The sequence below is a fragment of the Carcharodon carcharias genome, chromosome 18 (assembly GCF_017639515.1).
Source record: "Carcharodon carcharias isolate sCarCar2 chromosome 18, sCarCar2.pri, whole genome shotgun sequence".
NCBI classification, from domain to species: Eukaryota; Metazoa; Chordata; class Chondrichthyes; order Lamniformes; family Lamnidae; genus Carcharodon; species Carcharodon carcharias.
The window spans coordinates 41,269,746-41,341,834 of NC_054484.1; the positions used below are offsets into that span (position 1 = coordinate 41,269,746).

General features: G+C 41.8%; 1 protein-coding gene and 1 long non-coding RNA gene across 8 annotated transcripts; one reads left to right on the forward strand and one right to left on the reverse strand.

Annotated features, from left to right (window-relative positions):
* Nucleotides 1-27,698: 27,698 nt before the first annotated feature.
* LOC121290864 lies at nt 27,699-29,301 on the reverse strand. Its single transcript, XR_005945892.1, has 2 exons — nt 29,099-29,301; nt 27,699-28,462 (listed from the first exon to the last, which is right to left on the reverse strand). It is a non-coding gene; the product is annotated as an uncharacterized LOC121290864 (long non-coding RNA).
* On the forward strand, nt 27,854-60,111 carry dusp27 (dual specificity phosphatase 27). 7 transcript variants are annotated; one of them, XM_041211877.1, is made up of 7 exons: nt 27,874-27,933; nt 33,191-33,244; nt 34,072-34,196; nt 36,101-36,195; nt 39,100-39,328; nt 44,539-44,756; nt 57,026-60,111. In XM_041211877.1, the coding sequence occupies exons 3-7, from the start codon at nt 34,087-34,089 to the stop codon at nt 59,884-59,886; spliced, it is 3,513 nt and encodes a 1,170-aa protein (XP_041067811.1). In that variant the 5' UTR covers nt 27,874-27,933; nt 33,191-33,244; nt 34,072-34,086; the 3' UTR covers nt 59,887-60,111. The 7 variants fall into 7 exon arrangements, with proteins under 7 accessions (XP_041067810.1, XP_041067811.1, XP_041067812.1 ...); XM_041211878.1 differs by having other exon boundaries at nt 33,191-33,239; XM_041211876.1 differs by lacking the exon at nt 33,191-33,244 and having other exon boundaries at nt 27,854-27,933.
* Nucleotides 60,112-72,089: the final 11,978 nt, after the last annotated feature.

Genomic DNA, 72,089 nt, shown 5'->3' on the forward strand with positions numbered 1-72,089 from the left:
CACCCCCCCGGCAGCATTCCGCAGGGATGGTTCCCTCCGGGACACCCTGGTCCACTCCTCCATCACCCCCTACACCTCAACCCTCTCCCACGGCACCTTCCCATGCAGCCGCAGAAGGTGCAACACCTGCCCCTTTACTTCCCCTCTCCTCACTGTCCAAGGGCCCAAACACTCATTTTAAGTGAAGCAGCATTTCACTTGCACTTCCCTCAATTTAGTCTACTGCATTCGTCACTCCCAATGCGGTTTCCTCTACATTGGAGACTGGGTGACCGCTTTGCAGAACACCTTCAGTCTGTCTGCAAGCATTACCCAGACCTTCATGTCGCTTGCTATTTTAACACTCCACCCTGCTCTCATGCCCACATGTCCATGCTTGGCTTGCTGCATTGTTCCAGTGAAGCTCAACGCAAACTGGAGGAACAGCACCTCATCTTCCGATTAGGCACTTTACAGCCTTCCGGACTGAATATTGAGTTCAACAATTTTAGATCATGAACTCCCTCCTCCATCCCTACCCCCTTTCTGATCCACCCCTTTTTTCTCAAATAACTTATATGGATTTTTCTTTTCCCACCTATTTCCATTATTTTTAAATGTATTTCCATCCATTGTTTTATCTCTACCTTTTGGCCTATTTCGATCCCTTCCCTTCACCCCACCCCCACTAGGGCTATCTGTACCTTGCTTGTCCTGCTTTCTACTCTTAATTAGTACATTCCTCAGATAATATCACCACCTTCAATACCTCTTAGATAAAAACAAAAAAACTGCGGATGCTGGAAATCCAAAACAAAAACAGAATTACCTGGAAAAACTCAGCAGGTCTGGCAGCATCGGCGGAGAAGAAAAGAGTTGACGTTTCGAGTCCTCAGTTCTGTCGAAGGGTCATGAGGACTCGAAACGTCAACTCTTTTCTTCTCCGCCGATGCTGCCAGACCTGCTGAGTTTTTCCAGGTAATTCTGTTTTTGTTTTCAATACCTCTTTGTCCTTTTGTCTATGACATCTTTTGGTTATCTCCACCTATCACTGGCCCTCTATCCAGCTCTTCTTGTCCCACCCACCCCCCCTTAAACCAGCTTATATTTCACCTTTTTTCTATTTTTACTTAGTTCTGTTGAAGGGTCATTCGGACTCGAAATGTTAACTGTGTTCCTCTCTGCAGATGCTGCCAGACTTGCTGAGTTTTTCCAGGTATTTTTGTTTTTGTTTTGGATTTCCAGCATCCGCAGTTTTTTGCTTTTATCTCATCCTCTCCTTGTTGCTCTTATTTCATTATTTCAGCTCACCGTGCGGATACTGTTCGCTGCCTCTGCTCACCGTGCGGATACTGTTCGCTGCCTCTGCTCACCGTGCGGATACTGTTCGCTGCCTCTGCTCACCGTGCGGATACTGTTCGCTGCCTCTGCTCACCGTGCGGATACTGTTCGCTGCCTCTGCTCACAGTGTGGGTACTGTTCGCTGCCTCTGCTCACCGTGCGGATACTGTTCGCTGTCTCTGCTCACCGTGTGGATACTGTTCGCTGACTCTGCTCACCATGCGGATACTGTTCGCTGCCTCTGCTCACCGTGCGGATACTGTTCGCTGCCTCTGCTCACCGTGCGGATACGGTTCACTGCCTCTGCTCGCCACACGGATACTGTTCGCTGCCTCTGCTCACCGTGCGGATACTGTTCGCTGCCTCTGTTCACCACACGGATACTGTTCGCTGCCTCTGCTCACCGTGCGGATACTGTTCGCTGCCTCTGCTCACCTTGCGGATACTGTTCGCTGCCTCTGCTCACCGTGCCAGTACTCTTCGCTGCCTCTGCTCACCGTGCGGGTACTGTTCGCTGCCTCTGCTCACTGTGCGGGTACTGTTCGCTGCCTCTGCTCACCGTGCAGATACTGTTCGCTGCCTCTGCTCACCGTGTGGATACTGTTCGCTGTCTTTGCTCACCACGGGGATACTGTTCGCTGCCTCTGCTCACCGTGCGGATACTGTTCGCTGCCTCTGCTCACCGTGCGGATATTGTTCGCTGCCTCTGCTCACCGTGCAGATACTGTTCACTGCCTCTGCTCACCGTGCGGGTACTGTTCCCTGCCTCTGCTCACCGTGCGGGTACTGTTCGCTGCCTCTGCTCACCGTGCGGATACTGTTCGCTGCCTCTGCTCACCGTGCGGATACTGTTGGCTGCCTCTGCTCACCATGCGGATACTGTTCGTTGCCTCTGCTCACCATGCAGATACTGTTCGTTGCCTCTGCTCACCATGCGGATATTGTTCGCTGCCTCTGCTTACCGTGCGGATACTGTTCGTTGCCTCTGCTCACCGTGCGGATACGGTTCACTGCCTCTGCTCGCCACACGGATACTGTTCGCTGCCTCTGCTCACCGTGCGGATACTGTTCGCTGCCTCTGCTCACCGTGCGGATACTGTTCGCTGCCTCTGCTCACCGTGCGGATATGGTTCGCTGCCTCTGCTCACCGTGCAGATACTGTTCGCTGCCTCTGCTCACACTGCGGATACTGTTTGCTGCCTCTGCTCACCTTGGGGATACTGTTCACTGCCTCTGCTCACCGTGCGGGTATATTTTGCTGCCTCTGCTCACTGTGCGAGTATATTTCGCTGTCTCTGCTCACCATGCGGATACTGTTCGCTGCCTCTGCTCCCCGTGTGGATACTGTTTGCTGCCTCTGCTCACCGTGCGGATACTGTTTGCTGCCTCTGCTCACCGTGCAGATACTGTTCGCTGCCTCTGCTCACCGTGCGAGTACTGTTCGCTGCCTCTGCTCACCGTGCAGGTACTGTTCGCTGCCTCTGCTCACCGTGCGGGTACTGTTCGCTGCCTCTGCTCACCGTGCGGGTACTGTTCGCTGCCTCTGCTCACCGTGCGGATACTGTTCGCTGCCTCTGCTCACCGTGCGGATACTGTTCGCTGCCTCTGCTCACAGTGCGGGTACTGTTCGCTGCCTCTGCTCACCGTGCGGATACTGTTCGCTGCCTCTGCTCACCGTGCGGATACTGTTCGCTGCCTCTGCTCACCGTGCGGGTACTCTTCGCTGCCTCTGCTCACCGTGCGGGTACTGTTCGCTGCCTCTGCTCACCACACGGATACTGTTCGCTGCCTCTGCTCACCGTGCGGATACTGTTCGCTGCCTCTGCTCACCACACGGATACTGTTCGCTGCCTCTGCTCACCGTGCGGATACTGTTCGCTGCCTCTGCTCACTGTGCGGATACTGTTTGCTGCTTCTGCTCACCGTGCGGATACTGTTCGCTGCCTCTGCTCACTGTGCGGGTACTGTTCGCTGCCTCTGCTCACCGTGCGGATACTGTTGGCTGCCTCTGCTCACCGTGAGGATACTGTTCGCTGCCTCTGCTCACCGTGCCGGTACTCTTCGCTGCCTCTGCTCACCGTGCGGTTACTGTTCACTGCCTCTGCTCACCGTGCGGGTATAGTTCGCTGCCTCTGTTCACTGTACAGGTATTTTTCGCTGTTTCAGCTCACTTTACAGGTACAGTTCAGATGTTACCTCTTTATTTTCAATTATTCGATCCTGATTGCTACAGTCCAAATAGTCACCCACAGTTAGGAAAACTTCAAATTTGTATTAGGACAAAATGCGCTCTGACATTCCCGGGAAACCTTCCACCAATCCACTCAAACAGAGCTTGGTGGCAAAGCACAGTTTGTTAAAATTCAAGCGGAAGGTCTCTCAGCTGAACATTAAAATTCCTCAGGGAACTTGTGAAACCAACCAAAGTTGTTCTGTTATTTTAATCCTCAGTGGTTCACCAAGAGGATAAATATAGATGGCAAACATGTAGCCTCTAGGAAAATGAAGCAGTACGCCCAGATCCTGATCAGATCTTTTCAAAGTGCCCTTGTGTGTCTTCAAACCTCTGTCTGTGTACTTTGCCTCTGTCCAAAATAAAACTCAAGAAATTACTTATGGAAGTGTACACTAATTGGACAATCTTGCTAAAATAAGTTTTAACCATAACTAGTTATTAATCAGTATTATTTTTACTTTATAACATAACTTATGAAAGACCAATAAGAAAGTACAAATGAGCTGGCAATATATTGTTAATTGTAAAATATAAGCTAGAAGGTACATCAGTACTTGGAAAAAAACTGGTACGAACAGTGAAGTATTAAATATTAAACTAACAAAATTCCTGGAAAAATTGAATCAGCAGGTGCTGATAAAGCAAATTGCCTTTTAAACAGAAATATAAACAGCAGGATGAGTCTACTTATAACAATGGGAAATGATGTTATGTCACAGCCAATGGTAAATACTGAGCTTCTCAAATCCCAAAGGGAAAATTGAAGCAACTGCCACAACTGTTTTGCACATTGTATAAATTTTGAGATGCATGCCTTGAATTCAGTAGTAATAAGACCACCGAGTCTTATAGGTTTCTTACAAGACTAAATTAAACATTTATTCATAGAAAACATGATTTTAAGTACGCACACTGATCTACAAATTACTACTGTGATAACTTCCAAATCTCCTAATTAATCTAACTCCCAGTTACACTTTTGTTAAGGCAACAGTAAGATACATAGATTTTAAAAGACCCAGGCAAAGAAACATGATACCCTGAACAATCCAGTTCGAAGTGAGTTTCCTTCATTTCAATTCTTCGTAGATGCTGAAGGCATTGCACAATTGATAGATCTTAGAATGCCTGTCCTTACACACAGCCCTCGCTCCATTATACATATTTTCCCCTTTGAATGCAAATTCCCATTGTTTCACTTTTCATTGGACTTTACCTCTCTGATAATAAAAATCTCTCATTGTACCAATTTTACCAGTAATCTTTGGGAAAATAAACATGCTGGCCTGAGTTTTCGGGTCATTAAGCGGGGGGGGGCAGGGTCCACTGGCTGACGTGTAAAATGTCGCACGATGATGTTGGGTGGGCGTCCCAACATCACCGCGCATCATTCAGATTTTCAGGTCGGTGGGCATGCGCCCAAGTCGGCTGCATGCCCAGCGATCTAACAAAGGCCTATTAAGGCCAATTAAATATCAATTACAAAACTTAATGGAGCTGCCCATTCAACCTTAAGGTTGGCGGGCAGGCAAAGAGCCCAGACGGCTTTCGGATTTATCATGGAACCTCATCCACGGTGCGGGATGAGGTTTCATGAAGGTATTTAAAGTTTTATAAAAACTTTTAATAACATCCATAGACCTGCCCCAACTCATGTGACACTTTCACACGAGGGGACATGTCTTAATTTTCTTTTCTTTATTAACATTTTCGGAACTTCAACTAATCTCCCTGAGGCACCCCTGGGAGATTTCTGCGCTCCCCAACTCAGACAACAAACCCCCTCCCCCCACACCCACACAGAGAGCACTCAGTGCTTCCGGGCACGCGTCATACTGGGCGGGCCTTAATTGGTAAAATGATGGCGCCCAGCTGATCGGGGGCGCTGATCGGCCGTGCGCCTGCCCCTGCACAACCCCCCTGACACGGAGAAAACTCTCCCCACTGTTTCTTACTTCACCTGGCTAGGTGACACATTTCACCCCTCCTTTGAAATCAGTCTAATCTGGTTTATTCGAAAATGCAAATGTTCCCTTTACCCCTATGTTTACCTACTTAGTATTTCAAACCAAGATTATTTTCTAATACATCAAAGTCTTCAGACCAACTGCCTTTAATTCAGTTAAGTCACGCATACCCACAAACAGACATAGGCTCATAGACGCAGACTCCACTATTACTCTGCTTTACAATAAATTCCAATAACATGATGAGAATTATCAAATCTTCCTGACAATGGTTACAAAGCTAGCAACAACATATCCTATCATCAAAATCTACCAGTTAATCATCACACATAGACACCTATGAAAAGATCAGTTTAGCATTTCATCAGAAGATGCAATTATAGGAGCTAAGCTACATTTTAACTTCTTGTTCATGGTAAAGAGCTGAATGAGAATGAAAAAGATCAGACAACAGAGCCCTACTTTTCAACCACGTGCATTGAGAACATTAAGAACATTCAACGTGTAGCTTCACTTGGTGCAGACACTGATGGGCTCCACAGTTGAATTCATGGTAACAATTAACTTAACCTGTTGCCAGACCACCTGGCTGCCCACTACTTTATCACTCTCCCTTTAAACATTGTCTCTCCCCTTGATCATAATAAGATGCTGGGGGTAGTTTCATGGGCATGAGGTAACTTCCAGCTCCTTACTCAAATGGCCATGCTTCATGTGCAGAAGTAGACAGTAAGTGTGCAATTCTACCATGAGAGCATCACAACTGAGGCTGACTCTGTGCTCACCTTGTGTAAACATGCACATGTTTCCAGTAGTCATTGGATATTTCTCCTGCTAGCCAGCAGACGTTAAGACCTGAGACCTTATTGCATTTCTACTGATGTCCCTAGCAACACCCCCTCCCAAAAGGAATAAGAAAGATGTTTTTCACAACCTCAGGAAACCCAAAATGTTTTATGGCCAGCAAAGTGCTTTTCTGAAGCATAGTCACTGTTGTAATGTAGGAAAGACATCAGCCAATTTGAGCTCAACCACAAACAGCAATGTGATAATGACCAAATATCTGATTTTTAGTGATGATGTTTAATGTACACAAGGATAATTTTGTATCATTTCTTAGTGGCTCCTTGATACAGTATTCTCAAAAAATTTTCCCAAACAATAAAGTTGTCTGTTTTTGTCTTCAACTCAATTATTTATGGAATTCAATTTCTGCGAGGATTAATATTCATACAGCATAATACAATTGTTATTGAGAAACAATGTTCACTGGTTAGTAGCTCCCTCTGCTGGTTAAGAGACAATCTCTAACCAATTCTTTATTATGGCCATGTCTAATGTATAGATTTTGCGACTTCTCTAACACAAACAACCCCTTGAGCAAAGCAACATGATAATTGACGAAAATATCCTCCTTTTACTTGGAGAACAACAGAAATGTTTGTCACAATGAATTGGATCATCAGCACCTCTGCTTTGGGAGCTGTAACAAATTCTTATTTTTTTATTACAGCTGATTTCATGATTTTTGCCTCCTGTCATGGAGGTGCATGTACTGGACTAATTTAAGAAACAAACAATGCTGGAAATGCTAGGGTGGAGCAGGTAGCCTAGGTCCAGATCTATTATGATCAGTTTTTGGTTCCTCTGCCTATAATCTAGGGCACACAGAACAAGCCTGTCAAATGCACCACACTCCCCTTTTGCTGCATAATCACTCCCTAGCTGTTTATCACAGCATAAAAGCCTTAACTGTGGCTGACTGTAAAACATGTTGAAATTCAAGCACAGGTGTCTTTGGAAAGTTCTGCAGTTTAGTCTCTTAATTGGCAGTTAAGGTTTGTGTATTTTTGTCCATCATTCACTCAGATTTTTTCCCTTTACTCCTCCTCACCTGACAAATGGCAATTTATGCTGAGAGTCAACACTTCCATTAGAAGCCTATGTCAGTGTGAATATTGGATGTAGATAGAACTTCAGCATTGTGTAGACAAAGCTTTTCACTGAGAGAGTGCAGCTGGTGAAGCAGCACTATGGTCTCACAGGGGAAGAGAATGCTGCCATTGTTTTCATTTGAATAAAATTCATTCACATGCATTCACCTCAACTGAAGTGAGACTTTTCAATACTACAGGGAATTTCTGAGAATTATTCATGTAAAAACATGAGTATAGCACAAACAATGTATTTTAAAAATACACAATTTTAAACATTTAGGTATCTAATTGCCTTATGCCAGTTTTCCAAATGTTTTGCTTTTTAAATAAATATGTTTCTAATCCTGGATGAAAGTATCTTCAATATTTCAAATGTGTGGTTTAAGACTATTTCCGCTGTGCCATCTCACATAAAGCAGTCACACAAGGCTTGTGCTAACCACGGCAAAGCACTGTTAAAAATATAATTCAGATTATTTGTTTTTCTGTTAATTCACAACCAGGGCCAAACATACAGAAAAATACATTCTTATACCTTTATTATGTCTTATTGAATTCATAAGGAAGGTAAGTGATACAAGGGAGACCAGTACCTGTGCTGTGAATTACACCCAAATGAAAATTAATTTGGCTCCAAAGATCAGACAAACCATTCCTTCTTGGGCTCTATAATCTCAGTTGTGCCAGAATTGAATCCCAGTCCAGCAGGATCCATTTGAAAAGTGTTTGACAGATCTTTCTTTTGTTTGGAGTGGGAGAACACCTATTATTCACTATGATTACATGTACAAGTCCTGTAACTTACATCCTGAAGCTGTTTCTAAACAAATTTAGAGAAGGTTTGCCAAATATCTTTCCAAGAAGGTAGAACCAATTTAAACAATTTATGCAAGGCATGTGCCCTTGTATGTAATATATGAAAGAATTCGTAATGTTGGTTGAAAACCTTGTTCTTTCATTTGTGGTTATTGTAATTCGTCCTTTAAATATGACAGAAAGGGAGAGTTGATTAAATTCATTTCATGGCTGCACATCACCTCAGTACACTTCTTGCAAAGAGTTTAATGAAGGCAACACAGATGAAGGTCCTGCATCAAACTACAGTCTTGTAAAGGAGTTTCTGGAAGATAGAGGGGTGATTTTTGTCATATGCAGACCAATACATCTGATGCAGAGAGCACCATCATTAGCTGCTTTCCTACAATTAGTGATAATTTAGCCAATCAAAATGGTGGAGAACTTAATAAAGTTGATCTTGAGCTGTTCAAGCATCTAATATTTCCTCCCAAAAACCTCAGTGATAGTGTAGCTCTGCAAAACAATGCATAGAATATATCTGCAGTAGATGGGCTCTGTGACAATGGATCAAAATTTGACAAGTGATCGGAAAGTAACATTGATTTCTACACATTTGTAACTGGAATGAGCATTAGAGGCAATTTCAGGGGAACATTAATTACTGCTTCGTGGAATGAGAACTCTGAAGCCCATACACAATTCTAGATGTTGATCAGGCTACCGACTCCAGTGAAACAGTGCCCTGCCCTACTAAAGCGCATTGGCCTCAAGTCTCTGTTCATCACTGATTGGATGAAGAGATCACTAACAATGGTTCACAGCTCATGGTTAGTAATTCCTTCAAGTCACTAGAAACAGGGGGAGACATTGAAGAAAAGTAATTTAACTGTCCTGGTTACACTGTTGTGCATTTCACAAATACTCACCAAAATATGGCCCTGAAGTCAAAATCCCAGCAGGTTCCTATCAGAATTCTTCACAACTTCTAACACCATACACAGGAGATTACAATATTTGTGACAAGTAGCTCAGGATCCCAATACCACCTTGTTTTCTACTTTTTCCTACCTACATATGAATTTGAGAAATTTTCACAATAGAAGAGGCTCCCAAGGACTGCTATTTGAATGGGTCCATTCATGCAAGCTCATTAGTACTTCAGTTAAAGCTTTTTGGTTGGAATAAATAATCATTTTCGCACAATGAAATAACATGAAAGAAAACAGTTTTTTTAAATTTCACCATGCTTCCAAAATAGAAATATGTCCTAACATTTGTTTTTATTCCTAAGATTCACTACTGATTTAGCAAAGTGTGCCAAAATTATGATTGATGAGTTAATAGTCATTCCAATGATAAGGTCACTTTGACTGTGAAAAATATTTTAAATAAATAAATAAATAAAATAGCAATATACATAATGCGTAAAAACTTAAGGACAAGACTATTGTGTAGACTTAATATGAGATATTTCTTTAATCCATCTAGTTTTCTCTGTACTGACCTGACTGTTCAAATAAACTACAAAAGACCTGTGTGCTCTTCATATTCCATTCAATTACTGTGTCAGCTAATTTACTGATGATAAAGTGAATATTGAATTAAACAGCAGGTAGTGCCCCAGCCTAGGGAGATATTACACCTTTCAAATAATACTTAATTTAATCAGCAGTTATGTATCTATAAATAGAGCAACTAGGACAGTATAACCTTTCCTTTATGATTCTAATGTTCGGTGATCTTGATAGAAAAATCTAGATGTTTCTAGACCTGAGGCAAGATATTTTCCCTGCTGAAATATGTTGGTCAGATCTTTTTGAATTGTTTCCTGTTACTTTATCTCTGCTCCCCTAAAAGTCATGACTCATGTTGGGATAAAGTTGGCAGATGCTGGCAGTTGGTAATATTACCCAATTGACACTGAATGCTGTATTACAATTTTAAATTCAAAACCCAATGTGACAGCTGGGGAATTTAAATTCGGGTAATATATAAATCTGGTATTAAAAGAAAAAGCTAGTGGTGTCCATGTAACGACTGGATTGTCATAAAAACCCATCTGGTTCACTATTGTGCTTTAGGGAAGAAAAGCTGCAGTCCTTACTCAGTTTGGTTTATATGTGACTCCAGACCTACAGCATTGTGGTTGAACTTTAACTGCCCTCTGAAATTGCTAAGCAAGTCATCAGTTATCTCAAGGGCAGTTAGGGATTGGCAATAAATACTGAAGGCCAGAGATACCCACATCCCATGAATAAATAAAAAGATTCAAAGGATTTCTGAACAGCAATCTGAATGTTTATCATCACATGCTTTATCCTGTATGGCAGTCCTTTATACCAATGGATTTGCAATATGGTTGCATTCTTCAATATGGTGAAAGAAATACAATACAATCTCAGGGTACTGAACTCAGCTATTAAAATAATTCTTTGTGTTGTTCACTTCTAAAATGCCCTATTAATGCTGAAGACAATAATGATAAATTTGAGAGATCTTCAATCTGCTGTAATTCACTCTACCTCCATAAAAATAACTATTAAGCATGAAGATATTTCAGGATTAAACACTAATTAACTCCAATCATTCTAGTCTAAGCAGCCTGCAGAACCAAAACACTATCAAAGAATGTCCTGAAGTAATTTGCCTGAGCAGGAATTGGCACTATTTTTAATGACTTGGTCTGGAGTTACTTGTATACTTCTTATGAAAATATTGGGTATTAGTGCTGAGTTCCCCATTTTGGCCATCACAAGGATCTTAACCTACAGTGTGGAAGTCACAAATGAATGCAGTAGGTGGTAATGCTCATAAAGTAATGATAGTCAGCTATGTGAACCTGAGTTACTGAACTACTCTGTAACTTAAATTAACATTAATAAGGTTATCAAAAAAGTGACCAAGGCTAAATAATAATTGTGCACAAACATTTTATGCATGATTATATTCTATTGGAAAGTGTCTTCTGCTTATTAACTTGTACTCTCAACATAATAAAGAACAAGAAGATGCATTTTACACTGGCTTAATGAAAACTATAATGTAGCAAATAATGTTTGTTCAGGTTGTGTTAATGGCAAGTCACATTTTTTGATACTGGTTTCAGTCAGCAGCAATTCTTGGAACTGAGGCATTGAATAGCAAATGAAGCCAATTTTTGAGATAAATAAGGCACCATTTTCTGATATTGCTAAGCCTTCATAGGGTTTTGATTAATCTCACTCTAAGAAGTTAGAGAAGCTGAGGCACTTTATAGTGAGATGAATGACTTGACAGCCAGTTGTTATTTCCCACACTTTACATTTTTTATTGGCTTTGTTAACATAAAGGCTGACAATGATTTGGCTGAGACCAGAACGTATGACATCTCCAACTAATGACATAACTGTTTGGACAATGCAGGCTGGATTTTTTTCTAAAGGGATAGGTAGCTTGAGTCGGGAAATTTCCCAACTCAGCACACCCACCTCAGTCTAAAGGAACCCATGAGCAGGTGGAGACAGGATCAGGAAGGGTCAGAAGCAGATCCTAGGTAGTCAAAGGGATGGGTAAGAGTTGAGGTGGGTTGGTTAGAAGGTCCACCTCAACTCTCTGGGACTTTGTCCTCAATGCTTTACACACTGTTAGGCCCACTAAACCTCACCCTTCACACCCTGCCATATGTCCCCTTATACCCCCATGCCTCCTCTATGCCAATTCATGGCCTCCACCCACCACATGTCCCCTCATATCCCATGCCATCTCATAACTCCATGCCACCTCCATAGCCACTCACCCAGTATCCATGATGGGCAGACCTCAGGAGCCATGTGGATATGAAAAAAATAATCTTCTAACAACCTAATACAGTTCTCACTCATGCATACAGGATAGTGAAAAAACTCACATTCGAGAAACCAGTTCAAAGTTTTAAATCTCCTCAAGTGGTTAATCCCTTGTAATAACAAATAATATTCCATTCAGACCCCATATCAAAGACAGAAACTCAGAAATCTCCACTGAGATAATTGTAACTCTTGAAACTTAGCTAATCATTCATAATGACATAATAATAATAGCCCTTGGGGAATAATCAACATAGACCTCTGTTGAAAATGCACAACTAGATGGTAATTTGTTTTCTAACCTACACCAGATGGCCTGTCAATCAATACAGTCCAACAGGGTTTTTTTTAAACTTTTGCTGACAACATAAGCCTATTAAAGAGTGGGGGATTTTAATAACGTCACAAAATTTAAACAGACTTTATCCACCCTTTATGAGCATTACTGCCTATCGCATTCATTTGTGACTTCCACACTGTAGGTTAAGATCCTTGCGATGGCCAAAATGGGGAACTCAGCACTAAGTTCAAATGGCCCTGCTGAGTTCAGGCTTCCTTCCCGTGTGAGTCACGCCTACCCCATTCTCCTTGCTGACAAAAACTGGATCCGTCAGAAACGGGTCCCGCCTGCCATGTTTAAAATTCCACGGAGTCTTCCTGACTCTGCAAAAATCCAGCGCTGTGATTAAAAACTGCTCATATCACGAAATATTTACTTTATCAACCATAACCATCAGGCAGGCCCTTGGGTTTACTTAGGAAAATGATTTCAACTTTTGAAGGACCATCATTCAAATCTGTTCCAAATTTAAAAGTAAACTTTTTTGGTTTCTGACGTATCAAAAATCCAACAGTACATTTAAAGGTCTTCAGTCAAAGCGCTAAGTAATCCAAAAGATGACTTGTATTTCCCCAGAATGAAATCCACACTTTCTCCTGGTAAGAAGATGCTTCATTTGATTAAGTTCAGAGAGGTTTAGGGACCTGACCTGCCAAGTCTTCATAGAAATAGTGCTTCAATTTAACCAGCAAAAACCTTACAGCCTATCAGTACACAGCACTAGTAAGATTCTTGAAATTTCCCAGTCAAGATCTCCCTGCATGTTTCTGTAATTTTTAATTCGACTCCATCAGATCCCATTTATGAACAGGCTGGCTGGGTGATCAAAAATGCCATGAAGTATTAAAAATCTGCCTAATTCAGTTGTTCAAATACCAAGCTATATGGTGATCATTTCAGTTTTAATCTTACATTTTGAGCTGTACCACCTTGGAGTGACTACATACAGCCCTGAAGAGATCCCATTTGTCAACCTCCACACACCAAGAAGGATGAGTTAGTAATTTGAAAACAAAGTTGAGACTAACTCACCTTTTAGTTTCCCCAAAACTGATTCTTCCACCTTTCCATCCCAACGTACAAAAGTTGAATATTTTCTTGAACACTAGCAAGAAAATATTTTAATTTATTTTCCATTATTTTCCATCTGTACTTTGTTTTGCAAATGATCAGCAGCTGTTGAAAAATTAAAGCATGAACCCCAATCTATCTTGGGAGCAGCACCAAGGTTTGAAAACATAAAAATGAGCGAGTGTTAGCAAATATGTGTGTGCGTCCTTTGCCAAAGGCAGATCTTTGGCTCATTGTCTGGTGATGCTTCATCCTATACCATTTTCTTGGTCGTTTTTGTCAGTGTGCTTGGCATTGCTTACCTCTCTCAGGGGCAGGGCAAAAAGGCAGGAGCCAAGTTTATCTCAGCCAGAATGTGAATCAAACCCAGGTTGATGGTGTTATTCTGAACCACATGGTAGCCATCTAGCCAACCAAGCTAACTGGTCCCAAATATACTTCAGAGAATGATAGATTTAAAGGCAGAATGTGAGTTACAGATATAAACTCTTATGCTGGTAGATTAATTAAGGAAAACTATATCAATGACAATACAAGTGATGGTGTGAGGTTTGCAGCAGATCTTACATTACAGTTATTGAGTTCAGTAGCAGTGTGGCTAACTCTTATCTTCTTAATATTGTATTAGAATAACCTTGTTTTTATCCCATTACCTTGCTTTTATCCCATAATCTTTACACTTGTTTTACATTAGGTATCATTAGCTCAGCATTTCAAAAGCTTAATGTCTTGTCCCACCCGGTAATGAAAAGCTCCTCATCGAGCCTCAAGGCATTACATAAATGTTTCCTTCCATGTACAATAAAGGTAAACATAAAATTGTCTGATACATGTCAACATTAGAAGGCCAGAACTACATAGAAATCAGAATATATCAAATATGACGACAGTCAGTACTAGCCTTTTAAAGGGCGTTAGAGATTTGGCCTTCTCCAGACACTGCCTGTTTTACCAGATTTCTGAACAAACTGTTGTTAACCACAAAAATGGAGGCTTTCCATTTAATTCCCAGGCTTCAAAAAGCAAGCAGCTGGCCCAATCTTCTTGTTTGAAAGGTTTCCTTCATAGAGAATAAATTTTAAAAATGTCCCTGTCAGCAAATGGGAGCCTGCCAAAACCCAGTAAGCATGGGAAGATCAAAGAAAAGGAAAAAAAACTGGAGCTGCAGAGCCATGTCGAAGAAGAAAAAACAATTGAAGAGGTGTTCAGCTGTTATAAAAAAATGGCCATGGATAATAAATTAAAATGACCAGATCAATTTAGTCTAAGGCAAGGGCCAAACCAGACTGAAAATTGTGTGCCTAGGAGAAGAAAAGTTTTAGATTACACGAGTACATCAAGATTAAGCAAGAAATCAGGAGTCCAAGTTAATACATTTTTATACTTGTTCGGTGTATTTGCAGATGAAGGAATCCTAATGCAACATATAGATGAATCCTCAACTGCATTTGATGAGATGTATAGCCTTTGACAAATATTTTAAATTTTGGAGAGTGCAGGCCTTAAAGGAAGTTCTAGATCACCCTAATAAAGCCCTGAAGGGGCAAGGAGACCCCAGGCAGAGGGAGACAATACCTCTGCAAACCACAAAATGGTTGCAGACCATGTCAGTGAAATGAAGTGTACGAGCCAAAGAGTTTAGTGCAGAAGAAAGAGAAGGTTGAGAAGCAGCCACAAGGCTTAAAAATGGAGCTTCTTGAAAATGCTGACGCATTACTCAAACTGCAACAGCAGGTAGTAGTGTGGAGCAAGCAGATGGCTGTGAGTGAAGGAAAGTTATTTGAGGTAACCTAAAGGAAACAAAACCTGCAAAAAGAAAAAGAAACAATTCCACAGGAAAATGTTCATACCAAATCTGAGTTAGAAGAACTCAGCTAGAAGTGCAATCAGGTATAACAGCAGGCAGAAAAGGCACTCACAGAAGTTACTGCTCTGAAAGACTCTTTGAAGAATCAATATGTAGTCCTGGAAAAACATGAGGAGCTAAAAGAGATGTTGAATACTACTTCAAAAAAGCTGCATTGGAGCTATCAATATTGACAAAGCAGTACACTGATGCACAGCATGAGTTGGCAAAACATCAACAAGAAAATAAACAGTTGAAAGAACAGCTAATCGCCCTTCACGATCAAATGCAAAAGGAGTACACAACCCTTCAGCAGCATGAAGAAATGAAGACTGCCTTGAAGAGCAGAATGGAAGAACATCAGAACAAAGTTGAGGAGACTATTGAATTACAAGAAAACTCAAGACAAAGCAATTTATCTCCACAAAGAAAAGGAAAACCTGTTGAAGAAGCTTCACATGCTACAAGGATCCCTCAGGTCAAGGTTTGTTCTTCTGGAAAATTACACAGAGAAGCAAAATGAATTTAATGACACTCTGAATGAACTGATGAACCCATTGGCAGAGAAGACTCAGCAATGGTCAATATTCCAGGAGGAAGCCAAAAGGTACAAGAAAGAGAGCTGAAGAACCAGCTGAATGGAAAAGAAACGGTATTGAAAGGAAAAGCCGTAGAGCTTTCCAAGCTGCAATCGGATAATGAAGCCAAGAGTATCACAATTACAAAACTAAAACAAGTTAATAATTCACCAGAGACAGACCTGACCAACAGTGAAACTAAAATGAAGGACAAGGACAAAGCTCTGCCGCCGGCAGAGAACGAAAAGACAGAAATAAGATCTGAAAAAGTAAATCTGACGCTGAAGCTCAAGGAACTAGAAGAAAAAGTACCAGATGCCTCAAATGTATTGAGAACCATTGAGTTGCTGAAAAATGACATGACTGAAATAAAAATCAAGAGCCTAGAGTATCAAAAAAGTGGAACAGTTGCAATTGAAAGTTAAAGGTCTCACAAAAGGGCATGAGAAGTCTCAGAAACAATTAGCAGAAGTAAAGGTTAAAAAAAATTGAGCTCGAAGGATAGCACGTAGGAATTAGGCACCGCTAAGGGAAGTGTAGAGAACTAACTTTAATGTATGGAAGATGAGTTGCTAATGAAAAATTAGAACTTGATGAACTTCAAGTATCAGAAATGTTTATTAAACATCATGGAAAGAGCAATGAAATTCTTGAACTTCAATGCAATCTGAAGAGCATGAAAGATGAAATGTGCTGTATGGAAGAGTAAATAACTCTGAAACAAAGACAACTGAACTCACCAGAGTCGTTGCTGAGCTGAATGAAAAGATTCATTAATTTGAAAAAGGATTGGAAAATAAGAGAGTAAACAAATATTTGGCTGAAATTATGAAACAAGTGGAAATATAGGTTCCATTTTTGAAATATCAACGTCCAGCAAAATCATGGCAAACTCCATAGAAAAAGAAAATCCAAGTCTACTGTAGGAATGAATGCAGTGAATATCCCCTTTGAAAGGAATGGGACAAACTCACAGTGCCTGAACAAAGCAGGCAGATTGTTGATAAAGCCAAATTCAACTTGAAGCAGTGCAAAATGCAAATCAAATGGAGACAATGTAGTGCTGGAAACACAGAGTACTACAACTTCAACACCAAAACAACTGAGACTACCATTCCCCCAAGTGTGACAGCACAAGATCTGGAAGAATTGTCAAGCCTTCAGTCCTCCTGATTATATGAAGTCAGAGACTTGGTGAGGGAGAAGGGGCAGGAAGAAAGTAAAGAAGATGATACTGTAAATGTATTTGGATTAGGATTTGGGGGAGGTGTAGTATAAGGGTGTTCAGCAGAGCAAGGGTTAATATGGGGCTGGAGAACAGTATGCTCATGGTATGATGTAGAGAGTCACTGGTAGGCTGTATGTAGTAGAGTCTGGAAGGAGTCAGCAAGGAGACAGCACCCATGCATGGCTGTACCTTGGAGATGTTTATAGTTATGAATTGTTAATAAACAGTTTATATTCAACCTACAAGCCTCCAGGCCTCTTAGTAAGACACTGAACAACCTTACAACATGAACCAGGTAGGAGAGCAGTTAATTTGGAGCCATTCCCTTCCAACAGTTTTCCTGGGTGCAAAAGCAAATTACTGCAACTGCTTGAAATCTGAATTCAAAAGAGCATTTTCTGCTCTTCACACCATAGTTACAATATGTACCTGGCATGTCAGGCATCCCTATAATCTGGTGTTGCTTTGGAACAGATGATGAGAAATGTGTTGCAGGACATATTTCCATCATTTGTACTTCATTTCAATGTGTCAGCCAATTTTTGCTATTGCTTTGGATGGAGAAAAACAGCAGCATCATCACTCCTCACTCATTTTTAAAAAAAATATTCTTTCATGGGATGTGGACACTGCTAGCTAGGCCAACATTTGTTGCCAATCCCTAATTGCCCTTGAACCGAGTGGTTTACTCATTCCAGAGGCAGTTAAAAGTTAACCATATTACTGTGGGTCTGGAGTCAAATTTAGGCCAGACCAGGTAAAGGAGAGTGGGGCATTAGTGAACCATGATGGGTTTTTACAACAATGAATAATAGTCTAATGAGATTAGCTTTCAATTCCAGATTTAGTTAATTGAATTTAAATTCCACAATCTGCTATGATGAAATTTGAATCTATGTCCTCAGATCATTAACATGGGTCTTTGGATTACTAGTCTAAGGATATTACCATCTCCCCTTATACCAGGAAGTCTGTGTAACTGCAGACAAAATGCTGCCACAGATTGTAGAGTGGCAGAGAGGCTGAATTATTGTCCTGGCTACTTGTTCAATAATGTCTGAACACCTAGACTAAAACCAAATGGATAATATCCCAAACAATTGCAGGCCTCCTTTGAATTGAGAGAAACTGGTTTTACCCATTACTTTGAGCAGGATTCAAATTTTATTATGACAGAAATGAAATAAAAACTGTAAATAGTATAAATTTTAAACAAAACAGAAAATGCTCAAAATAGACTGCAGGTCCCTCAGTATCTAAAGGACAATTGATAGGTTAACACAACAAAACCCTGAGAAAAGGTTTACACCCAAAACATTTTACTTCCATTTGCTGTTTTTGTATGCAGACAGATCTGCTGATCATGAATGCAATGTTTTGTCCAATTTTAAATTCAGAGCAAAATTTGGATCAACTCTTTCGGTGGTGATAGCTGGGAGTCCCGGGACTGAGCCACATTCTTTATGGACATTGATTAGAAAGAAATATCATAAAACCTCACAGTGAGGGTGAAATGAAAAATATTGATCCAGATGCCTGTTATATATCTCCCCTGATTTGTAAATTGGAACAGGTGTTTATATTTGGACAACTGAATTGATATCACCAATTTCACATTACTACCCAAAGTCAAACTTACCTGCAATGAATGTACAACTCCCAGTACTACATTCTCTCTGTATGCTGTTCTTCAGTTCTCTATCTGAAGATAGGTTCTTGATGATTATTTGCTGGTAAAATGCTATGATTTTTTACTATATGTTAGGGCAAGGAGGCAGGCCCTCTCAGCCAGAATGGGAATTAAACCCTATGCTAATGGTGTTAATCTGATCTACATAGCAGCTGGCTAACCAACTGAGCGAACCAGGCCCCAAAGCGTATTGCTAGAAATATGGAAATCAGAATATCCTTTTGCACCAGGTATTTTGACATGTCATTCGATAAGTAATTCACACAGTACCTTAAGTAGAAGATCACCAAAAACATCCCAACAACTGATCCATTGCAATTTCCTTCCTTAAACCCCAAGTGCAGTAATGGCAGTGGCCACTACTGGCTCACCCTGGGGAGCTGCCAGCATCTGTTTGGCTGGCAGCTCCCTGAGGTGGATGTCCTGTCAGTGACAGAGGAAATCTCACCTCCAGTCTAGTAGCAGCCAATTAGCCTTTAAATGCAGCAGGGAGCTGTTCTTCTGCTGGCCGAGCTCCTCCCTGACCTTTTAGTCAGGATGGTGGGGACCACTGCACTCCATAAAATCTAGTCCAAGTAGTTTCACAAATGTGTATGTCACAGTATTTCCTTATAGCCTTTCACTAATGTACTGTTGGTCTACCCAAAGCATTCATGCACCCTTTTCTTGTGCAGTCATCCAAGTGATCATTAATCTATTGAATGCTTTGCATGAATAACCATAATGCAGCATAGCAAAAATACAAGTTGCTGCTTAGAACTGAATCTCTGAAGTGATCTAACTTAACAGCATGATGCATGAGTAATTACTGACACATAGAATGGATAAATGTTGCTAAATGCAAGTGCCATTTAAACTTGTAACATTACAAGACTACTTCTCTGCATGCTGGGTGGCACATTATAAAAGGAAACTTGCCCAAGCTAGGGATAAACTCTTGTCTTCTTTTAAGGAGATCAGTCTTGCCAGCATTTGGTATATGAAAGAACTGAGGTAGTAGGGGAGAGTTAAACTGGGGGCATTCCTCATGCTTAAAGCTGTTGCCATCTTGCTTCTGTCATGTCTTGTCTTTCTACTTATCAACTGACACAGGAGCATGTGCTCAATCACAAAAATATCTCATAGAACATCTGGCAGTGGAAATCTTTTTGCTGGACTTTGATGGTAGAAGAGGAGTAGCCTGAGCTGCAGTGCATAAGAATTCTAATTTCACAGCACTTGCAACTAAAATGAGATTGTTGTCTGAGTAGGAAATTCCAGAAGTAGCCATGGGTGGCAGGGAGATGGCAGAATGACTCCATCCTGACCTTTAAATCTCATCCATCTAATCAAGTTAACTTTTGATGGGATTGGAGAGGAAGACTTAGTCCTCTGAATGTACCAAGATTGATTGATGAGCTAGCTGGATTGAATAGTTCCCCTTATCAATATTTATGTTTATGATATTTCACAGAGATTCCTAGCTCAGTGTGGACTGATATAAATACAAAGCTTTTGACGTTTTTTAACGGACCTGCTCACATTTGTTTGCAACTTTTAATGTCACCTCAAATTCATTGGAGTATAAAAAGCAACAAAAGAGAAATGCCTGTCAAGTCACCTGACTGTCCAGGCTCTTACTGAAATCTGCACAAATCATTATCATCTTTCATTACTGCAGGAACATGTTCCCTTCCTCCTCCAATGCAACAGTGAAATCAGTAAGTGCAATATTAGTCTGCAATACCTAAGATTCAGTGCTGGAAAATACTTCATCACTTTAAATGCTTAGTCTATCTCACAAGCTATAAATCCTTAATATGAACAATATTCTTTACATCATTGGTCTTTTTAATAATGTCATAAAAGATCCCTTCGTTTATATAGTACCTGATCACATTGTCAAAACATACCAAGTGCTTCACGCAATGAATTATATTTGCAATGCCCACAGCTGTTGTATAGGTAAACACATTAACCATTCTGCATAATGACATCTTATTAGTAACAAGATGAAGGACCAGTTAATCTATCAATTCCCTTCATGATTTTAAAAACATGCATCAGTCTTTTTTGCCAATAAAATCAGATGACACTTGGCCTTCCTTCACACTTCAATTAGATAGAATCATCTCGTGTATTGCCCCTTTTGAATCCTCTGCACTGCCTCCCTGTTCTTTTTATAGGTGCTACAAAGGAAATTTAATAGCAATTCTTAATATAATGTCTTATGAGTGATTTTAGGTGCATTTCTTTCCATTCATACTAGCAACATAGGACTTAGGAGCAGGTATAAGCCATTTGAGCCCGCTCTGCCATTCAATAAGATTATGGCCGATCTGGTTGTGATCTCAATTCCATTCTCCTGTCTGCCCCCCATAACCCTCAACTCCCTTCTCTATCAAAAATCTAGTTAAATCTACCTTGAATATATTCAATGATCCAGCTGCCACTGTTCGCTTGGGAAGAGAATTCCACATACTAACGGCCCTTTCAGAAAAAGAAATTCTCCTCGCCTCAGTCTTAAAAGGGAGACCTCTTATTCTTAAACTGTGTCCCCTAGTTGTAGCTTCCCTCATAAGTGGAAACATTCTCCTGATATTTACCATATTCTATGGATCTGCTTATAAACTTTTACATTTATAGGTAATCATTACAATAAGCTGAAAAGAGGTGAAAATGAGCAGCTTCTGCTGACACTTGTATGGTTTATTGCTGACAGGGAACATGTAACATGTAATCCAACTGTATCTCAACCTCCATCAACAAGACTGAATTTTAATATTGATATTCACATTACACAGGGTAAAACAAGCTAGGCTGTGGTGACACTTTGGTGACACGCCAACCACGGTATCAAATGCAAGGCTTGTTGACATTGTCAAGCATGTGCCAGCCTGAGAGGGCTCTGGAATTTGCAATGGCCAGCTTCCCTCTCATCTAGGGCATACTTATATAGCAACCAGGGCAGCAGAATATGAGCCAACAGCTATGGCAACAGGGAAGGCTTCCACTCCATCAATGTTTAACTGGTGTGATCACATATGAATATACGAACTAGGAGTAGGAGTAGGCCACTCGGCCCTTCAAGCCTGTTCCGCCATTCAATAAGGTCATAGCTGATCTGATTGTAACCTCCTGCCCACCCCAAATAACATTTCACCCCCCTGTTAATCAAGAATCTATCTAGCTCTGCTTAAAAATATTCAAAGACCCTGCTTCCACTGCCTTTTGAGGAAGAGAGTTCCAAAGACTGAGAGAAAAACATTCTCCTCATTTCTGTCTTAAATGAGCAACCCCTTATTTTTAAACTGTGATACCTAGTTCTAGATTCTCCCACAAGTGGAAACATCCTCTCCACATCTATTCTGTCAAGACCCTTCAGGATCTTAAATGTTTTGATCAAGTCACCTCTTACTCTTGTCACGACTCACTGGGAAGAGTGCACTGTAATATCAAGCCTCACTATTGCTGAGCTGCAATAAATGTGAAAAAGTTTGATCAAACCACCAGGTTGCCCCAGTTTTACCTAATATTAATTTTAGGTTAACAGAATATGAGCATCAGTTTTGTAAATTTAATAAGTAAATAATTGTTTATTGAACAAACGGTTGTTAACCAGTGGCAAAAGAAAGAAATATGAACTGCTAATTTGTAACACTATGGCCAGAATATTGCCGTTGGCGTGTCGGGGTGGCCCCGACATGCTGATGTGCAAAATGACGCGAGATGACATTGGGCGTGCATCCTGACATCATTGCATGTCATTCCAATATTGCATTCGCTGGGTGTGCGCCGAGGCGGCTGCGCACCCACTGAACTGTCAAAGGCTTATTAACGCCATTTAAAATGTCATTAACCCCCTTATTAACCATGCTGCCCTGGAACCTTAAGGTTGGCAGGCAGGCGAAGAGCCCAAGTGGCCTTCATGCTTTTCAGGAAACCTCATCCATGGGCAGGATGAAGTTTCCTGAAGGTTTTATTAAATAATTTAATGAATTTTGTTACACTCACAAACATGTCCCAGCTCATGTGACACTGTCACATGAGGGGACATGTTTAAATAATTTTTAACTATATTTATTGCAAAATTTTTTTATCAACTTAATCTTCCCGAGGCAGCTCCATGCCTCAGGGAGATTGCTGTGCTCTTTCATGCACATGCGTGAAAGAGCGCAGGCCCTGACTCTCCCTCCTCCCCACCGCCTGCACAGGTGGCGCTGAGCGCTACCAGCCATGTGATATGCTGGGTGGGCCTTAATTGACCCACCCATGTAAAATGGCAGCGCGCAGCTGATTGCAGGCAGCGATCGGCCCCATGCCCGCCCCCACCCAGCCTGCCCTACATAGGTAAGATTTAGCCCTATAACTTAAACTCTACTCCCTTCTTAAACCCCTATACACACACATACAAAACACATAAGACACACAAACACATGGATTATAAGGATGGGATAAAACAGTTCAATAACACCAATTCCGGAGTACAGGATTCGATGGGTTGATTTTGATCAATGTCTTCCAAATTCCTTACACTTCTTGTTGATGACACGAGCTGGTCTTCCAGCACTTTCAGTATTTAGTTCACTGGTTGGGGACTTGCCTTTCAATGTCTCTAACAGTGATTTTCCTCTTTGCCTCTTGACAGGAGTTTTCAGAGAGAGAGCTGGTTATAGAAATATGAGGAGAAAAAAAGCAGCTAGCTATTATTGTGGAATTACCAGAATCTTTCACACACAGGAGAAAGAGGCAATAGGTCTTGTTCCTTTCAGGCTAGAAGCTATTCCACTTGGCTTTCACACAAAACCTGGTGACTTGGTCAGAAGCCATTTAAAATGCTGTTGTCAGGCTGCTCCCTTGGTCCAGGACTCCTTTCTGGCACCAACCTGTCTTTCATGGCACACTCTGTTCCAGGGCTGTAGCATTGTATATATCTCTCCCAGTATATGTCCCAGTGGTCATGCCTTTCAACCTGCAGCAATTGTAATTCTAATCCACAGTCCAACAGAAAATAAAAAGATGTGTTCTTTACAACAGTCCAACAGAAATAACAAGCTATGTTCCTTACATTCTTCTAAACTCCAGTGGATACAAGCTTAATCTGTGCAACCTTTCCTCATAAGACAACTCACCCATTCCTGGCAGTCCAGTAAACCTTCTCTGAACTGCTTCTAATGCATTTACACCTTCCCTTAAACAAGTAGACCAAAACTGTACACAATACTCCAGGTGTGGTCTCATCAGTATACCTGAAGCCTAACCTCCCTGCTTATGTATTCAATTGCCCTCAGAATAAACAATGACATTCTATTAGCTTTCCTAATTACTTGCTGTACCTGCATACTAGCCTCTTGTGATTCATGCACTAGGACACTCAGATCCTTCTGAATCTCAAAGCTCTGTAATCACTATTTAGATAATATTCTTATTTTTCACTCTTCCTGCCAAATGGACAATTTCACCTTTGCCCACATTATATTCCATTTGCCAGATCTTTGCCCACTCACTTAATCTCTCTCTGTCACTTTGTAAAGTAATGGAAGGAGTCATCAACAGAGCTATCAAGTGGCACTTGCTTGGCAATAACCTGCTCACTGACACTCAGTTTGGGTTCTGCCAGGGCCACTCAGCTCCTGACCTCATTATAGCCTTGGTTCAAACATGGACAAAAGAGCTGAACTCCCGAGGTGAAGTGAGAGTGACTGCCCTTGATATCAAGGCCACATTTGACCTAGTGTGGCATCAAGGAGCCCTAGCAAAACTGGAGTCAACGGGAATCAGGGGGAAAGCTCTCCGCTGGTTAGAGTCATACCTAGCACAAAGGAAGGTGATTGTGGTTGTTGGAGGTCAGTCATCTCAGCTCCAGGACATCACTGCAAGAGTTCTTCAGGGTCGTGTCCTCAGCAGTTCCAACAGAATCTTCAGCTGCTTCATCAATGGCCTTCCTTCCATCATAAGGTCAGAAGTGGGGATATTTACTGATGATTGCACAATGTTCAGCACCATTCACAACTCCTCAGATACTGAAGCAGTCCATGTCCAAATGCAGCAAGAACTGGACAATATCCAGGCTTAGGCTGATAAGTGGCAAGTAACATTCGCGCCACACAAGTGTCAGGCAGTGACCATCTCCAACAAGAGAGGACCTAACCATCACCTCCCTGACGCATTACCATCACGGAAACCCCCACCAGCAACATCCAGGGGATTACCATTGACCAGAAACTGAAATGGACTAGCCATATAAATACTGTGGCTACAAGAGCCACATGTCAGAGGCTAGGAATCCTGCAACGAGTAACTCCAGGATTTTGACATAGTAACAGTGAATGAACAGTGATATATTTCCAAGTCAGGATGGTGAGTGACTTGGAGAGGGACTTCCACTGCTGGTGTTCCCATCTATCTGCTGCCCTTGTCCTTCCAGATGGTAGCAGCCATGGCGAATTCCTGCAGTGCTTCTTGTAGATGGTACACACTGCTGCTGCTGTGTGTCGGTGGTGGAGGGAGTGAATGTTTTGGATGTGATGCCAATCAACCAGATTGCTTTGTCCTACACGTTGTAATTCTTGAGTGTTGTTGGAGCTGCACTCATCCAGGCAAGTGAAGAGTATTCCATCACACTCCTGACTTGTGCCTTGAAGATGGTGGACAGGTTTTGAGGAGTCAGGAGGTGAGTTACACACTGCAGGATTCCTAGCCTCTGACCTGCTGTTGTAGCCACTGTATTTATATGGTTAGTCCAGTTCAGTTTCTGGTCAATGGTAACCCCCAGGATGTTGATAGTGGGGAATTCAGTGATAGTATTGCCATTGAGTGTCAAGGGGCACTGGTTGGATTCTGTCTTGTTGGAAATGGCCATTGCCTGGCACTGGTGTGGCATGAATGTTATTGCTGAGGTCTTACTGCATTTGGACATGGATTGCTTCAGTATCTGAGAAGCCATGAATGGTGCTGAACATTGCGCAATCATCAGTGAACATCTCGACTTCTGATATTATGATGGAAGGAAGGTCTTTGATGAAGCAGCTGAAGATGGCTGGGCTGAGGACACTACCCTGAGGAACTCCTGCAGAGATGTCCTGGAACTGAAATGATTGACCTCCAACAACCAGGGCCATCTTCCTTTGTGCTAGGTATGACTCCAACCAGCATCTGAATAGTGATTGTACAAAGGTTATCAAGTGAGAAGAGAATGCTGCTGATGAATGCTGTGAAGAGAAGAAGGAAGAGGCAAATATGTGTTTTGTAACGAGAATGAGAAGTGGTATTGTGAGTGTGTTGAGTGGTGAAAGATATGATGTAGAAGAATGTACTGCTGAGAATAGAGGAGGCGGAAGAGTTGGGGTGGAAATTAGAATGAAACCTGGGAGTTAAAGTACCTCAGGTCTGTTTTTGGCTGCAGCAGCTTCCGTTATTGTCGGCTTTTCTCAGGATTCCTTGGCTTCTTACTCTAGAAGAGATCTCGCTGGAGGCAATAGACTCAAATCATTTATTTACATGCTGTTTACAAAGGTTAACTAAGACCAAGACATAGTTGGAGCTACTCTCTGAGACGCTTCACACTGATCTCTCCATGAATGACATACATCACCGTGACATAGCCCCTTATGCACATGCTCAGTAGCTATCACTAAGAGTTATCCCTTTACACAGCTGAATTTTAAACTGACACTAAAACTCAACCTTTGGACACAAGAAAGCTTTCCACGATGCATTCGATAGGACCTAACTATCTGGTAAGCAATTGCTTTATATTGTTATCTGGAGCTAACCAGGAAGAATTTATTGCATAGTTCACTGAGCCTACTTACATGTCAAAAAAATCCCACAACATGCAAGCAATTCCATTACAAAACAACTTCAATGGTTTTTAAATATCATTGGGTAAACTAACATTTTGTTTTATCACAGAAGGCCATTTGTTGATTTAATTCCATTCAAGTTATTTATTTTTGGGGCTAGTTAGCTCAGATGGCTAGATGATTAGCGTGTTCGGAATAATACCAACAGCATGGGTTTGATTCCTGTTCCGGCTGAGGTAGACTGGAGACCTGCCTCCTCATCTTGCCCCTGACAGTGAAAGGCAATGGCAAACCACGACTGATAAAAACTGCCAGGAAAAATGGTTCAGGATGAAGTATCAGCATCCAATGAGCCAAGGACCTGCCTTCAGCCAGTGCACACATGAATGAATGGCGTGATTTATCTATTTGTTAAGGATTAAATTCTGAGACTATACTCTAAATGACAATTGGTTTATTGTTTTTGAGTGTCATAACACTCTCTATTCTTGCACAATTCTGTTTGCGCTTATTTTCCATCCTGCAAGAATTTACCAAAATGTTTACTTTCCAGAAAGGGAGAGTGCAAACTCTGAAATGAAATTACCATCCAAATGTTGGAGCTTTGGAGTTCAAACCTATGAACAGCTGAAAACTCATCTTGAGTTAGAACTCATAAGAGAGGTGATACACTTGTGTTCCCACATAATCAAAAAAGACCTTCAACATTAGTTCTGGCAGTTCATTGCTTCAGGTATTATTTTGCTCATGAGATATACTGACATACATCACTTCCATCTAGTCTACTGGTGATTTCACACTATAACCTTTACAGTGTTTCATAAGCAATATTAAATTATTTATACTGTTTTCTTCATAACTTACTACCTTTTTCATATGTTAGTTTTAATAGTACATCCTGGTGAAACAGACAGAAAGCGTTTTCAAAACAATATTGACCCCAAATCTGAGCCTATCACAAGATTCAGTCTGTGATTTATTTATCAGTCAGAACATTGACTAAAATAACACTGATGTCACGAACCGTACATCAGCAGGTCCCATATAAGCATTGTTCAAATAAAAAGAAACAATGTCCATCAGTGTTCATTATTTATTAGCAAAGTACACTAGGGTCAAAATAAAAGACAAAACAACGAAATATAAAGTTTTTTTTTGCTTGCTGTAAGTATTGCTCTGTCACTTGTCTCTCAGGCACCAGTTTATTTGCACATTCCAGGCGAGGACCCTGGTGTCACAATCTCTTTCAGTCGCGTCTGGAGCTGGAGAAGTTTTTGGTGACGGCTTATTCGAGGAGATAAGGTTCATATCCAGGTACGATCCATGTTGGAGCACTTTTGTTTCGCCGGCGAATGATTAATGGGGTGGTAATTTTAGTTTTTAAAAAGATATCATTAAGTTATTACTAACTTTTCTTTTTGAGAAAATATTGAAATTGCCTGAGTGTCGCCTGTCGTTTCCATCAAAGGGCACATTCCATGGACTTGAGTCAGGGCAACTGTTCTCTGCAGCTGTCACAAGCTTAAAATAATCGCCAGTCTCCCATTTCAGGCCGGTGCCTCCCCAGCTAACAACATCAAAACATTGACGTTTAAAAGGCACAATCTTACTTTTTTTATGCTTTTCTTTCAATTTTAATCGTTTTATAGCCTGCTGATAATATGTGAGCGTTTTCACAAATAAAACTTAAATCTGAAATGTCTCAGTGCAGAGATACAAAACAATGATTTTTTTTCATGTTTTCTTTTTTCATTTTGTTTCATTGAAGCCTTAACAAGTAACTGATAGTTTTTAAGGACCACCAAAGGAAATGTCAACTTGTCGAACTAATAGAACAATGGACCTAAATTAAAATAGAAGAGGAAAGTTTATGTTAACATCATTCGTGTTTTAAAAAGTACAGAAGAAAAATTAAATATTTGAAATATGTGGCAGCCTGGTTGATTTTGGTTCTGGTTCCACCAGCTGAAATGTTGCTAAACCAATCTTATCCAATACTTTATAGAAGCAAAATACTACAGATGTCGGAAATCTGAAATAAAAAAACAAAAAAATGCTAGAAGTGCTCAGCGGTTCCGGCAGTATAAGTGGAGAGAGAAACAGAGTTAATGCTTCAGGCCTGTGAACTTTCACCACAACCCCTCAGGGTGGTCACAGACCTGAAACATTGGACCGGATTTCCAAAGAGCCGCAGGACTGGGACCTGGTGCTGGATTTGAAAATCTTGGTTCCAAAGGTTTTCTTGCGATCCTGACTCCTCCTGGACAGTTTGCAAGCGGTTGGGGAGGGAATGCGAAACCTACTTGCTGCCTGTTAACAGCTCCGTAAGCTCCTTAACGAGTTTAACGGGCCTGCCCTGTTCAGGATTGTACTTTTAAAATTCCATTTGGGGAACCCAAACAGTCTGATGCATGTTAGTGCACAGCTGTCGGGTTTGCCACAGGGCTAATTAAACTTTATTGTTGTCTTTGTTTTTCACCTGCTTTTCCTGCTCGTTCTGGTAAGAGCACTGGACCTTCATTTGTCTTTCATGGCCCCTTTTACATTGCCGGCCTGGTAAAGAGCTGCCTTGTTCTCTTGGGCAAAGCAGCAGCGGCCTCCAATGTGGCTACCGCCTGCCTTTGCCGCTAGCACTGCGGGGAAAGCTCCCACTCCTGAAGATGCCCAGCATCAGTAACTGGGTGCTGAGCTTGCCCCTGACCAATTAACTGTTTGGATTTAAAAATAATGTCGTCAGAATGATGCTGTTGAAGTGTGGGGTCAAAACCTGAAGTTCATTCATAGGTTTCCGACCTCGCTTTGAAAATCTGACCCATTAACTCTGTTTCTCTCTCCACAGATTGCTCCAGACCTGCTAAACAATTACAGAATTTTCTGTTTTTTGTCCCTAGGAGTATGGTAGCTGAGTGATTATGGAACTGGACTAGAAACTTGTGAGGCTATAGGCTGGATTTTATGTCCCCTTGCTAGCGCGCTTGATGGTAGGGGGTCAGTGGGGAGGGGGCTTATAAAATAAAATGGGGGCCTTCCCACAACCTGCCTGCCTACCTCCAATCTGCCTCCCATATCATGATGTGGGGGAAGGCATCAGGCAGCCCATCTGCCCTGCAGCTTATTCAGGATCTTAGTGGCCAACTAATGGCCATTTAAGTGTCTTATTCTGCCTCTGCCGCTATTTTACATGCAGCAGGGGAAGGCAGAGGCAAGGTGGGTAGTCAGCAACTTTCACTACACAGGCTGCTGTCAGGCAGGAAGGGGGTGTCCCAATTTTCAAGGGTCCCCTGTGCCCATTGAAGTTACTAACCCCCAAGATCATATCCCCCCTTTAATACTTTTTTCCTGGCCCATCAAACCTGGTCCTTCATGCCCATCCTCCACTTTGCTGGGGTCTGCCAGCCAGACCCCTCCAAGCTCTCAGATGTTCCCTTTTAAGTCTGGGCTCCATCACTACATCTTCTCAGAGACTGCCTCTATCTAGCAGTGGCCACTGTTTCGAACCTGGTGCTGATGGGACTATAGAGCTGTCGAGCATTCCGATTGGCTGGTAGATCTCTAGGTGGGACTTCCTCCCAGATGGGGATTGAAGTCCCACTTTGAAACAATCAAGGTTGCTCCCAGTACAGTAATATAACTGGATTCAAAAAGAACTGGTGCGAATTGATGGTCTGAGTGGTCCTCTTCTGTGCTGTGACATTTGATTATTCTACAAATCCCTGGTGCCCATTCTAAGCAGTGGAGCCTTGTTATTTACAAAGATGAGTGGGATTTAATCAGCTGATGGGGGTCTCACCAATTGATCGGAGAGCCAGAGGGGAAACCCTGTCAGTTCCGATGGGAGGCGCAATGATATTAAGTGCGGCACTTAAGTGGTTACCATTCGGCCTTCCCCCAGATTCAGGACACTCCGAGTCACCTGCAAACAGAATGGACCCCATTTTAACTCTGAGCATGTAGGTGGTTTTGAAGGGGTGAAAATTAGGCCAATTATGTTCCAGTTATCAACTGCTGTCGGAGTCAACAAAAGAAACAATATTGGGGCTGGGCAATAATTGGTGTTTATAATACCATTGCTAGGAATTTGCTTGTTAAAACTGTTATGTGCAGGTTCAAATAAATATTAATGTCTTTTGAGGAAATATGTACTGTTACAATCAGTTATAAAATGCAGTAAATTGTTTATTAATTTGCCAAATATCAGAGGCTCCAAATTTTTTAGGAAGTCCAGTGAAACTAACCAGAATTCCCCAATCAACCTCTAATAGGCAGAACCTCAACCCATTGTACAAAGCCACTCATATGTCAAGAGGTGGTGTCAGGATAGATCTGTCAGTGGAGACTCCCAGTGCTGGGCCTTCCCACTTAGCTGGCTCATTGGTACTCAAAGTTTACAGTAGATCAGTATTGTTGAGTGCTGAGGAATGTTGGCACCCAAATGGGCACAGAAGTGGGCCCCACCAAGGATAGGTCCAGGCAAGGCAAAGTCAATTTTTTTAGAATTTGGATTGGCCTTTTGCATTGGGGTTACGGAGGGTTATGTGGAGTTTAAGTGGAGGGGGCCTGGGAAACCCTTCCACAACAGAGGATAAGCATTAGACTTTTGGCCCTGCATGGAGCACCTGGGTGTTGGAGGTACACCATCAATGGAACTGGTGTCCACTCAAACCATGTAAATTAGGAGCTCTCCCACAGAGTGTGACAGGGCCAGTACCGGAGGGCACCAGCATGTGCAGGCGTAACCACCACGATCACAGCCCATGGATTTTTGCTGGCCAAAAGGTTCATATTAGGGACCTTCAATCTCAAGCAAAATCATAGCAGTTTTATCCATTTACAACACCAGCTGACAGGTGATATATTTTACTGTCAGGAAATTCTGTAGAGATTTTCCAGTGGTTCAGGCTTCAGTTAAATTTATTACCCTTTCTTTGACATTCTCAGTAAAAACAACACCCAGATAGGAAATTGCTTTTCTGACAGCCATGGATCCAAGATGTTCGTAAAATTTATGAAATGTCAGTACACCTTAATACAAGAGACCACCTTCAGATCCTTGCCTTCTTTCTATATGGAAACCTAAGCAACTCTGTGCCTACAGCATTACCTGCTCAGCGAAGATTCCTTCTGCATGAAGGATATGAAGAGCAAGCCATACTCCATCCTGACTTGGAACTATATCCCTGTTCTTTTGCTGTTGCTGGGTCAAAATCCTAGAAGTCCCTTCCTCACAGGACTGTGGATGTACCTACGCCACAAGGCCTGCAGTGGTTCAAGAAGCCAGCTCACCATCACCTTCTCAAGGGCAATTAGGAATGGGCAATAAATGTTGGCCTAGTTGCCGATACCTACATCCCATGAAAGAATAAATAAAACAAAGACCACTGGAACAATAAATGAACTAGTAGACCTGCATATTCAGTGGAACAACATGTTCCACTGAATAATATTTTAACCTGAAAGATACTGCCATTTTTGTGCTTTATTGTTGGAATAAATAGCATTTATCAAAATGACCAAAACGAAAGTTTTGCTGAACTGGATTGAAATCTATTGTTTGTTTATTTATGTGCTGTTTGCACTCCAGGCTAGCAAACACATCATTGAAAACCACATCAGGACACTTCAAGCAATTTTTTTTCATAAAATATGCTTGCAACATATTTTGGATTGCTACTGTGATCTCAGTGGGTGAGACTTGTGTTTTGAGGAACTTGTGTTTTTGAGAAAATAAAAATATATCAAAAATGTAATAAAACAGGAAATGCTGGAGTTTCACAGCTGCTCAATTGACGTCTAAATTTGGGATGACCTTTTATCAGAGCAAAATATTGTTAAAATGCACAGGGGCCAGTTTGGGTTATATTTAAATGCCTTCTGCCTTGTAAGTCAATGGCTTGCACTACGGTGGTCAATTCTGTGTTAAACATCGCCTGGTGTGGCTCGGGAGTCCCACTCTGGCCAAGCAGTATCTGCAGCATTCGCTGCAGAGGAAGACAGTGGGTTGAGAAGGTGCACGGTTCACTGTCCTCTGCTTTCTCTGAGCCCTCTTCTTGGCCTGCTGAGCTTTTTGTTTCTGCTTGCTTCTTCCAATACCCCTCCAAACAGTCAGCCTCCAAAGGTCTCAGCCTTCGATGTCTGTGCCCGAGTTGTCAGCATCAATGGCCGCCAAGTTCATATCTTGTTGCAGGTGTTCTTGTAGTGGATGCCCGGTAGGTTGTGACCCAGTAACCAGTTCACCAGTTCACCAGTCCTGAACACCCTAATACTAAAAGTTTTACTCCCTGGGATGTCTGTTCTATCCCTCTGGCTATACAGCTGAACATATTGTTTACTATTTTTATTGCTGTCAATCACTGATGGGTTAAATAAGCAATGTACAAATATCCTTTAATCCAATTCCTGACTTGAGCGTGTAGAGTAATTTTGTTTAGCTTATATTCCTTCTGCTTATATGTGATCTCCAGTTTTGTCACTAATTGTTATCTACAGTAAATAATATTTGCACTTGGCAGCACATCTAAGACCTAATTTTCTGTTTTCAATGAAACTGGTGCTGCACTCTTCCATGGTGTAGGTGTGACTGCACTGGTCGGGGGGAGAACTGCTGGTCCCAGAATTTCCAGGTTAGGTGAGCTTTTTCTGGAATTTTATGCTTGAGGAAATTTTTTTTATCTCCTGCGTTATTTCCCTTACTGCCAACACAGATGCCCTTCTTTCACTCCTGTATTTCTTTCTCAGTATGCTTTGTATTTCTAGTAATGTGCTTCTGAATGTTTTCTAGATTCTCTCCATGTTTCTCCTTTTCAACAACAAGTTGTTGCTTGTGGGGGTAATTTTAATCAAACTTGCCTGGTGGGAAATTGATAGGAAGGGACTGGCTGCCTGCTGTAGACCACATTTCATTCCACATTCCATTGGAAAGTACATCTTGCTGGGTATAAAATAGGAGGCCAAACCGACTGACTGCCAAATTTGGTGATTGCTGTTGATGTGGAACTCCTGTCTGCTGAAGGTCAGATGACATTTTCTCAAGATCATTTCATTCAGAGCCTTTAACAATCAAAGAAAGTAGATCTTTGGTTCCTCTGCCTGAGCAGCATTTGAGCACAGGCCACAAAGGTGAAAGGATAATTCTTCCAACTTTTATTGGCAATCTCATCTCAGATAGTATGAGAATAGAGGAGTGGGAAATATAAAGGTCAGATGATTGCGGTGCAGCTGGGATTGAGGAATATTGTCAGAATAATGAAATGGTACAAATTGCTTTTGTTTCATTTCAAGTGTCCACAAAGCATAGCTCAATTTAGATGAAATATCTAACTTATGATGTTTAACTTCTTTCATTTTTGGAATGAGTATGAGATGATAATATTTGTATATATATTTATTTGTTCACTATTTCTATGTCTGTCTTTCCATATTTAAGAGGTATTGATTCTCTTTGTTTTTACACAGAACTGGAAAACAGTCATGGCAACATCTCAGAATACCAATAGTGAACAAGTTGTTCCAGGAGATAATGATCAGGATGATGTCCTATCCGTGCAGGCCCGATATCTCCGCAGTCCATCTCCTAGCAGGTCCGATGTGTGCAATGATTAATTCCCTGACATAAGCAGCTCTAACCACAGATGTGCATGAACTGTGGTTCAGTGAGTAGCATTCTTGCCTCTGAATCAAAAGTTTGTGAGTTCAAGTCTCATTCCAGAGTCTCAAACACAAAAATCTAGATTAACACTCAAGTGTAGTATTGAGGTGCTGTCTTTCATATGAGACATTTAGCTGAGGGCTCACCTGTCTTTCAGGCGGATGTAAAAGATCCCATAGTACTATTTTAAAGAAAGAAGGGAATTTCTCCCAGTGTTCTATCTGATATTTATCTCTCAATCAACATAATAAAAAAAAATTATCTGGCCATTATCACATTGCTGTTTATGGGAGCTTTCTGTGTGTAATTTGGCTCCATGTAAATGCAAATCTTTTTTTAGATTCGTATGAAGCTTTCCTGAGCTGAGATTATGGCTGTTGTTACAGCATTTAAACTCTGCGAAGATTGGCTCTTGGTCATGACACAAAATGTTGATAAGATAGATAATTCTTTCAGGGTACGATGACCGTACTAAAGCACATCAGCCACCTCCCTTTACAAACCATAACAAGCCTCTTCTACCACATTGAAATAGTCTCAGGGGGCATGGATAACCCTTCTGTCCCTTCCCCTCTATTTCTACCCCAAACTCATCCCAAATAATTACATTTACTATATCAGGGATAGTAAGACAGGCTGCAAGGCATCTCTGATTAAAATATTGAAGAGGCCGTTTCATACCCTGCTACTGAAGGTGAGTGTTTCTATGCCTGCATAGCAATAACTTTAGTACTTTGAGTCAGAACTTTTGCTGCTACTTTTTCTCAGCTCTCCACAAACTGCCACTTTGCACTCTAAATATGGATTTTCCTGACCACCTTTATTTTAATGTATGAAGAGAAGGATGAAACATGGAAGAGGCTATGCTAATGTTTCTTGGAGACAGGCATCATTGATGGTATCTCTTCCCTACATGTAGACACTCACATGTCAGGCTCTACAGACAAAAAAAGAGCTTAGATGGGCATCTCCACAGTATGAAGAGATTGCAAGAAAGCAAAGGAAGTATAGCCAGCTGCAAGAGCAAGAAGAGCACAACTGAGAGCCCAGAACTTCCAAGAAGTAAAGGTTATTTGACTAAATAAAACCATTTTACACCTCCTTGCTCTCTTTGCTCACTGTTCCCCCACCTCCCTCCCCATCTTCTAAGACATCTGCTAAGATCCTTTATAAAACATAAATCAATATGCCCTCTACCAGATCCAACTTCCAAAAGTCAAAAGCCGTCAAAGGAATGAACTCACAATTCTATGTGATCAATTCCATGTGATCAATTCTATGTGACCAATTCTATGTGATCTTAAAGCAACAACGTTCACCAGAATGTGCCAACAAAATATATTCTCCTTTCTTGTGACTACTTCTGAATACTGTCAATACTCTTGGGAAAAGTTCCCCTGCTCTACTTTGAACAGTGCTATGGGTTATTTAGTATACACCTAAGGCCAAATTGGGCCTTTGTTTGATGTAGTTTCCAAAAGACAACACCCCAACCGTACAGTACTCCTTCAATACTGTACTGAAGTGTCCACTTAGATAACGTACTTAACTCTGAGTGGAACTTGAAATCACATTTTTTGACTTGGAAATAAGCATTCTCCCCATGAAATGTAAAATCTGGTGAAAATGGAAGACAAAGAACTCCTTAAGGGTAAAAATAGAGCTCCTTATGGTAAAGCAAAATTAATAATAAGGGCTAATGAAGCATCTGCTAAATAGTTTAATATACAATCAGTTGTTGGAGACAAGAGGCAATAATGAAAGAAGGGGCAAAGAAACAATATTAAAATGCATATTAGATATTTTAAAAATCTTGTACTTTATTTTCATTGACAGATTTTCCGTTATGTCAGATACCGACACAGAGAGCATCTTCATGGAGCCCATCCATCTCTCATCTGCGATTGCTGCAACCAAGATAATTAATGAAGGTAAGATCCTTTTGTTTCCAGATTACCTCCAGAAATATATCAAATTTTACAGCTTCCCTGCCCCCAATTTTAACTCCAGACAGGTTCTTTGCAGGTGGGAATTTCGGATGGTTTGAAACTCACCCATTGCCCCAGTAAAGAGGCCCAGGCATATTTTAACCTCCATTATTATCATTACATGACATCAGTAGAAGTAATTTTTGCAGTAGATTTGATCTTTATAGATTAAGAACCAAAGAGAGGTTAAGATCCTGCATTTCAGTTGCTTTGTGATATTTAGAAGTATATGTTCAGGTTCCTGAGCAATCCAGTAAAGCAAAACACATTTGTTTTGAAAATAACTTGATACAATATTTAAGCATTTAAATATCTTATTAAAATTCACTGATATATTTGAATATTCAAAAATGTCAGAATTTAGATTTCCAGTTTTTTGGGGAGAGACATATAACATAATATACACAGAAAGATATTTTGTTGTTTGAACCACAATGATTTTGAAAGAAAGTCAAAGAAGAGATTTTAAAAATTGGTGTTAATTGTAATTGAATGAAGTGACTTAATTTATTTTTTACTTTTCTGTTTTGTCTGTGTAAGATGGTACTTCAAGTAGTGAATTGCTTCAAATCTGCCAGAACATCTAATAAGGCATTTGTATCTAATTCTTGGGAAATCTTTAAGATGTCAAAGCATCTTTACTACTGGTCTTTTGGTGGAGGACATTTCTACATTCTGTACTATTCAGGAGATTCAGTTCATATTTTTTACTTCAGATTTGGATTCCTGTTTGGATCCATATGAACTTACGAATTAAGAGCAGGAGTAGGCCATTTGGCCCCTTGAGCCTGCTCGGCCATTTGATAAGATCTGATTGTGGCCTCTACTTTCCTGTCAACTTTATATATCCTTTGACCCTATTGTCAGATCTCTTATCTAACTCAGCCTTAAAAATATTCAATGACCCTGCCTCCAATATTTTCTGGGGTAGAGAATTCCACAGACTAATGATCCTGTGAGAGAAAAAAAAATCCTCATTTCCTTAATGGGAGACCTCTTATTTTTAAACTGTGTACCCTAGTTCTAGTTTCTTGGGGAACATCCTTTCAGTATCGACCCTGTCAAGCCCCCTCAGGATCTTACATGTTTCAATAAGATCACCTCTCATTCTTCTAAACTCCAATGGATAGAGGCCCAACCTGCCCAACCTTTCAGTCAAGTGAACTTCCTCTGCACTGCTTCTAATGCAATTATATCCTTTCTTAAATAAGGAGGCCAAAACTGTACACAGTACTCCAGATGTGGTCTCGCCAATGCCCTGTACAACTGTAGCAAAACTGCCTTAGTTTTATATTCAATTCACCCTGCAATAAATTAGAATGTTCCATTTTCCTTCCTAATCACTTGCTGTACCTTCATACTAACTTTTTGTGATTCATGTGCCAGGACACACAGATCCCTCTGCATGGCAGAGTTCTGCAGTCTCTTTCAGTTAAATAATATGCTGCTTTTCTATTCTTCCTGCCAAAGTGGACAAGCCCACATATTCCAACATTATACGCCATCCGCCATATTTTTGCCCGCTCACTTAACCTATCTATATCTCTTTGCAGACTTTTTAAACCCTCCTCACAACTTACTTTCCCTACCTATCTTTGTATCATTTGCAAAGTTGGCTACAGTACAGTTGGATGCTTCGTCCAAGATATGTTACCCTTTACACCATGAGGGTTTATTTTATGTAATAACCTTTGATGTGGCACATTGTCAAATGCCTTCTGGAAATCCAATACACTGCATCTATAGGTTCCCCTTTTTCCACGTTGCTTGTTACATCCTCAAGAACTCTAATGAATTAGTCAAATATGATTTTCCTTTTACAAAACTATGCTGCCTCTGATTGATTGTATTAAATATTCTAGGTGCCCTGCTATAACCTCCCTAATTATAGACTCTAGCATTTTTCCTTATGATACATGTTAGACTAACTGGCCTGTAGTTTCCTACTTTCTGTCTCCCTCCTTTCTTGAATAGGGGTGTCAGATTCACTATTTTCTAATCCGATGGAATCTTTTCAGAATCTAGAGAATTTCAGAAAATTAAAACCAATGCATCTACTACCTTAGCAGCCATTTCTTTTAAGACCCTAAGATGACATCCAAAAGGACCTGTGGAGTGGTCAGCCTTTAGATCTAATAATTTTCTCAGTAGTCATTTGGTAATACAGAACTTGTATATTGCTGAAAAAAGAGACTTTTTGTCAAAGCTTTTCATCTTGCACTCATCAGGATAATTCGCAAGAAAATGCCAATGTCAGGGGAAACAACAAATTTATACTGTATGAGTGGTAGATTGGTAGATGTGTTGCCATGGAGAATGCACCAGATGATGGTAACTGACAGTTAACTTCCAAGCATTTAAACCAGGTAGCCTGACTCTGATTGGTCAAGACATTGCTATGGGGAATGAACCAGCGAATGGCTGTCACTTATTTTGTTTAGCTGAGCCTGTTTCAATGTAGTGACCAATCTGTCAGTCACCATCAATTGGTGCATTCTTCATGGCAAAGTGTCTACCAATCAGAGTCAATTTGCCAACCAATCATCACTTTCATCTCATTCTGTGTAAATTTGTTGTTTCCCTTGACATTGGCATTTTCTTGTGAATTGTGCTGATGAGTGCAAGACAAGAAGCTTCGAGATAAAAGGTATCATTTTCCAGCAATACTCAATTTTCTCAGTACCCTTTCCCTGGTGATTATAATGATTTGAGTTCCTCTCTCCCTTTCACCTCTTGATTTACAATTATTTCTATGCTTCATTTCTCCCATGTTCAATCTGAATTTTAAATATTCCCAAAATATTCTTCATTATCCATTGTTACTTCTTTTGTCTTTTGAATCTGAAGAGTTGAAACCCAAAGGAATAAAAGTTGAGCCAATGTCACCAAAAATGCTGGAGTCAGCTGAGCAGCTACTGGTGGAAGATCTTTATAACCGGGTAAAAGCTAAGTTTGATGACACCAGTAGATTCAACACACCCTGTATCATGGACATCCAGCGTGCACTGATGCAAAAGATGGAAGCCCCCAGAGAACTTATGGATGAGGTGTGGCCAAATGTGTTCATAGCTGAAAAGTAAGTCTAAATAAACAATACAAAAGCAAAATACTGTAGATGCTGAAATCTGTAATGAACCAAGAAAAAAACCTCAGCAAGTCAGGCAAGATCTGTAGAGAGAGAAATAGAGTTAATGTTTCAAGTAGAATCATAGCATCATAGAATAATTACCACACAGAAGGTGATCATCCAGCTGGTCATGTCTGTGCTGGCCCTCTGCGAAAGCAACTCAGCCAATCCTACTGCCCTCCCTTTCCCTGGTCCTGCAAATGTTTTTCTCTTCAGATACTTAATCAACCTCTTTTTGAAAACCCCAGTTATGTCTGCCCCCACCACATTCTCAGGCAATATGTTCCAGATGCTAACTGCTTGCCATGCAAAAAAACTTTTCCACATATCGCTAACCACCTTAAATCAATATCCCCTGGTTCTTGAAATTTTTGCCAATGGGGACAGTTTCACTTTATCCACTCTGTCCAGACCTCTAGTGATTTTGAGCAATTCTATCAAATCTGCTCTCAACCTTCTCTCCTCTAAGGAGAACAGCCCCAGCTTCTCCAAGCTATCCAAGTAGCTGAAGTGCCTCATCCCTGGATCCATTCTTGTAAATATTTTCTGTACCCTTTCTACAGCCCAGAGTTAGATGAAATACTCCAGTTGAGGTCAAATCAGTGTTTTATGAAGGTTCAGCATAATTTTCATGGTTTTGTACTCCATGTTGCCATTTATAAAGCGCAAGATCCCATATGCATGTTTAACCACTTTCTCAAACTGTCCTGCCACCTTCAACAATTTGCGACTTAAACCTCCAGGTCTCTCTGTTCCTGCACCTCCTTCAGAATTATGCCTTTTATTTTATATTACTTATCCTTGTTCTTCCTATCAAAATGTGTCACTTCACATTTTTCTGCATTAAATTCCACCTGTTACTGTCCACCCATTCCACCAGCCTGTCTATGCCCTCTTGAAGTCTACCTTCCTCAAAGTTCATAATCCTTCCAAGTTTTGTGTCATCTGCAAATTTTGAAATTTTGCCATGCACATTCAAGTCTAGGTCATTAATATAGATCAAGAAAATCAGTGGTCCTCGTAAAGTCAATGACTTTGTTAGAACTAAAAAAATAAACATCTAACAGGTTTTAAGCAAATACATAGGCAGGGAAAGAGGAAGGGGGGTTAAAGAACTAAAGGGAAAGTTTGTGTTAGGGTGGAAACAAGAGAGATTAAATGGCAAAAAGGATGATGGTGCTAGACAAAAGGAAATGATGATGAAAAACCAAAAACAAAATACTGCAAGTGCTGGAAATCCAAAATCAAAACAGAAAATGCTAGAAATACTCAGCAGGTCTGGCTTAATCTGTGGAAGGAGAAACAAAGTTAACATTCCAGGTCAAAGATCAAAAGTTCAAGGACAACATGCTGCCAAGCTTGCTGAGATGGTAATGGAACAAGTACAGAAAGAAAAGATGAATCGAGAGAAGATGTAAGTTGGAAAAGCAGGATCAACAGCTGCTCTTTCAAAATATGGGGGTGGAGGTTATGAGCGGAAATTTTTGAACACAATGTTGAGCCCGGAAGGCTGTAAAGGGCTTAATATAAAGATGAGGTGTTGTACCTGGAGCTTATGTTGAGCTTCATTGGAACAGTGTAGGAGGTTGAGGACAGAGATTTCAGAGTAGGAGTGAGGCATAGAATTAAAAGCACATGCAATTGTAAGTTTGGGGTCATGCCAATCAATGGACATGTTCTGCAATGCAGTCACCCAATCTTTGTTTGATCTCACTGATGCGGAGGAGACTACATTGTGAGCAGTGAATAAGGGATACTAAGTGGAAAGAAGTACAATAAGTCACTGTTTCATCTGAATTGAGTGTTTAAACATGTTATCTTGTTTTGTGACACTTTTGAAGAGCTCTGAGAGTAGAAGAGGAGGAAATGTGGCAATCTAGCCTAAGTGCTTGAAACAGTGGTCCCTTATTCTGATAGCACAGGTGCTAGTGCAGCACATAGAGAGCTGAAAATCTGGATTTTCATCCCAGTGTTTGTATTTGCATTGGTTCTGTGCTGGGTTTAGGGTCTGTTCAGTGGTGTGTAATGGTGGAGTGGTAGAGAAGAAAGTTTTGCTTAATGATGGTTCATGGGCATTCCAAGAGCATGCCTGAGATGTCCTGCAAATTATGTTACTTTGTGTGATTGGTGTCATGTCATTTAGGAATGCCAAAACATAGCTGCAGTAGGGAAGAGCTGATGCTAAGGGTAACCAAAACCTTTTGAAGTGTACTCATTTTGTTAAAATTATGCTGAGCATGTTACTTCTTTCATTGTACCCCATTTGTAAAATTTTCTTTGGGAATTTGACTTCTTTACCTCAAAACATGCCTTGTTGGGTTTAGACGACCTGACCCACAACATGAGCATTTGCTTGGGGATTCTGCTAACTGTATTTGAGAGGTTTTTTATTTTTATGCTCATGGGATGTGAGCATCACTGGCAAGGCCAGCATTCATTGGCTATCCCTAATGCCCTTGAGAATGGGATGGTGAGCTGACTTCTAGAACTGCTGCAGTCCATGTGGTATAGGTCCTAGGTCGATGCCAGGTGGCCTGTTGGTACTATTCTTACTAGTCATTTTCATAGTGGTTTGGTACCACTGAGTGCCTTGCTAGGCCAATTCAGAGGGCATTTTAGAGTCAACCACATTGTTGTGGTCTGGAATCACATAGAGGCCAGACTAGGTTAGGACAGTAGATTTCCTTCCTTTAAGGACATTGTGAACCAGATAGGTTTTTACAATAATAAATGGTATTTACTAGTAAATAGTAAAATTGTAGTTTCATGCTCACCATTATTAATACTAATATTTTATTCCAGATCTATGAAATTAACTGAATTTAAGTCCCCCAATTATCTATTTGAACCCATGTCATCAGATCATTAGTGCAGACCTCTGGATTACTAGCCCAGTAACATAATCACAATAAGCCAATGATAGTTGATGAGGGAGGAATGGACCAGCAGCAATAAAGGGGCCACAGCTGGGTCCAAACAAAGACATAACATGTGGACTTGCCATCACCTATTGAGCAGCAACATACCAGTGACTGAAGATAAAGACTGAGTCAAATATACATCAGTTTAAAAGTCATTGTTCGTTGGAAACATTCCCGCTCCATGTTCTCCCTGCCATTCATACTAACCCCCTCTCCTGCACTATGAAGCCACACTATTAAACAGCCACCATCACCAGGCAAAAAGATCAGTGCCCACCAAATATCCCTTGTAGCTATGTCCATTTCTTTATGTGATATGGTGTATTTTTTTCTTTTCCTGATATTTCTTTTGGTCTCCTGATAGCTAATCTAGTACTGCTTCTAAGTCATATCTTGGTGAGAAGATAATAACATGGCTGGCTGCTGGATGTCCTCGAGGGAGCACGAGGGATGTGTTCTGATGCAGCAGATGATATGTGCCAGGCAGATCAAATCCACGAGGGAAACTTGATCGTGCTATCACAACGGTTTTGCAATTTGTATTTATTTCAAGATGCGCGCACTGAATTCAGAAATAATCAGACCACCAAGACATTTAGAGATTTTAAAAATAACTAAATTAAAATATTTATTAACAAAAGAGAAGATTTCAAGCACATACGTAGTACTACAAATTACTATTATAATAACTCCTATAATCCCTAATTACCCTGACTCCCAGTTACATCCCCTTTAAGGCAATGGTCCAAAAATAGATTTTTAAATTTTAAACAGATCCAGAAAATTAACACAACACCCTGGACAGTGGAATTCCAAATGACCTACTCCTCCAGCTTCAGTTTTGGTAGACTGCAGGCTTATGCAAAAATGCTGGAGGCTTCATTTAGGCTACTTCACATACTTTATTAGATCTTACAATACTTTCTCCTTACACATAGCCTTATTCTCCTTTATATATGTTTCTCCCATTTTAAAATGTAAATTCCATTGTCTCCATATGTCTTTGTAACCTTATCTTTCTCATAATATAAATCTTTTCATGTTGTTAATATTGTCATTAACTTCTTTGAAATTCAAACCTCCCTTCATCTATTTAAAAATGCAAATTCCTGTCCAACCTTACATGCTAAGGCCCCAACCATGTTTACCTACTTAACATTTCAAAAACACTTCTTACTTCTTACTTTTTTTGATAACTTCAACTTGCGGTCTGCTTGGCTGCAAAATATAATTAAATCACACATACAGACAGACTCAACTACTTACCCCCATAAACCTACTTTACAATAAAGCAGAAAAATATTATGAAAATTATTATACTCTCATTTCTTTTGGTGGGGCTGCTTAGCTGTTGCAATGGGATCACCAGCAATGTCTGGGATTAGCTCCTGAAGACGTGTCCGTGCCTGCAGAGTTGCAGGGGGCAGTTTAGGGGGCAGGGAGTACATCCAGGTTTCAGTCCCTTTTTTCTGCTGCTTTGTATTGGCCTGCAATGTGAAAATAATAATGAATGACTGAGGCACATCAGAGCTATGCAGTTGAGCATTTGAGCTTCCTTCGACAGGAGCTGTAAAAAAGCATGTAAAAGTGGGCATATCCATCATTAATGAAAGGTTCTAACTGAGTAAGGATAAGAAAGCAATCCACCTATGTATAGAGCTGATTAAGGTGAAAGTGGTATGTGTCTGTTATAGGCTTGTCATCACATAACATAAATATCATGAGCATATTTCTTCCTCATCTGGAAGGTTGGCCTCTTGAGTTTCACAGAGTGCCTTCACCTCTCTGCAAACCCTTAGCATGTAGTCCTCTTTGCATTTTGTTAAGGAGGGTGCCACTTCATATCCAGTGGCGGCACATCTCCTTGCCTGCACCTCCCTCAACATGGCTTCCAATATTCTTTCCTTAAAGGAAGTTATTGCTTGCATCTTAAGAATCTGATTTCATATTTTCCAAACCTGTTCTACAAAACAGTTGAGCACAAGCTGCAGGTACCTTTCAAGATGCTGCACTTGGTATTTTTAGGCTTCTACACAGGAAAATCCACCCAACCAGACACAAAGTGGGCTGAGACCTTTCAAAATCTGGAATTTTCTTCAGAGCACTTGACACAAAGGTTGCTACGAAAGTGGCCCAGTGCTGGGAAAATGACTGAAGCACAACTTTATGCCCTAAATTACTGTTTAGTCAGCTCATTAATTCAGAAAATAGGTGTCAGCTTTAATTTTGTTTTTCCAGGAGTGCAACTGTGAATAAAGTTCGATTGAAACGACTGGGTATAACTCACATCCTTAATGCTGCCCATGGTACGGGAGTGTATACCACAACAGGCTTTTATGCAGGAATGGAAATTCAGTACCTTGGAATCGAAGCTGATGACTTCCCTGACTTTGACCTGTCCAAACACTTCCGTAAGGCTGCGGAGTTTATGGATGAAGCACTTCTGACATATAGAGGTAAATAGTAATTTAGATTCTCAATATTGATCAAACTAGGGCATTGTAAAATATGGCATAGCCCCTAACAAGATTGTATGAGCCTTGGTTTGCCACAGATGGCATCACGGATTTACTGGCCTCCTTTAAGCAGATCTCATGACCTTGATGCTCGTGAGTTGCCTGACACAGCCTTACATATATTTATATAATAGTTTAATGCGAGTAATGTAACATTGTATCCCACTTGATATATGAACAGGATATTATATATTTCACAGGTATCCTCACGTATGCTTCTCCTATCCTTAGAAAGGCAAACTGTTTCCATTTTGGTTGAATTGTGTCAGAATGAGACTTTGATAATTTTATAGGAACATAGAAAATAGAAGCAGGACTAGATCATTCGGCCCTTCGAGCCTGCTCCGCCCTTCTGTATGATCCTGGCTAATCCTATATATTTTATATCCAAGTTAGCAAGTAAACATACAAAGAAAGAGTTATTGTTTACTGCATTTCCAAGTTCTATATCATCTGCAAACTTTGAAATTATGCCCTGAGTACCCTAGTGCAGATCATTAATATATGTCAAAAAGAGCAGTGGGCCTAACATTGATCTCTGAAGAATATCCCTGTATACTTCCCTCCAGTCTTAAAAACAATTGTTCATCACTCTTTTCCGTCTTTTAGCCAAACTTGTATGCACTACCATCATCAATCCTCTTTGTTACTTCATCAAATAACTTGATAATGTTAGTCAAACATGATTTGCCTTAACAAATCTGTGCTGCTTTTCATTTGTTAGCCTATACTTTTCCAATTTCCAATTAATCTTTTCCAGATTATTGCCCCTAAAAGTTTCTGCACCACTGATATTAGGCTGACTTGCCTGCAGTTGTTGGGTTTATCCCTCTCCCATTCTTTAAATAGGAGTGTATCATTTGCAATCCTCCAGTCCTTTGGCACCACCCCCATATCTAAGGAGGATTGAAAGATTATAGGAACATATAAAAAGGAATAGGTAATTTAGTCCCTCAATCCTGTTCTGCCATTCAATGAGATCATGGCTGATCTGTGCCCTAACTCCATGTATTTCCATGTTCCTTAATACCTTTGGTTAACAAAAATCTGTCAATCGCAAATTTAAAATTATCAGTTGACCTAGCATCAAATTCCACTTACAGTGAAGGGTTTCAAACTTTTGTCTCCCTTTATATGTAAAAGTGTTTCCTAGCTTCATTTGTGAAAGATCTGGCTCTAATTTTAGGTTTATGTCCCCTAGTTCTAGATTTCCCAGTCAGCAGGAATAATTGCTCTCTATCTACCCTATCAATCTCCCTTACAGTTCCACTTGATATCTTGAAAACTTCGATCAAATCATCCCTTAAATTTAGGCATTCAATAAGGTGCCATACAAAGGTTAATACACAAGATAAGGGCTCATGGAGTTGGGGTTAATGTATTAATATGGATAGAGGATTGGTTAACAGACAGGAAGCAATGGGTTGGGATAAATGGGGCATTTTCGTGTTGACAGGCTGTAAATAGCACTCCCGATTCAGGGAACCTCCCCCCGCGCACACAGGGAGCACGCAGTGCTTCCGGGTGCGCGTCACGCCTGGTGGGCCTTAATTGGCCCGCCCACGTAAAATGGCGCCGCGGACCCAGTCGAGGGCACGGATCGGGTCCGCGCCTGCCTGCGCCCACACCCGCACAACACCCCCAGTGGGGGGAAAATTCCACCCCTAGGGTTTATCCCACTTGGACTGGGAGACTTCTGTTTTTGAGGATTACTATTATTTTAAATACATGCTCATATTAATCATGTCCAATAGTGCTACTGCCTTTTTTTACTGCTACCGTAGCAGCTTTCTCTCCTCCAGTGAAGACAAATATGGAGTACTCATTTAGTGCCTCAGCCATGCCTTCTGCCTCCACAGGAAGATCTCCTTTTGGTCCTTAATCAGCCTCACCTTCCATTGATTACCCTTTTATTATTGATATATTTATAAAAGGCCTTTTGTTTTCCCTTTTTTATTAGCTGCTAATTAGTGGTTGGTTAGAAGATTGGATAGATTTTAGAAACCAGCAAAGAATGACTGCAAAATGAAGGAGGCAGAAATTAGAGTATGAGAGAAAGCTAGCTAGAAATATAAAAACAAATAGAGTTTCCACAAACATTTGAAAAGGAAAAGAGTAACTAAAGTGAGCATTGGTCCCTTAGAGGGTGAGGCTGGGGAATTAACAACTAGAAACAAGGAAATGCAGAAACATTGAACAGGTATTTTGGGTCTATCTTCACAGGAGAAGACACAAAAAGCATCCCAAGAATACTTGAAAATCAAGAGGTAAATGGGAGGGAGAAAATTAAAACAATCACAATCACTAGGGTAAAAGGTACAGTGAAACTATTAGAACTAAAGGCTGACAAGTCCCCTGGACCTGATGGCCTGCATCCTAGGGTCTTAAAAGAAGGGGCTGCAATGATAGTGGATGGGTTGGTAGTAATCTTACACAATTCCCGAGATTCTGGAAAGGTCCCAGCAGATTGGAAAACCGCAAATGTAACTCCTCTATTCAAGAAAGGAGGGAGGCAGAAAGCACAAAACTATAAGCTAGTTAAGGAAAATGCTGAAATCCATTATTAAGGAGGTAATAGCAAGACTGTTATGACATGACAATGATGTGTGGCAGGCGGATCAAATCCACGAGGGAAACTCGATTGTGCTATCACAACGATTTTGCAATTTGTATTTTGTAATTTGTATTTATTTTGAGATGCATACCCTGAATTCAGAAGTAATAAGGCCACTATGACTTTAGAGATTTTTTTAAAAATTAAAAGTAAAATATTTATTAACAAAATAAAAGATTTCAAGCACATACACAGGTCTACAAATTACTACTATAAGAACTCCTAAAATCCCGAGTTAAAATGACTCCCAGTTGTACCCACTTTAAGGCGACAGTCCAAAAATAGATTTTAGGCTTTAAACAGATCTAGCAAATTAATACAATACCCTGGACAGTGGAATTCAAAATGGATCTCTCCAGCTTCGGTTTCTGTGGACAGCAGGTTATGCACAAATGCTGGAGGCCTCTCACACTTCTGTTAGATCTGACAATATCTTCCCTTGACCCATGGCCTCATTCTCCTGTATATATGTTTCACCCTTTTTAATATGTAAATTCCATTGTTTCCATATGTCTTTGGAACTTTACCTTTCTTATAATATAAATCTTTTCATGTTCCTACTATTCTGATTAACCTCTTTGAAATTCAAATTCCCTTCATCTATCTAAAAATGCAAATTCCTTTTGCACCTTACATGCTAAGACCCCAATCATGTTGACTCACTAGCATATTAAAGACATTTCCACACCGTACTTCTTTTGATAACTTCAAGTTGCAGTCTGCTTAGCTACAAAATGTACAAAAACCCATACTGTGACAGATCTAACTATTTACCCCTACAAACCTACTTTACAATAAACCAGAAAAATATTATGAAAATTATTATGCCTTCATGACAAGGACATTTAGAAAACCATAATACAATCAGGCAGAATCAATATGGTAGCATTCGAAACAAAACTGATAAACTGATAGTGAAAATAGAATAAATAAGTACAATCTGGTAGCTGTTACAAGACATGGCTACAGGATGACATAGATTGGGACCTGAATAATGAAGGTTATGTGATGTTCACGTAGGACAGGAAATTAGGAAAAGGTGGAGGGGTGGCTCTGTTAATTAATTATGATATTAGCACATTGGAGAGCAATGACCTAAGTTCAGGAAATCAGGATGTAGAAGCGGTTTGGGTTGAGATGAGAAATGATAAAGGCAAGAAGTCACTTGTGGGAGTGGTGTACACGCCCCCTAATTGTAACTACACAGTAGGACAGAGTATAAAATAAGAGATAATGCGACCTTGCCAGAAAGGTACAGCAATAATCATGGGGGTTTTAATCTACAGATTAGCAAATCAGATGGGCAAAGGTAGCGTAGATGAGGAGTTCTTAGAATGTTTTCCGGATAATTTCTTAGAATAGCACATTCTCGAGCCAACCCAGAGAGCAGGCTATACTAGACATGGCATTGAGCAATGCGATAGGATAAGTTGATAACCTCCTAGTGAAGACACCCCTAGGTAGCAGCGATCATAATATGATTGAATTTTACATGCGTTTTGAGGGAGAAACGAGTATGTCCAAGGCTAGTATTTTAAACTTAAATAAGGGAAATTATGAGGGCATGTAAGTAGAGCTAGCTAAAATGAACTGGCAAATTAAGTTAAGGGATATGTCAATAGAAGCTGACATGTTAGTGAGGTGATGGCATAGTGGTATTGTTGCTGGACTAGTAATCTAGAAACCCAGAATACTCTAGGGACTTGGGTTCAAATCCCACCATGGCAGATAATAATAAAAATCTGGGATTAAAAGTCTAATGGTGACCATGAAACCATTGTTGTAAAAACCCATCTGGTTCACTAATGTCCTTCAGGGAAGGAAATCTACTGTCCTTACCTGTCCATGTGACTCCAGGCCCACAGCAATGTGGTTGGCTCTTAAAATGCCCTCTGAAATGGTCTAGCAAGCCCGTCAGTTGCATCAAAGTCCCAAAAGGGATGAAACCAGACAGACCACCTGGTATTGACCTAGGCACCAGATATGACAATGGCAAACTCAGCCCTTACTAACATCTCCTCCTTATTAATGTCTGGGGGCTAGTTGGGAGAGCTTTCTCACAGTTGAGCAACTGCCTGATATAGTCATCCTCATGGAATCATATCCAACAGATAATGTCCCAGACACCACCAACACCACCCCTGGTATGTTCTGTCTCACCAGCAGGACAGACCCAGCAGAGGTGGCATAATGGTATACAGTTAGGAGGGAGTTGCTCTGGGACTCCTCAACACTGACTATGGACCCCATGAAGTCTCATGGCATCAGGTCAAATATGGGCAAGGAAACCTCCTGCTAATTACCAGTACCACCCTCCCTCAGCTGATGAATCAGTGCTCCTCTATGTTAAACATTCAATGACGATCACCAAGAGTGGCTCAGTAGCACCACCACTGACCAAGCTGGCTGAGTCCTAAAGGACATAGCTGCTAGACTGGGTCTGTGGCAGATGCTGAGGGAACAAACAAGAGGGGAAGAACATATTTGGCCTCATCCTCATCAAACTGCCTGCCACAGATGCATCTGTCCATGACAGTATTGGTCAGAGTGACCACTGCACAGTTGTTGGGGAGACAAAGCCCTGCTTTCACATTGAGGATACCCTCCATCGTGTTGTGTGGCACTACCCACCATGCTAAATGCTAAACAGATCTAACAACTCAAGATTGGGCATCCATGAGGCACTGTGGGCCATCAGAAGAATTGTACTCAAACACAATCTGTAACCTGACAGTATCTGTGGAGAAAAAGACAGAGTTAACATTTCAAGTCCAGATGACTTCTAGAGTCTTTCTCTCCACAGATTCTGTCAGACCTGCTGAGTTTTTCCAGCAATTTTTGTTTTCGTTCCAGATTTCTAGCATTGCAGTATTTTGCTTTTACAATCTGTAAGCTCATGGCCTGTCATATCCCCCCCCTCTACCATTACCATCAAGCCAGGGGATCAACTCTGGTTCAATGAAGCGTGTAGGAGGGCATGCCAGGAGCAACACCAGGCATACCTAAAAATTAGGTGTCCACCTGGTGAAGCTATAACACAGGACTACTTGTGTACCAAACAGCATAAGCAGCAAATGATAGACACAGCTAAGCGATTCCACAGCCAACAGATCAGATCTAAGCTCTGCAGTCCTGCCACATCCAGCTGTGAATGGTGGTGGACAATTAAACAACTCACTGTAGGAGGAGGCTCCACAACTATCCCCATCCTTAATTATGGGGGACCCCAGAACGTCAGTGCGAAAGAAAAGTTGAAGCATTTGCAACAATATTCAGCCAGAAGTGCTGAGTGGATGATCCATCTAGGCCTCCTCTGGAGGTCCCCAGCATCACAGATGTCAGTCTTCCACCAATTCAATTCACTCCACGTGATATCAAGGAACAGCTTAAGGCACTGGATACTGCAAAGGCTATGGGCCCTGACAATATTCCGGCAATAGTACTGAAGACTTGTGCTCCAGAACTTGCCGCGTCCCTAGGCAAGCTGTTTCAGTACAGCAACAGCAATGGCATTTACCCAGCTATGTGGGAAATTGTCCAGGTATGTCCTATACACAAAAAGCAGGACAAATCCAACCCGGCCAATTACCGCCCCCCCCCCCCCCCCATCAGCCTACTCTAGATCATCAGTAAAGTGATGGAAGGGATCATCAACAGTGCTATCAAGTAACACTTGCTTAGCAATAACCTGCTCACTGAAGCCCAGTTTGGGTTCCATCAGGGCCACTCAGCTCCTGACCTAATTACAGCCTTGGTTCAAACATGGACAAAAGAGTTGAACTCCTGGGTGAGGTGAGAGTGACTGCCCTTGACATCAAGGCTACATTTGACCGAGTGTGGCATCAAGGAGCCCTCACAAAACTGGAGTCAATGGGAATCAGGGGGAAAACACTCCACTGGTTGGAGTCATACCTACGTACAAAGGAAGATGGTTGTGGTTGTTGGAGGTCAGTCATCTCAGCTCCAGGTCATTACTGCAGGAGTTCCTCAGGGTACTGTCCTGGGCCCAACGATCTTCAACTGCTTCATCAATGACCTTCCTTCCATCATAAGGTCAGAAGTAGCGATGTTCGCTGATGATTGCAAAATGTTCAGCATAATTTGCGACCTCAGATACTGAAGCAGTCCATGTCCAAATGCAGCAAGACCTGGTCAATATCTAGGCTTGGGCTGTCAAGTAACAAGCAACATTCATGCCACACAAGTGCCAGACAATGACCATCTCCACAAGAGTGAACCTAACCATCGCCCCTTGAGATTCAATGACATTACCATCACTGAATCTACTGCTATCAACATCCTGGGTGTTACCATTGACCAAAAATGGAACTGGACTAGCCATATAATCACTTTGGCTAGAAGAGCAGGTCAGTAGCTGGGAATCCTGTGGTGAGTAACGCACCTCCTGACTCCCCAAAGCCTTTCCACCATGAACAAGGCACAAGTCAGGAGTGTGATGGAATACTTCCCACTTGCCTGGATGAGTACAGCTCCCACAACACTCAAGAAGCTCGACACCATTGAGAACAAAGCAATCTGCTTGATTGGCAACCCATCCACCAACATTTATTCCCTCCACCAACAACACACAGTAGCAGCAGTGTGTATCATCTACAAAATGCACTCCAGGAATTCACCAAGACTATTTAGACAGCACCTTCCAAACCCAGGACTACTACCATCTAGAAGGACAAGGTCTGCAGATAGATGGGAACACCACCACCTGGAAGTCCCCCTCCAAGTCACTCACCATCCTGACTTGGATATATATCGCCATTTCTTCACTGTCACTGGGTCAAAATCCTGGAGCTCCCTCCCTCACAGGACTGTGGGTATACCTACACCACATGGACCACAGCGGTACAAGAAGGCAGCTCACCACCACCTTCGCAAGGGCACCTAGGGATCGGCAATAATGCTGGCCCAGCCAGCGAAGCCCACATCTCACGAATGAATAAAAAAATGTTCAGTGGCAGACATTTAAAGAGGCATTTCAGAATACACAGAATATATACAACCCAATGAGAAAGAAAAGTTGCAAGGGGAGGTGCCGCCATCCGTGGTTAACTAAAAAAGTTTAAGATTGTATCAAACTTAAAGAAAAAGCATATAATTACGCAAAGACAGGTGGCAGGTCAGAAAATTGGAAAGAATATAAAGAGCAGCAAAGAATGACTAAAAGATTAATAAGGAGGGAAAAATTAGAGTATGAGAGAAATCTAGCTAGTTATATAAAGATGGGTAGTAAGAGTTTCTATCGATACTTAACTGAGAAAAGATTTAACAAAGTGAGCGTTGGTCTTATAGAGAATGCATCTGGGGAATTGATAATGTAAAGTAGGGAAAATGGCATTTGAATTAAACAGGTATTTTGCTTCAGTCTTCACTATAGAGGACACAAGTAACTTCCCAGAAATAGCTGCAAATCTGGAAATGGAAGGGAGGGAGGAGCTTGGGAAAGTTAAAATCACCAGGGAAGCGGTATTAAGCAAATTGTTGGGGGTGCGGGCTGACAAATCCCCAGGTCTGCATGGACTTCACTCTAAAGTCTTGAAAGATAGTTGATGCACTGGTTTTAATTTTCCAAAATTCCCTAGATTCAGGGAAGTTTCCATTAAATTGGAAAATAGCAAATATGACTCCTTTATTCAAAAAGGGACGGAGACAGAAAGCAGGAAACTATAGACCAGTTAGCCTAATATCTGTCATAGGGAAAATGTTAAAAGCTATTATTAAAGATGTTATAGCAGGGCACTTAGAAAAATCCAAGGCAATCCGAGTCAGCATAGTTTTGTAAAAGGGAGATCATGTTTAACCAATTTATTGGAGTTCTTTGAATGAGTCACATGTGCTGTAGATAACGGGAAACCAGCAGATGTATTGTACTTAGATTTCCAGATGGCATTTGAAGATGTGCCACATCAAAGGTTATTGCAGAAAATAAAAGCTCATGGTATAGGAGGTAACATATTGGCATGGATAGAAGATTGGCTAGCTAACAGGAAGCAGAGAGTTGGCATAAATGGGTCTTTTTCCGGTTGGCAGGATGTGATGAGTGGTGTGCCACAGGGATCAGTGCTGGGACCTCAACTTTTTACAATTTATGTAAATGACTTGGATGAAAGGACCGAAGGAATGGTTGCTAAACTTGCTGACAACACAAAGATATGTAAGAAAGTAAATTTTGAAGAGGACATAAGGAGGTTACAAAGTTACATAGATAGGTTAAATGATTGGGCAAAGCTCTGGCAAATGGAGTATAATGTGGGCAAATGTGAAATTGTTCACTTTGGCAGGAAAAATAAAAATGAAGCTTATTATCTAAATGGTGAGAGATTGCAGAGCTCTGAAATTTAGAGGGTTCTGGGTGTCCTAGTGCATGAATCACAAAAGGTTAGTATGTAGGTACAGCAGGTAATTAGGAAAGCTAATTGAATGCTATATTTATTGTGAGGGGAATTGATTACATAAGTAGGGAGGTTATGCTTCATTTCTACAGGGCATTGGTGAGACCACATCTGAAGTAATATGTACAGTACTGGCCTCCTTAACTTAAAGAAAGATGTAAATGCATTAGAAGCAGTTCAAAGAAGGTTTATTAGACTAATATCAGGAATGGGTGGGTTGTCTTATGAGGAAAGGTTGGACAGCTAAGGCTTTCACTGGAGTTTAGAAGAGTAAGAGGCGACTTGATTGAAACCGTTAAGATCCTGAGGGGTCTTGACAAGGTGGATGTGGAGAGGATGTTTCCTTTTGTGGGAGAATCTAGAACTAGGGATCACTGTTTAAAAATAAGGGGTCACTCATTTAAGACAGAGATGAGGAGAAATGTTTTCTTTCAGAGGGTAGTGAGCCTTTAGAGCTCTCTTCCTCAAAGGCGGTGGAAGCTGAGTCCTTGAATATTTTTAAGGTAGTTTAACAGAGGGTTAAACATTATCAGGGGTTGGCAGGAATGTAGGGTTGAGGTTACAGTCAAATCAGCCATGATCTTATTGAATGGTGGAGGAGGCTTGAGGTGCCGAGTGGCCTACTCCTGCTCCTAATTCGTACGTTCGTATGTATTAGAGTTCTTTGAGGAATTAACAAACAAGGTAGATAAAGCAAACCATGTAGATGTACAAAAAATTAGTATGCATGTACAGCAAGTCATTTGGAAGGCAAATAGATGGTTGGTGTTTATTGCAAGGGAAATGAAGTATAAAAAGTGGACAAGTGTTGCTACAGTTTTACAGGGCCTTGGACCACATCTGGAATACTGTGTAAAGTTTTGGTCTCCATACTTAACAATGCATATATTTGCATTAGAAGCAGTTCAGAGAAGGTTCACTCAACTGATTCCTGGGATGACGGAATTAGCTTATGAAGAAAGGCTGAGCAGGTTGGGCCTATACCCATTGGAGTTTAGAAGAATGAGAGGTGATCTTATTGAAACATATAAGATCCTGAGGGGACTTGACAGGATGGGTGCTAAGAGGATGTTTTCCCCTTGTGAGGGAATCTTGAACTAGGACACATGGTTTAAAAATTAGGGGTCCCCCATTTAAGACTGAGATGCTGAAGAATTTTTTACTCTCAGAGGGCTATTAGTCTGTGGAATTCTCTTCCCCAAAGAGCAGTGGAGGCTAAGTCATTGAATATATTCAAGGCTGAGTTAGATAGATTTTGGATTGAGAAGGGAGTCAAGGGTTATGAGGGCAGACAAGAAAGTAAAGTTGAGGCCACAATCTTATCAAATGGTTAAGCAGGTTCAAGGGGCCAAATGGCCTATGCCTATTCCTAATTCTTGTGTCCTTGTGAGCCATCTTCAGTTGAAAGCCTCTCATTGTTCAATTACTGTTTTACCTGCCAATTTTTGATTCCAGTCAACCTGGGCCAGATCCCTTTACAACTCCTCCAGTTACGTATTTTTATGTTTGATTGTACCTTGTCTTTTTCCATACCTGTTCTAAATCTGATGCTACTATGATCATTGTTCCCCAAATAATCCATCACTGAAACATACTCCACGTGCACCACTTTATTCTGCAGGACTACACCTACTACTGCTTACTGTTTTGCTGGACTGAAAACACACTGATCAAGAAAGTTCTATGATATACGTTTCAGAATTCCTCCCCCTCTTTGCCTTTTACACTGATACTAACCCAATCTATATTAGGATAATTGAAGTGCCCTATTAACACCATTCTGTAGTTCTTACGTCTTTTCTGAAATTTGCTTGAAAGAAGTGTTTAAAATCATGAATGGTTTTCAATATAATAAGGAGAAACTGATTCCAGTGGCCAGAAAAGAAGTAACAGATTTAATGTGTCTGATAAAGAACCAGAGGCTACATGAGGAATTTTTTTTTTACACACAGCAAGTTTTTGTGATCTGTAATGCACAGCTTGAAAGCAGATTGGAAACTGTTGGAAGCAGATTCATTAGCAACATTCAGAAGAAAACTGGATAAATATTTGAGGGGAAAAATTGCAGGTCTTTGGGGAAAGAGCAGGGCAGTGATATCTCCCAAAGATCCAGCACAGTCTCAATGGGCCAAATGTATGTATCATTCTATGATTCTAAATTTGCTCCTCTATCTTGTTTTCATTAACTGGCAACTTATAGTACACACCTTGTAACTCTTTCGAGTACAAACCCGTTTCCATCTGTTTCAGATGAAGTTACATTGTTTCATAGTTTGCCATTGTGAGATTTGAACTCTTGATCTTACAAACCCAGTACCATAACCACTTGGCTATTTAGGCCAAGCTCAGTACACAACTTGTAGTGTAATGGCTCCTCTATTGTTCCTTAATTCTAATTAAATGGACTCTGTCTGTGGCATCTGAACTATACCATTTCCAGTGCCTAAATAGTTTAGTTGATCAATATTGTTCACGCGCTGCCACCACTCACCCACCTCTCCTTTTTTTTTCTTGCCCATCTTTTCTAAATGCCTTGTAGCCAGGAATATTATGTTCTGAATTCTCCCCTTCTTTGTGATGGGTCTCTGTTATTGCCACTATATCATAATGACTTGTACCTGCAGATCACCAACCTTATTTACCACACTCATTGCATTTATGCATTTGCACTCCAAACCCATCTTAGATTGTTGTGGATTTGTCCTTTGTCTATTCCCTCCTATTTATGAACTATTCTTTAATCTAGTGCTATTTGCCTCTCCCAGTCCTATGTGCACCTTGTTTTTCCTCTTTAATGTTTCATCCAGGTGCCTTCCAAATAAGTTTAAACCCCCTCCCACATCATTATTTAATCTTCCTCTGAGGATATTGCTCCTAGCTCTGAGGTGCAATCTTACACTCTGAACATGTACCTCCTGGCCCCAGTGCCCAGGAATCTGAAGCATTTCTTCAGCCTTGCGTTTGCCTGTTTTATCCTACTATTCCTATTTTAATAACACAAGGCACTGGGAGTATTCATGCCTTTGGACTTCTTCCTACCCACTAAAATTCTAGCTGCAGGATCTCAACACTTTTCTTCGGTTGTCATTGGTTCCCACGTAGAAATGTACCTCTTCCATGCACATGTAACAATTCTTACAAGAGAAATAGAATAACATTGAAACACTCATTTTTTTCCCTTTCCATAGGTAAAGTTTTGGTTTGCAGTGTCATGGGAGTGAGTCGATCGGCAGCCTTAGTGGCAGCCTACCTCATGATCTTCCACCATTTGACAATCATGGAGGCGTTAATGACTCTACGTAAAAAGCGTCCAATCTTCCCAAATGAGGGCTTCTTGATGCAGCTTAGGGAACTAAATGAAAATCTTTTGGAAGAACGTGGTCAATATGACCTTGATGATGATGATGAGACTCTAAGCCAATGTTCTGTCATAGAAGCAAAATCCCATTCTGTCTCTATGGCTCAAGAGGAGACACAGAGCATCATGGGAGCTAAGGCGCATTCTATCTTGGTGGAAGAGGAAGACACAAACAGCTTAATTGCTAACAGTTTAATGAGCTCTGCGACAAAAACAAGTGTTGCTTCCAAAAGACCACCGTTAATTGAGGAAGCTGAAGAGGAAAGGATTTATGAAGAATGGAGAGCAAAACAAGGTTTGCCACCAATAGAACAAACTAAGAAACTGAGAGAGGATAGACCCAAACCTCTTGAAGATCTTGAGGAAGAGAGTAATGTTGATTGGCTAATTAGAGAATGGCAAAGTAAAAATGAAAAGTTTCAATTGGATCCATGCCGGCAGCCTGAACCACTGAACAACGGTGAAGAAGACGGCGGATCCATTATTGCAGGAAGCAGACAATACTTTGCCAATAAACAAGATGACACAGCAAGTGTTGACAGTCTTGACAGTGAGCTTCTTCAACAACGCTTAGAGGAGTATTTAAACAAGCCAAGGAGAATGCGAAATGACTCCTTATCCACTGAAGCCAGCACTTGGGATATGTGGGATGAACGATTACTTGAGATCTGCAAGAAAGCTGCAAGAGGTAATGACAGTAGTAGCATAGCTTCTTTTAGCTATAATGAAAAAAGGAGAGACCCAGATGAAGAAAGTTCTGTATTCTCAGAAACTAGTTCTATGTTCAACTTCTGCCAGAAGAACAAAGACAAACTGACCCCTCTAGAAAGGTGGCGTGTCAAACGGATACAGTTTGGATGGAATAAAAAAGATTCCAAAGCAGACAATGATAATAACACTGAAGAAAATGAGGAGGGGAAGGAAGGAGAAGCAAAATCACTTGCTGATGTCAACCTGACTGCTTATCAGAGCTGGAAGTTGAAGCATCAGAAAAAGCTGGGCAATGAAAACAAAAATGAGATAATTAATTTGGCAAAAGATGAAGATATTACATCTAAGAGAACTAAGCAAAGGCGTGCTGAGGTCTTGGAACGCTCCAAACGAACGTTGGAAGAGAGTAAGTCCTTGGCTGAGTATGAGACAGAGAGTTCTATGAGCGGAAGCATTCCACTGTCTATTTTCGGGTGCAGAATGTCTGATAGAAATGTAAGTGATGATACTGCTTCTATGTTAAGCATGCAGAGTAGTGGAACTTCAACGTCCAGAGCTGGAACTGCCTCAGTTACTGCAGTGCCTATGCCACCATTGCAAGTAAATCCTGATGCTACTGTTTCACTTTCTAGCATTCAGGATTGGATTGCTTCTGTGGTTACTGAGCAAATTGCAATAAAGCAAAATGAGATCATGGGTACTGCCTCACAATTAGACAAAAATATCCAACAAGGGGCCGCTGGAAGATATAGAGAGGATGACAAAATTTCACTTCTCAGCATGCAAAGTGGAAGTGCCTGCGCTAGTTCCCTGCTGGGGCCTAAAGCAGCTCGGAGCACAGATGCTCAGTCTGTCTTGTCAGGCAGCAGTCTGTCTAGCTTCAAGTCGGAAGGCTTCAATCCTAAAGGGAAGATTACAAAAACAAGCGTACCACTTTATAGCTTGTTTGCAGATGAAGTTGATCTTAAAAAGTTAGACCGCAAGGACAAAGAAATAAAAAGGGAAATGAAAGATAAAATGGATGCATACAAAAAAGAAAAGGTTGCTTCTGACAATAAACGCAGCACGTTGTTTAAAAAGAAGAAGAGGGATGGAAGTGAAGATGAGGATTTGGCTGAAACAAATTCAGGATATTTTGCCAGTTCAAGAACAGATAAATTTGACACAATTTCCAATATTTCAGATAATCATTTATGCACAGGCATCAGTACACCAACGTCAGCTACCAATATACATAAATGGCTTAATGATGTTAAGGAAGTATCTGTTGACAACAAAACCTTAAAATATGACCAGATTATGAATAAGGAAACAAAGGTCAATAGGGCTTCTTACATGCATGAATTTGATAGCGGGTCATTGCCAAATCACCAGTTGGATGTAACAAAAGGTTCAGCCCCATTAGATCTTACAAGAGATTTTGATTTGAAAACACCATCGACAAGCTCAGAAAAATATACATCTCGAAGATTTGCTTCTTCCTACAACTCAAATGTTGATGATGCCAATATAACTAAGTCGAAATTTCCTACCCCATCATCGGACTATAGTTTTCGAAGGCCAAAGGCTGATGAAGCTGGCAATTCCAGAGTATTGCATTCTGAAATGTCCTCTCTTGAAATGCAGCATTCAAGTCCAGATGTTGGTTTTCAGCCATCAGACCAACCAACAACTCACCTTTTCCCAAGGAGATCTTGCTTGTACCGTTCAGAAACAGAACTAAATGCCCATGATGATACCCTGGAGACACATACAAAGAGAACATTCAAGCAGAGTTTTGCAAATGTAGAAGGACAGGGCAGTGAAAAGAGTAATAACAGTGACCTTGAAAATCCTTCAGCAAAGAAAGGTATGAAGTCTGTATCAGAAAACAACATTGAAGATGATGATGAAATTATAGCTGCTTGGAGGAATCGTCAAGAAATCAGAATCAAAGATAAAAAAGGCACCAAAGAGAATAAACATAATAATCATTTATAAATAGAATGAACGAATGAAAATTTGTGTGTGTGCAAATGAATTGGTATGCACAACAGAAAAAGAAGAGCCAATTTTAACAAGAAATTTAACAACCCCTTATCCCCTCCAAACCTGGTGAGTGCAGTGCAATGCTATGCAAATTCCTCTTTTGGTCAGCTTGTAATCGTAATGTTTGAGAGAAATATATTTTAGAACCCTTTAGTGACAATAAAATGTGTCAATATATGTTTTTTGTTTAAATGGGTACCTCTTAATTTACTTTTGCTTTGGAATGTCTTTAGAATCCAGCTTCCATTTATAAAGAGGTTATGAGATGATTTTAATTCTCACAGTCAGGGAGAATGCAGCTGGGATGTCGTTCAAATGGAGTACTTCCATTTCCTGCTCCATTCCCACCAACATGAACTTTTAACACTGCTAGTTTTGGGGACAGATAACGCAGGAGCCTCATTAATGAATGCAAATTGGGGTCCTACTATGAAAAGAATGACTTTACATTATTTTTACCATCGACTGAATAGAAGAGTTCAGTGTGAAACGTTTTGAAATTATATTTTTAAAAGTTTGCAGGGGACGCTTTGTGAACCCACTGCAGAATTTTAAAGTACAATGTTTAAAGGACAGAACATTGTTACATTTGGTTTCTTGATATGGTTCTGCATATCTGATAACAGTGCAATATCTGATCAACGGTTAACACAATTTGTTTGGTCTTGTTCTGAATCCATTTGGACTAAGAGTCACAGGGCAGTACACAGGGGACCTTTCCTACATTAATTCATAGTATTGCATGTTGGCGGGGGGAGGCTCACTGTCCTTTCCTTGACTTTAGGCAGGCACTACATTGACTTTATTTGCTCTTGGAGCATGAGTTATTAATGACTGATTTGTAATACTGCCTGCAGTCATTCTAAGATTAGCTTCGACCATATAATGCATCACACCCACAAGAAAAGTACCAATTTAAAACAAAATCACTCATTTGTTTTATTACTTTATATTTTTTCTAGTATTGCAATTTTACAAGTTGAAAATAAATGTAGTCCCTTTCTAAGGATCTAATTTGACAGCAAAAGCATAAATGTTATTTCAAAAAATTAAGGTAGAACAAGTGTCTTTTAGAATTGGGGGCATATGGCAGTGTGTTTCTTAAACTGGGTTCCGTGGAGCCTTTGGGTCTATAAAACCTTGCTGGAAGTCTGCAAAATAGTCAAGAGTGCACGAAGAAGCGGTGTCCAGAATCAGGCTTAGCGAGAGCCAGGAATGGAGCACGACCACCACATGTGCAGTACAGAGTGGGCTAGCTGCACTTCGGAGGGGAGCTGCATGGAGGAGCACTGAGAATGACAGGAAGATTGCCAGGTAAACCCATTATTGCCAAACCTGATGGTGGACACCAGGTGACTTCAGCCTTATGCAAGAGAAGGAAGTTTTTTAAAAAAGATATTTACGACACAACTCAAAGAAAATATAAGTTTTCTCAGGTACCAGATATTATGAGTATTACATCATATTATAACTTAAATGGGACAAGGCTATATTTACAACAAAAATGTTTGAGGACCACTGGCATATACAAGTAAAAAAACAGGAATTTTACTTAACAGAGGAAATGGAGAGAAATCAGCATATATCTAATTTGTAATTGACTTGTCCTTGAGTAAATTATAGCCTGTATATAAAGCCAATGATAATTATTACCATTTACATACAATAAAAACATAGGTCATATTCAGCTTGATCATAATACATCTACAGTAAAGGTTACACTAAAATTATTTTGACTTACTAAGAATGTATTTTCATGGAAAACGGCAAAATTAATGGTATTTTGCTATTAGGATTATCGAGACTGTGTAACACTGTTCTTTTGAGGTTCTAAAGGATAAATGCTCCAGTTGTGCCAGATCCCTAAAACAGCACCTCGTTAGCATGTGCAAAGAGCCTAACACCTATTTTAGGTGGGAAGAATGCATGACCATAAATATTAATTAATATTAAATATTGAAAGTGCTTATTCATGAAGCAAGGAAAAGGAGACAGTCCTGCATGGTACAGAAGGGCTCCCATCTCAAAAGTGCCCTTCCAGCAGTTAGAATCTACTCCAAGATAACATCACACCTAGCCTATCCACCATCGTGTGGAAGTGGCCACAGCAATTTTAAAATCTGAATAGCTTTGGGACTGAAAATAAAGAAATATAGTAAATAGACAGTCAGGTCATGCAAACTTAGCAACAAGCTTTCCCCTTTAAGAAAGAAAATGGTTAAATGGTCCTACCTAGCAGTATCCATTTTATACAGGTACTGTACATCAGTAGTGCTATTCAGGCACTGTAAATGCTTTATGGGGCTATTAGATAAGTTATATAAATTACAGACTTTAAAGAGTGTTACAGTCATAGCTTTTTGCACTAGGTAATCCTCTTGGGTTCAGCATCACGACTTACTCCTCTAAGGTGAAAACATCCCCTATGATCTGGGGAGGATGGCTTTTACTGCTCAATCTAGTTAAATCACAGCATGACTCAGGGATCATTACAGAGAACCCATGTACCATATACCGGCCACTGAACTTGCTATTATATGCAAACTCTTCTCTACAGAAGGTGGATTGAAAAGCATTCAACCGAAACAGGCACAGCTTCAAACCAAAAACCAAGTTATTTTGCAAAAATTACATGAAAGAACTCTTCACAGTGAGAACAGTCAATTTTTTCTTGGTAATGGAAAATAATAAAAATGCAACTTATGGGAGGTATGGGGATAAATTTCATTTTTGGATAGTGAGCGAAAATCTGGCGGTTGTAGATCGGCTGCCCATTATACAGGATGCACAATTTTCCTTTCAGTTGACTCCAAAGTGAAACTACTAACTCAATAAACATAAGTTACTTTTCTAACCACGCTATTCAAAGACACATGTGTTGTACATTTTACATCTCAAGTCAATGTAGAGATGACACCAGCTTATATGTGTGAACAGGTTTTATTCACAGCTTTAAAATGTCTGTTCCATGCTTACTGTTCAGGCTTCCAGCTCTTTCTATGGCTTTGTTTACTCTTTTTCTGAGTCCACACTAAGGCTTAAACAATTAAACACAGTGACCTTCAACATGAAGAGACTCACATAATTAAGTACAGAACAGTTGAACACTACAAAATTATCTAGACTTCATTTTAATGACTACTAGGACAAAACTCGATTGAGAGAGATTAATTACAAAATACCTAATGCCTGGTTCAGGCATTGACACCGCAGGGTGATGTTTTGGTTTGTAGTACACTTGCAGCCCATATTGGATGCTTAGGAGGCCATGTAGCATCCAAAAAGAGAGGCATTGCATAACCCAAATGTCCAGGCCATCTTCTTTTACTCTGGCCCTAGAACTGAGGGGTCCTTCCAGGACAGATTTGTTCTTGCTTGTTTTCTGAGTATGTGGCTCTTCAGGTCCATCCAGGTTACTGTTAAGGCCTTGGGCAAGGACATGAGCCAGCTCCCACTGCACTGGTTCAGGTGTTTCTCACTGGGCTGCGAGGGGCATGAAGGAGTGACTCTGCTCCTTTCCCACAGTAGGGTTTATGAAGATGTTACACTACGCTCTGATCATGGGGATAAGCACAACCAGCCTCAATATTAATAGCAGTAAATGAGTAACGCTATGGGTTTAACAATTTCTCTGTCCTTAAAGATGGGGAGTATGTAGTGTTTGCTGCAGGATACCCACACCATTCTGGGAGGTGAGGCTAAGTGGTTCCTGGAATGGCACAGAGTATGGGTCTGCATGAGCCACCTGGCCACCACTTCTTACAGAGTGGCTATCTTGCTGGTCCCATATTTTCAGTGGGAGATTTTGTAGGGGGTCAAGGAGATGGTGAGCACCAGTTTGCTCCATCCCACTGTCCAGCTGGGACGCATGACGTTTCACCAAGTGAATGTGTACAATCCTCAAACCAGTGCTCAGAAAATATGGTTCTTTGAAAAAGTTCCCACTCTTCATTTTTTAAAATTCATTCACAGGATGTGGGCTTTGCTGGCTGGGCCAGCATTTATTGTCCATCCCTAGGTGCCCTTGAGAAGGTGGTGCTGAGCTGCCTTCTTGAACTGCTACAGTCCATGTGGTGTAGGTACACCCACAGTGCTCTTAGGAAGGGAGTTCCAGGGTTTTGGGACCAAGGGCGCAATCTATGGGAGAAGCCAGAATACATCACTAGAGTGTTGAATGGATACTTCACGTCCGTCTTCACCCAATAGAATGAGGATGAAGGTATCGAACTCGGGGAGAGAGAGACTGCGAGGTTCTTAAGCAAATTGATATAGGGAGTGACAAAGTATTGGAGGTGTTGGCAGGCTTAAAAGTGGACAAATCTCCAGGTCCGGATGATTTGTGTCCCAGACTGCTGAGGGAGGCAAGGGAGGAGATTGAGGGACTCTGACCCGAATTTTTAATTCCTCTCTGGCCACAGGGGAGGTGCCAGAGTATTGGAGAACAGCTAATGTGGTTCTGCTATTTAAGAAGGGTTGTAGAGATAAGCCAGGGAACTACAGGCCAGTAAGTCTCACATCAGTGGTAGGAAAACTATTGGAGAAATTTCTGAAGGAGAGTGTCTATCTCCACTTGGAGAGGCAAGGTTTGATCAGGGATAGTCGGCATGGCTTTGTCAGAGGGAGGTCATGCCTAACAAATTTGCTTGAATTTTTTGAGGAGGTGACCAGGTGTGTAGATGAGGGTAGTGCAGTTGATGTAGTTTATATGGATTTCAGCAAAGCCTTTGACAAGGTCCCTCATGGGAGATTTATAAAGAAGGTAAAGGCACATGGGATACAGGGTAATTTGATAAGGTGGATTCAAAATTGGTTTAGTTGTAGGAGGCAGAGGGTGATGACAGAAGGATGCTTTAGTGACTGGAAGTCAGTGTCCAGTGGCGTACCACAGGGATCTGTGCTGGGTCCCCTATTATATGTCATTTATATAAACGACACAGATGACTATGTGGGGGGTAGGATTAGTAAGTTTGCAGATGACACAAAGATTGGCCAAGTGTTTAACAGTGAGGTTGAGTTTCTTGGGCTACAGGAAGATATAGACGGGATGGTCAAATGGGCAGATAAGTGGCAGATTGAATTTAACCCTGAAAAGTGTGAGGTGATACACTTTGGAAGGAGTAATTTGACAAGGAAGTATTCAATGAACAGCATGGCACTAGAAAGTTCTGAGGAACAAAGGAACCTTGGCCTGTGTGTCCATAGATCTCTGAAGGCAGAGGGGCACGTTAGTGGGGTGGTGAAAAAGGCTTATGGGACACTTGCCTTTATTAATCGAGGCATAGATTACAAAAGAATGGAGGTCATATTGGAGTTGTATAGAACCCTAGTGAGGCCACAGCTTGAGTACTGTGTGCAGTTCTGACCGCCACATTATAGGAAGGATGTGATTGCACTGGAGGGAGTGCAGAGGAGATTCACCAGGATGTTTCCTGGGATGAAATGTTTAAGTTAAGAAGAGAGGTTGGATAGACATAGGTTGCTTTCGTTGGAGCAGAGAGGACTGAGGGGCGACCTGATCAACGTGTCCAAGATTATGAGGGAGATGGACAGGATGGATAGGGAGCAGCTGTTCCCTTTAGTTGAAGGGTCAGTCACAAGGGGACATAAGTTCAAGGTGAGGGGCAGGAGGTTTAGGGGGGATGTGAGGAAAAACTTTTTTACCCAGAGGGTGGTGATGGTCTGGAATGCACTGCCTGGGAGGGTGGTGGAGGCAGGTTGCCTCACATCCTTTAAAAAGTACCTGGATGAGCACTTGGCATGTCATAACATTCAAGGTTATGGGCCAAGTGCTGGTAAATGGGATTAGGTAGGTAGGTTAGTTGTTTCTCACGTGTTGGTGCAGACTCGATGGGCCGAAGGGCCTCTTCTGCACTGTGATTCTGTGTTTTCTGTGATTTTGACCCAGCGACAGTGAAGGAATGGCGATATATTTCCAAGTCAGGATGGTAAGTAACTTGGAGGGGAATTTGCAGGTGGTGGTGTTCCCATCTATCTGCTGCCCTTCTGCTTCTAGATGGCAGTGGTTGTGGGTTTGGAAGATGCTGTTGGAGAAGCCTTGGTGAATTCATGCAGTGCATCTTGTAGATGGTACACACTGCTGCTACTGTGCATCGGTGGTGGAGGGAGTGAATATCTGTGGATGTGGTGCCAATCAAGTGGGCTGCTTTGTCCTGGATAGTGTCAAGCTTCTTGAGTGTTGTTGGAGTTGTACTCATCCAGGCTAGTGGAGAGTATTCCATCACACTCCTGACTTGTGCTTTGTAGATGGTAGACAGGCTTTGGGGAGTCAGGAGGTGAGTTACTCCATCGCACAATTCCTAGCCTCTGATCTGCTCTTGTTGCCAGAGTTTTCATATGGCTCGCCCAGTTCAGTTTCTGGTCAATGGTAACCCCAGGATGTTGATAGTGGGGGATTCAGTGATAGTAATGCCATTGAATGTCAAGAGGCAATGGTTAGATTCTCTCTTGTTGGAGATGTTCATTGCCTGACACTTGTGTGGCATAAATGTTAATTGCCACTTGTGAGCCCAAGCCTGGATATTATCCAGGTCTTGCTGCATTTGGACATGGACTGCTTCAGTATCTGAGGAGGCGCAAATGGTGCTGAGCATTGTGCAATCATCAGCGAACATCCGCACTTCTGATCTTATGATGGAAGGAAAGTCATTGATGAAGCAGCTGAAGGTGGTTGGGCCTAGGACATTACCCTGAGGAGCTCCTGCAGTGATGTCCTGGAGCTGAGATGACTGACCTCCAACAACCACAACCATCTTCCTTTGTGCTAGATGTGAGCCTAACCAGTGGAGAGTTTTTGCCCTGATTTCCATTGACTCCAGTTTTGCTAGGGCTCCTTGATGCCACACTCGGTCAAATGCTGCTTTGATGTCAAGGACATTCACTCACATTTCACCTCAGGAGTTGAGCTCTTTGGTCCATGTTTGAACCAAGGCTGTAATGAGGTCAGGTGCTGAATGGCCTTGGAAGAAGCCAAACTGGGCATCAGTGAGCAGGTTATTGCTAAGCAAGTGCCACTTGATAGCACTGTTGATGATCCCTTCCATTACTTTACTGATGATCGAGAGTAGACTGATGGGGGGGCGGGTGATGGTGGTGGGGTGTGGTGGGGGGGGCGGGGTGCGTAATTGGTCGGATTGTTTTGTCCTACTTTTTGTGTACTGGACATACCTGGGCAATTTTCCACGTAGCCGGGTAGATGCCAGCGTTGTAGCTGCACTGGAACAGCTTGGCTAGGGGCACGGCAAGTTCTGGAGCGCATGTCTTCAGTACTATTGTCGGAATATTGTCAGGAGCCATAACCTTTGCAGTATCCAGTGCCTTCAGCCATTTCTTCATATCACGTGGAGTGAGTTGGAGTGGCTGAAGACTAGCATTTGTGATGCTGGTGACCTCCGGAGGAGGCTGAGATGGATCATCCGCTAGGCACTTATGGTTGAAGATTGTAGCAAATGCTTCAGCCTTATCCATTTGCACTGTTGTGCTGGGATCCCCCATCATTGAAGATGGGGATATTTGTGGAGCCTCCTCCTCCAGAGAGTTGTTTAATTGTCCACCAGCATTCATGACTGGATGTGGCAGGACTGCAGAGCTTAGATCTGATTATTGGTTGTGGGATTGCTTATGCTGTTTGGCATGCAAGTAGTCCTGTGTTATAGCTTCACTAGGTTGATACCTCATTTTTAGGTATGCCAGGTGCTGCTCCTGGCATGCCCTCCTGCACTCTTCATTGAAGCACAGTTGATGGGCCACGAGATTACAGATTGTGTTCGAGTACAATTCTGCTGCTGCTGATGGCCCACAGTGCCTAATGGATGCCCAGTTTTGAGTTGCTAGATCTGTTCAAAATTCATCCCATGTAGCATGGTGGTAGTGCCACACAACATGTTGGAGGGTATCCTCAATGTGAAGGTGGGACTTTGTCTCCATAACAACTGTGCGGTGGTCATTCCTGCAATACTTTCATGGACAGATGCATCTGCGGCAGGCAGGTTGGTGAGGATGAGGTCAAGTATTTTTTCCCTCTTGTTGGTTCCCTCATCACCTGCTGCAGACCCAATCTAGTAGCTATGTCCTTTAGGACTCAGTCAGTAGTGGTGCTACTGAGCTACTCTTGTTGGTGGACATTGAAGTCCCCCACCCAGTGTACATTCTGTACCCTTATACCACCCTCCAAGTGATGTTCAACATGGAGGAGCATGTTTGACCTGTTGCCATGAGACGTCGTAGGGGCCAGAGTCAATGTTGAGGACTCCCGGTGAAACTCCTCCCGACTGTATACCACTGTGCCACCACCTTTGCAGGATGCTGGTGGGACAGGACATACCCAGGGATGGTGATGGTGGTGGCTGGGACATTATTTGTAAGATATGATTCCATGAGGATGACTATTTTAGGCTGTACAGGCGGTTGCTTGACTAGTCTGTGGGACAGCTCTCCTAGTTTTGGCACTAGCCTCCAAATGTCAGTAAGGAGGACTTCACAAAGTCGACAGGGCTGAGTTTGCATTTTTGTTTCCAGAGCCTACGTCAATGCCCGGTAGTCTGTCTGGTTTCATTCCTTTATTGAGACTTTCTAGTGGCTTGATTTAACTGAGTGGCTTGCTCGGCCATTTCAGAGGACATTTAAGAGTCAACCACATTATATCATTCGTAACAAGATAGGAGCTAATTGTTATGAAAATATACATTCGGGGTGCAAAATTTTACTGCTGCACTGCAGTTATGTACCAAGTAACAAAGCATCAGTCCACCAGTCACGTGGAGAGCTGCAAGAAATACACTCGAATGGAGCGCCATCATTTTGAGTCTAGAGTGTGATTATTTCTAATTTTTGGGAACCAGAAGATGTAACAGAGTGTACAAACCTTGGGGGATTTTAACTGGACCCTTGAGCCAAGGGGCAGAATTTTCTGGGTGACATGCAGGGGGCAGGCCCCGCACATCAGCGCGTAAAATGACGCGTGGTGATGTCAGGTGAGCGTCCCGATGCCACTGCGCACCATCACGATATTTCGATGGGCGGGCGTGCAATGAAGTGCGATGCACACCCGCCATTAATTAACGGGCTAGTTAAGGCCCTTAAATCGGCAATCGATGCCGATTTTTAGGCGCCCGTGCAATCTTCGGCTCTGCACTGGTGCAACGGGCAGGTGGTTAAGCAACTTTTTATTAAAACCCATCCACGGGCGGGATAAGAGGGCTCAGTGGAGTTGTCAATCTGGTCTGTGAGTATTTATTGCAGAATGTTTTTAAAACTTGCCTATGTGATCTGTAGCATTTCAGAACAAATTCCAGCAGCTTTCTCTGTACTTTGAGCCTTCAGCTCAACCTTCCTCAGTTAGGAATCTTTATCGGGCCTGCAGCTTTCCAGAGGCCTCCCTTTAGCCTGGGTATGGGTTCTGACATGTCCACTGGAGGCAGCTCCTCTGAGGAGAAAGGGAGGGCTAGAATAAGGAGGTGGCCAGGAGTGGACAATCAGCCTCCAGGGGAACCACCTTTGGGAGTACAGACGCAGGCACAAGGGCCACAGGGCCAAGAGGTAGCCCAAGGTGGAAGGGACCGCAAAAGACGCCACTATCCTGCTGCCAGGGTATACAGGCAGCGAAGCAGCTACCTCAATGTGACTGAGGTGCAGCGCCGAAGGAGGCTTGGACTCTCAAGGGAGACAGTCAACTGCATCTGTTAGATGATTGGGCCTGAGATCTCCCCTAACTGTGTGGGTGGACGCCCCATGCCAGCGGCCTTGAAGGTCACAGCTGCCCTCAACTTCTATGCATCTGGCTCCTTCCAGGTTCGGTGGGTGATCTTTGCGGTGTCTCCCAATCAGCTGTCCACACTTGTGTCAAGCAGCTCACAGACGCTTTGTTCAGGCATGCATTGGCCTTCATCCACTTCCACTGGGATAAGGCCAGCCAGACACAGCAAGCTAGAGACTTTGCAGCGATTGCTGGCTTCCCCCATGTCCAGAGCGCAATAGACTGCACGCATGTGGCCATTAAGGCGCCAGCAGATGAGCCTTTGTCAACAGGAAGGGCTTCCACTCCATGATCATGCAGATAGTATGTGATCACAACTTGCTGATTCTACAAGTCTGTGCAAGGTAACCAGGCAGCTCCCAAGACACCTACACCCTCAGACACTCCCAGGTGCCGGGGCTCTTCAGTGCTCTGGCTCGGCTTGATGGATGGCTGCTGGGTGACAAGGGCTATCCCCTCAGAAGGTGGATCATGACGCCCCTCTGCCATACAAGAACAGAAGCTGAGCAGCGATACATTATGAGCCACGCCTCCATAGGGCTGTGGTGGAGAAAACCATCGGTCTTCTCAAGATGCGCTTCCGATGCCTGGACCGCTCAGGGGGCGCACTCCAGTACCCCCCAGATCATGTCTTGGTGATAGTGGTTGTATGCTGCGCTCTCCACAATCTGGCGCTGGAAAAGGGGTACGCAGTGAATGATGGAGAGGTTGATGCAATGGATGCGGCTGCACACGATGAGTCCAGCACTGATTTGGAGGATGAGGAAGCACAGGGCAATGATGGGCTAAACGCTGACCCGGCACTACACCAAGGAGGCAGGGACACCCAGGAGACTTTAATCCAACAAACCTTCAGCTAGCTCCACACAAATGGATCAGGAGGACCAGCCTTGTCTGGCGTTTCTATAGTCGGCACTTAAGTGCTACATCTTAAACTTCATCAGCTGCAACTAAGGGCTTTGGACATAAACCTCAATGTCCACTCAAAAGTTCATGACATGTATGTAAAACATGCAAATGCAGAACAAAGGAGCCACCCTGAGCCATGGTAACACATCTGGATTTAATTTTATCCATCATATGGTCCAACAAAATGAAAGCAAAAGGTTTTTACAACAGCAAGAAATAATAATTCCCTAATCGAGAGCCAACACAAAGGCACCAGTGAGAAACCCGTGGTGTGCCTAACATGCCTTATGCTTACGTTTGCGAGTGCTTCATCTTGTTGTTGCCCATCACTCAGAGCAGCTCTGAGACAGCCTGCTGACTCTGCTGTCCTGGCGGCCGTCCTCTGTGGAGCCTGTGCAGGCCCTACCTAGGAGGGAGCGGCCAGGTCCACAGCTGGTACCTCCCCAGTTTTCACAGCCTCACCCGGTGAAGTGGTCACTGGGAGAGGGGCAGAGAAAATGTTGCCCTCATCCGGAGTGCCGTGAAAGGAGCCCGCAGATATGACAGGCAGCTGCTGCATCAACGGGAGATCATCATGGACCTCCCTGCTCACCGTGGATAGATGGGCAACGAGCTGGAAGCTTGAAGCCCACACCATCTCCCACATTTGCAATGACCAGCTGTGGCCACTGGCGTTTTAAAGAGCTTGCAGGTCCGAGCGTATCCCCAGGAGAAGCTGCTTGTTCTCCTGGAAGCCCCTCTCCATGAGAGTCACCACTCTCTCCATGGAGGAAGCATGACACTCTGACATGAGGATCATGGTATCACTCATGCTCCACGTGGACTCCTTCATCATGGACACTAAGCGCAGCATAGTCTCATGCAACACTCCCAGATGCTCCCGCACTCCCAGCCGCATTTCCTGCAGCTGCCACATTGCGGACGACTCCAGAGGCACATCATCACATCCTGACTCAGCATGTGCCTGGTCCACTACAGTCCACCGGCTGCTGGCACCATTGGCACTCTCTATCTCTGCCACCTCCACCAGCGATTGTGAAGTGCCCTCTCCACTGTGCCCCGGGATACTAACCGATGTTGCAATTCCTACCAATGTGCTAGTATCTGCGCTGGTGCTGCCTGGCAGAAATGGTGTGACACAGGTGACAGTTCAGGGCCCTCGGGTCCTGAGAGGGGGCATCTGCAATTAAGCCTGGTTGCCAGCCTCTGATGATGATGAAAATAACAACAAGGACAGTGGATCAGTTAGCATCCACACAGTGATACACTACATCCCTTTCCCCCAGGTTCGTTATGTGCTCAACCTTCCAGAACCTGAGGAGATGAATATTAGTGGGGTGACAAATAGTCAGGAGGAGGCCCAAATTTTACAGGCGGATGCAGACAGGGCTGTTCAGATGTCCTAAGGAATACCAAATGGAATGTTATGTGGATAAGTGTGAGACGATGCACTTGGGCAGGAGAAACAAGGTAC

Coding starts and splice junctions, on each gene's coding strand:
- dusp27 (XM_041211874.1), top strand. Junction 36,196..39,099: donor AACCAAGATAATTAATGAAG/GTAAGATCCTTT, acceptor TTGAATCTGAAG/AGTTGAAACCCAAAGGAATA. Junction 44,757..57,025: donor AGCACTTCTGACATATAGAG/GTAAATAGTAAT, acceptor CCCTTTCCATAG/GTAAAGTTTTGGTTTGCAGT.